General features: G+C 44.5%; 3 protein-coding genes, 1 long non-coding RNA gene and 1 pseudogene across 5 annotated transcripts; 3 read left to right on the top strand and 2 right to left on the bottom strand.

Moving 5' to 3' along the window:
• Positions 1–2,095: 2,095 nt before the first annotated feature.
• On the bottom strand, positions 2,096–3,267 carry Olfr155 (olfactory receptor 155). The gene has a single exon (NM_019473.1). The coding sequence runs from the start codon at positions 3,246–3,248 to the stop codon at positions 2,289–2,291; it is 960 nt and encodes a 319-aa protein (NP_062346.1). The 5' UTR covers positions 3,249–3,267; the 3' UTR covers positions 2,096–2,288.
• Positions 3,268–19,915: 16,648 nt separating this feature from the next.
• Olfr157 (olfactory receptor 157) lies at positions 19,916–22,807 on the top strand. Of its 2 annotated transcripts, XM_006537504.1 has the most exons (2): positions 19,916–20,093; positions 21,041–22,801. In XM_006537504.1, the coding sequence occupies exon 2, from the start codon at positions 21,071–21,073 to the stop codon at positions 22,025–22,027; it is 957 nt and encodes a 318-aa protein (XP_006537567.1). In that variant the 5' UTR covers positions 19,916–20,093; positions 21,041–21,070; the 3' UTR covers positions 22,028–22,801. The 2 variants fall into 2 exon arrangements, with proteins under 2 accessions (XP_006537567.1, NP_062348.1); NM_019475.3 differs by lacking the exon at positions 19,916–20,093 and having other exon boundaries at positions 21,042–22,807.
• Positions 22,808–27,084: 4,277 nt separating this feature from the next.
• Positions 27,085–34,405, bottom strand: Gm30318. Its single transcript, XR_390510.3, has 3 exons — positions 34,065–34,405; positions 32,935–33,091; positions 27,085–27,216 (listed from the first exon to the last, which is right to left on the bottom strand). It is a non-coding gene; the product is annotated as a predicted gene, 30318 (long non-coding RNA).
• A 1,720-nt stretch (positions 34,406–36,125) lies between these two features.
• Olfr156 (olfactory receptor 156) lies at positions 36,126–37,224 on the top strand. The gene has a single exon (NM_019474.2). It carries the CDS (start codon positions 36,200–36,202, stop codon positions 37,154–37,156), a length of 957 nt encoding a protein of 318 aa, NP_062347.2. The 5' UTR covers positions 36,126–36,199; the 3' UTR covers positions 37,157–37,224.
• Positions 57,187–58,630, top strand: Gm12492 (predicted gene 12492; annotated as a pseudogene).

The following is a 68,991-nucleotide window of genomic DNA, read 5'->3' as shown; positions in this document are numbered from 1 at the left end:
TATTTTGAGAGACAGGATCTCACACTGTAGCCCAGGATAGCCAAACACTGACTACGTAGTCCAGGTTAGCCTCACATTTATGGCCATCCTTTAGCCTCTGTCTTTCCAGTGCTTGGCTCACAGGCACAAGCCGTCCTATCTGCCTTTCCTTGCTCCTTTATGGGTGTAGTTCCTTTTGGTTCTTGGAGACAAGGTCACTAACTTGCTACGTATCGGGCAGTGGCCTTCAATTGCTGATCCTCCTGCTTCTTCCTCCTGAGTCCTGGGCTTGTAGGTGTGTTCCGCCACACCCTGCTTTTCAAATAGAGTTTTTAGGCTACCATACGAATGATGGCTTTCATCATGGTCTCCTCAGTCCTATAGGTGTGCCATTATATTTTGCTCTCATGGGTTCCCCTCCCCAGTTCCTCAGGCATCTCGTTTCTCCATCAGGCTCCCTCCCCACCCCCCTACCTCTCCTCTTTCTGGTTGTTCGTGTTCCTTCACTTTTTCTCTCCCCATTCATGTCCTTGTTTCTTATCTGTGGCTGTTTGCTTGTTTCCATGAATTCCATAATAAATGATCCCCCAAAGGATTGAAACATTTGAGACACCCCCACCCCCTCACAAAGTAAGAACAGAACGGGGGAGGGGGCGGGAATGTGGCAAAGGGAAGCTGAGAAGAAAATAGAACAATTACAAGACCAGGATGGGTGTGGTGGTACCCAGTTTTGATTCAGACTCAGGGCCAAGTGGATCTCTGTGAGTTCAAGGCCAGCCTGCTTTATATCATGAGTTCTAGGACATCCAGGGCTATGTGGTGAGAATCTGCTTCAAGATAAAAAAATACTCAATTGTACAAAAAAAAAAATCCATTCATTTCTTTCCTTTAATGGAATTACCTGTGAGAAGGCTCTATCGGACCAGGCAGATGGGAATCTCAGTCAGGAATAGTCTGTCTTTCCTGGGATCTCCACAAATTAGGGAGATTTACTCAGACCTTGCCAAACTAGACCTCTTGATGGATCGTGCACTGCCCTCTCAGAGTCCTCTGACCTCTTCACTGTGGTCCCCAACTCCAAGTTCCCCCTTTATGACAGCTCCCAGAGGGCTTTGGGGACACTGGTCAGTTCTTCAGCATCAGGGGTCATCTCTGCTGGGATGTCAGGCTTTCACCTGCCACTATGCTTTTTCCATATAAAGTTCTCTTGGTTGCCATGGCATCCAGTCTTGAATGATGTTGAGGCTGCTGCTGGCAGTGCAAGTGTCCGAACCTGCAGACCACGGCCTACCACCCCATGCTGCAGCCCTCGGAGGTGACTGATGGCCATAGACCCAAAGATTAGTATAGCCATTTGCTTTCTCCTACTTCATACCCATGTGCTATATATAACTATTATGTATATACACTTTTTAAAAAGCCTTATCATCAGGGATGACCTTGGGGATTGCTGGAGATGTTACAGCTGTGAGTGTTGTAGGTTATGTGGGAAGAAAGCAATAAGAGCTACTAGCCTGAGACATGCTAGCCCGTGCCACTGAGATGACGGGAGGTGGGATGGGGAGAGAGAAGGCACACAGTTCTCCATGTTCCCTCACAGACAAGTCCCACTATTGAGAGGAACAGCCTTTTTTTTTTTTTCCTGGGGCTAAGACTTAAGAAGCATTCCCAGAATGGAGGCATTGGCTACTGTGATGGAATGAGTAGTTTCCAAGCTTCTCTTTTACAAAATTATTTAACTCTGTGTGTGTGTGTGTGTGTGTGTGCATGTACACACAAGTCACAACATGCCCAAGGAGGTCAGAGGACAGCTCTTGGGAGTTGGTTTTCTGTTACCTTGTGAGGCCTAAGCTCACATTGTCCGGCGTGCGCCTTTACCCTTGCTGGTCCCTTTTGCATTGTTCTTGTCAAACACAAGCATTGGCTAATACTAGAGCACATGCTGCCATCAGCAGGTCCATGCAGGGCAAACGGTGAACAGCAAGAACCAGGCTTTGCATCTGTCTCCTAGTTATGCATGTCAGCATCTTTCCAGAGATCTGTGCCAGCCTCTGGTCATGAAAGAGTAGTTCTACGACGCCACTAAGGTTGAACACAAAGCTGACAACCAGCCATTCTCTCCAAAGGTGTAAAGGCTTGTCCTTCCAGCCTGTTAACTAGAAGCATTGGTGCTTAAGGAACGTTGATAGTTTGTTTATAGTCTTAGTTCTGAGTTCATTACTTGGACCTTGGGGAAGTGGCTCCTCTTCATTGCACCACTCTTCCCTCACAAACACAATGAAGAGGTTGGAAGTTCTGCACTGTGACAGTCACTCAGTTAGGTGTTTCTGGCCCACCAGGTTCCTCACAGCAGCCCTCACGTCCTTGTTTCTCAAGCTGTAGATGATGGGGTTTAGCATGGGGGTCACCACTCCATAGAAGAGGGAGATGAGCTTGTCTGCAAGGTCCTGCTTGTCTGCCCCCAGTGGGTCCTTGGACTTGGGCTTCCCGTACATGAAGAGGATGGTTCCATAGAAGACAAGTACCACGGTGAGGTGGGCAGAGCAGGTGGAGAAGGCCTTCTTCCTCCCCTCAGCAGAGGGGATCCTCAGGATTGTCACAAGGATGAAGACATAGGAGACAAAGATGAAGAGGACTGGGACTGCCAAGAAGATCATGTTGGCCACAACCATGCTGATGACATTGATGGAGATGTCAGCACAGGCCAGTTTCAGGACTGCCAGGATCTCACAGGTGAAGTGATTGATGACATTGTCCCCACAGAAGGGCAGCCGCATTGCCAAAGATGTCTGCACTACAGAATTAGTGATACCACCTGCCCAGGAACTGGCAGCCATGGGCACATAGGCAGCCTTGTTCATGACCACAGGATATCTAAGGGGGTTGCAGATGGCCACATAACGATCAAACGCCATCATACTCAGGAGCACACACTCCGTGGCTCCCATGGCGAAGGAGAGAAACATCTGCACGGCACAGCCCGAGAAGGAGATGGTCTTCCTGGGAGTCAGAAAGCTGTCCAGAATGAGGGGGACAGAGGAGGTAGTGTAGCAGATGTCCAGGAAGGAGAGGTTCCCCAGGAAGAAGTACATGGGCGTGTGCAGGTGGGAGTCGAGGATGCTCACCAGGATGAGGACGCCGTTGCCCAGCAGGATCACCAGGTACATCATCAGGATGAGCACGAAGAAGGTTTTCTCCAGCTTTGGGTGGGCAGAGAGGCCCAGGAGAATGAAGCCGGACAGGGGGGCGGTCTCATTGGATCTGTCCATGGTACATTCGGTTTGAAACCTGCAGGAACTCAGCAATCAGCATCAACATTGTCTTCCTCCCAAAGCTCCTGGGCAGCCAAGCCAAAGCCTTGTCCTGCCAAGCAGCCAGAGGCACCTTTGACAATCTTGGAGTCTCTATGGAATTGTTCACTTCTAGGAAATACACAGTAGGGGGATATTTAACTTTCTAATGTAGTAACAAGTTAAGCTGAACTATCCCTCCTGCAGAGGACAATTCAGAAAAAACGGCAAAGTGTATAAAACATCTCTATAAAGCACTGGAGAGAAAGAAGAAGTTATTTGGATAAGATTCTGGGAAAAACAAGGGTCCAAGAGACCTTGGTACTCCACTGGCAGCCTTGTGGAGAGAAAGAACAGGACTTGATGCACAAGGACCAGTGTGCAGGGCACCCATCCAAAGCAAACCCCTCCCCTTTGCAATGGAACCCCAGGCAGCACCACAGCACTGAGGTAACTCGGGAGGGTACAGGCATTAGTGAGTGCTTTCAGTCAGTGATCCTAGGACTTTAGTGCTTTCAAATCCACAGCAGAAGCAGATGCAGACCCCTCCGAAGGAAGGTAGCATCACGCCAGTCTGAAATTGTTCCTGTGAGTAGCTTTTCAAATGCTGCCACACATTTTAAAAGAACAAAGTGTGTGTGAGAGAGGGGGCGTTAGGGGGATAGCCCAGTGGATGGGGTTCTTGCTGTGCTACCATGAGAATCAAGTTCAGATACTCAGCACCTTGATAGAAAACCAGATGTTCATAATGGCCTGCACACCTTCCCAGGGCCTGAGAGGCAAAGACATGGGATCCCTGTGGCACACTGACCAGCAAGGCTAGTCAAATCATCATGTCCCAGGTTCCCTGGGAGAACCTGACTCAGTAAATAAATGAGTGATTGAGGAAGACACCCAGTGTTCACTGTTGTCCTACACACACACACACACACACACACACACACACACACGTACACACATACACACATACACACGTTCACATACACATTTGAACATACATGTATAACACAGATGCGCAGGAGAGAGAGAGACAGACAGACAGACAGAGACAGAGGGAGAAAAAGAAAGAGAGGGAGAGAATAAAGTCTAAAGGTAGACAACTCAAATGAAAACCAGCAGAAACCACTCGGAAAATACAACAGTGCTTTCCTGGAGACAATGGCAGTCTGGGCAACAGCTCTAGGACACTGGCATTGCTCTGGGAGTCAGCGCGATCGTACTGATGCCACAGTGACCAGCTCGTTGACACGTCTCTCCACTGGGAGCCCAGGCCTGCCCTGGTCACTCTGGGGAAGCTTGATGAACACCTCAGAATTTTAAGTTCCTCTCAACCCTAGGTTTTGTTCTGGGCCAGGATAAAACAAAACCAAACAATACCACCAGAGCCCTCAAAGCAATAATGAACATTTGTTTGCAACCTCGAGCATAGGGACTCATGGCCACAGTCACTGAAATGACAGGAACTTCCCAGATGCTCATCCAGGGTCTCCTCAGTGCTTATGCCAGGCTGGCACACTGTTCTGTTGTGTGTAGACTCAGTAACTGTCACCAAGTTAGGGCCATAGTAACTCAATCTGAGTTAACAGACTCTTACAGGACATCGCCTATGAGCTGGACATAATTCTAGGTTTAGGGGACATTGCAATGAAAAAGGCACAGTACTTGACCCTAGAGGGCTGAAGTTTTCAGTAAGGAACTAGTTGTGAAAATGAACAATTACCTGAACAATGTCAGTACTATCAATGTAAAATATTGTGTTACCACAGTGATCACAATAGGCCTTAGATACACTTAACAACCTGTCTCCTTGCTGACAGTGGTTTCTCCTTCCTACATTCCTGAGAAGCCTGGAGCCCAGGCTTGCCTGTCAGAGTCCTAGTGAACTGAACTGTGCTTCTTGTAGCCTCTAGCTGGCCCTGTCATCTGAAACCCCACCCCCAGGACAACCAGTCTCTCTTCCATACAGCACCCCTCCAAACATCCACGAAGGGTTGGGTGTCAACATGAAGATAAGCAAGAATCTATCTGTTTCCTCTGAGGTTTTAAAGATAGAAAGTATCCCTTAGAGGTAAAACACCATTCAGGAGTCAAATACAAGGCTGATAGTGAGAATAGTCCCAAAGACAGCCCGGGACACAGAACACACTGCCTGTGTGATATATGGACTGGGCAGGGCAGGGCAGTAGCCAGCTGGGTTTTCCATTCTCCTTTGTCCAGCCCTCATGCCCCCCCCCCAGAAATCTGTGTTTTGTAAAGGAGACATTTCCTTTGATGTCACCAGCACCAAGTTCAGAAATCCAGCTCATGGGTATCTTCAGAATGTGGGCTCTACCACTGAGAAAATGCACATGGTTTCAGGAACTGCTTGCTGCGATTCTGGCCAACTCTTTCCTCGGATCTGAGCCTAAGGACTACTGCAGCTCCATGGGTCTGTGTGATTCTAGAATACCGCCACCCTGCCGCAGGCCCCTCTGTTGTAGACAGGCTGATCTGAAGTGTTGACTCTGCTTGTACAAGTCTGCCATTGCTTTGATCAAAGTTGCACTTACCTTGCTTGGGAACATGTTTACCAAAAATAGCTGATTTCTCAAAGAGTGGAGAGTGCTTGTATCAGAAACAGAGGCAGTGGGCCTGCAGAACTGGAGTGAGAGCTCAGAACGTGTGACTCCCAAAGGGTCAGGCTGGACCTCTCCCCAGCACCTGCCCCCCGTACTCAGGGTGCAACCTGCAAAGGCTGGGACATTGCCCTTAGAAGTCAATTTAAATTCCACTTAGTTCTTTGGGACCTATGTAGTCCCCGAAGTCATTTAAAGCTCAGAAAGTATGTTGTCCTCAGCTTAGAAACTTTGCGTCCTTCTGGGATAGCGTCCCTAAGATCCAATTATATGGAAGTTTACTGACTGAGATTTTTCATCCTTTCCTTTCTTCTCTCTTTCTTTCTCTCTTTCTCTGAACAACATAATTGGATCAGCGGTGTTCACAACTGTTTAATGATTACATGACTCTTCAGGCCCCCTCCCCAGCTACTTTTCTTCAGTGCTGTGGCCAACAAGCCCCACCACTGCTACCTAGTCTGTGCTTCAGTGGTTTGGAGGGGAGATCTTAGTGAAAAATGTATAGTCTTTACATTTTATCTTGTTGAGCACCGTGAAGCAACTGGCTGTGATCTCCCTCAGTCCTCACTGGGCATCCAATAAAAATGACCGCCTCTGGCTTCCTCTCATCTGTGCATGTCTCCCTTGACCTCTTGGGACTCACTCACAGTGTGTGACCCAGGACAGGGTCTAGAGAATGGGCTTGTTCTTTTCTTTTACTTTTTATCCATCAATTAATTAAAATTTGAGACACAGTCTCATGTTAGCTCAGGCTCCTGGCTGGCCTTAAACTCCAGATCCTCCTGCCTCCACCTCACAAGGGTTGGAATTCCAGGCCTGGCTCACTGAGGCAGGGCTTGGCCTTCAGGAGTGCACCCTCTAGTGTCATGGAAACAGGCACACACAGGATGGCTCAGGGGTAGGGCACCTGCCTCACTGGGAATCCATTCTCAGCACTGGAAAATGGGCAGGAGAGAGGAGGAGTGGAAGGAGGAAGAGGAGAGAAGGGAGAAGAAAGGAAAGACTGAGCTGGGTGGCTGTGGTGGTTTGAATAGGTTTGGCCCCGTATACTCTTGTGTTTGAATGCTTGGCCCACAGAAAGTAGCACTATTAGGAGGTGTGGCCTTGTTGGAGGAGGTGTGTCACTATGGAGGCTGGCTCTGAGGTCTTCTATGATGAAGCTAAGCCTTGTGTGGCACACAGTCTCCTCTCGATGCCTGTCTATCAGATGTAGAACACTCCAGCCCCATGTGTTTCTGCAGCCAGCCATGTTTCCTGCCATGAGGATAATGAACGGAACCTCTGAAGCTATAAGGCAGCCCCAATTAAATGTTGTCTTAGTTAGGGTTTTATTGCTGTGAACAAACACTACAGCCAAGAAACTCATAAAAGACAGCATTTAATTGGGGCTGGCTTATAGTTTCAGAGGCTCAGTCCAGGGTCATCATGGTGAGAAACATGGCAGCATCCATCCAGTGGTGGAGAAGGAGCTAAAAGGTCTCTCTTGATCCAAAGGCAGGCAGGCAGGAGAAGGCTATCATGTCTTACACTGGGCAGAGCTTAAGCATATATATTACCTCAAAGTCCTGCCTCCGCAGTGACATTCTCCCCCAACAAGGCCACACCTTCTCCAACAAGGCCACACCTCCCAATAGTTGCTACTCCCTGAGCCAAGCATGTTCAAACCACCACAAATGTTTTTCTTTATAAGAATTGTGGTTATGGTGTCTTTTCATAGCAATACAAACCCTAAGACAATGGCACATGCCTTTAATCCTGGGACTCTGGAGGCAGAAGCAGGTGGATCTCTGAGTTCAAGGCCAGCCAGGTCTAGCTGCCTACCTACTATGCAATTTGGGAGGAGGCAGAGCCACCCCTCCTAGTCTAGAGCCTGCAGCACTAATCTACTCTGCAGAGATGCACATCTTCTGCCTTCACTCCACGCTGGAGGGAAGCCCTGTAGCCAGAGCAGCCAGGAGATACTTGGGTTTTGATTTATCAAGACAAATTTTAACGTGTTGGGCATCTCTCATTCCACATGTGTGCTTGAGTGTATGTAAATTTGATTTGCCAAGGATAAGTGATGTGAGCCCCAGACCCTTAGTGTTTCCCAGAGAGATAGTCGCATTTGTTGCGTTTTCCTGACCACAAATGTGGACACGATACCCCTTGGAGTCACATGCCTTCCCAAGGCTCCTGGAAAGGTTTCGATGCAGTTCAAAGGATTTAGAGATTCTGCCTGCAATCAGGAGAAGCAGTACAAGCTCTCACATAATGGAAAGAACCAAACAACGGCTGGAGCAAGATGTTGTAAGGTCAGGAAACCAGCGCTCCGAGGAGGGAGAAGGAGGCTGCCTCCAGATGAGGTGAGGAGAAAAAGCCCCCTCAGCAGAGAGACCACACATGTAGACACATGCTGCGTACAGGAGTGAGGACCCCACGTGGGTCTGGATGTCTGAATGCTGGGCTCTCAAACCATCCTGGCTTGACCTGCTCTTTCATCCTAGGTAGCCTAGCTTACCTGGTCTTCCACATCTGCTACTGAGAGGCTCCTCGTGTAGTTTCCATGCCCTGTGCCAGAAAGAGCTTCAGCCACAGGGACCCACCTGGCCCAGGGGCAGGGAGCAAACAGGCTGTCCAGTGGCAAAAACCCCCTAAACCTGTCTCTTAGGGGTCTTGAACCTCAAACACAAGGCATAGCCATTGAGCTAAGGAAGAGAGGGAGAAAGACGGAAGCATGGTAATGCAGGAGGCAGAGACTGGAAGCTGGGATTATGATAGCTGAGACTTGGGTACAAGGAGGAGAGCAGAGGCTATCAGTCCAAGTGAGAAGCTGAGAATCAAGACTGGGAGGTGAGAGTGAGTGTAAAAGAGCTCCTGGCACCATCAGTCAGAATGCTCTGCTACAGAAGGGCTGACGGCAACTCCTCAGGCTCTGACTGACACAGTGAGGGGAACCCCAGAATTGTCCTACAGCCTTTCATGAAAGCAAGTGTGATAAAATGGAGGCTACAGGAATCCAGAGGGCAAAAGACAAAGATACTAGATCTCACAAATGCTCATGTAGGAGGGTCCCTCCCTGCTCACAATCCAAGTTCCTATCCACTACTATTCTAGTTGTTTCCAGAACTCTTTTTTTTCATTTTTTATTAGGTATTTAGCTCATTTACATTTCCAATGCTATACCAAAAGTCCCCCATACCCACCCACCCCCACTCCCCTACCCACCCACTCCCCCTTTTTGGCCCTGGCATTCCCCTGATATCTCCAGAACTCTTTTCTCTCCCTCTCCCTCTCCCCCCTCTCTGTCTCTTTCTCTGTCTGTCTCTGTCTGTCTGTCTGTCTGTCTGTCTGTCTGTCTCTCTCTCTCTCTCTCTCTCTCTCTCTCTCTCACACACACACACACACACACACACACACACACACACACACACGCTCTTGCTTGCTTGTGTCCTCAACAAGTAACTCTCCAGCCTTCCAAACATCAAATGGGGATGCTACAATTTAAGTGAGCTGTGTCTCCCCACTTCAGATGCTAGTCAGAAGTCTGGTCCCCCATGCTTTTTCTTAGCCAGATGTAATTGTAGTGGTGTTCCCACAACCTCCATCTTGGGCTCAGTGGTATACATGAGTGGCTTGCGAAATTCAAGAAATATTTTCATTTACTAGTTTAAATATCATTTATTTGTGTCTGTGTGTTTACCACATTGCCACAACCCTCACGCTCACTTTGGAGATTTGTTTGGAGCAATAGACAGCACAAAACGTGAAAAGCCATCTTAACGGTACCTCTTACTGGCACGAATGACTCACTGATATCAAAGCATAACAAATCCAATCTACCGAAAACTCCCCAAACACAGACATTGTCACCAGTGATTTATTCATTTGCAGACACCAGTGCAGCTGGGTACAACAGAAGTACAGAAATTATGCACTGAAGTATCAGTGTCAACCACGCGGCTGCTGCACCCTGCCATCCAGACAGGCACCCCTCCTCCTCACCCGCGCTGAGGAGAGCCTTTAAGACTCAGAGTCTGGCTTGTGGGGGAGAGAAAGCAGCCCCTTCTATTCATTGGCTAGAGCTCTAATGGAAAGACAGATTGATGAAAGAAAAGCACACCACTTTATTCAACTCTTCATGGTGTAGAAGTTTTTTGTTTTGTTTTGTTTTGTTGTTGTTTTGGTTTTTTTTTTTTAAGCCTTTATGTGCTGGAGGAATGGCTCAGTGGTTTAAAATCACTGGAAGCCCCTTCTGGCCACGGTGGGCACCAGGATTGCATGTGACATGGACAAATACGTACACAAAATACCCATACACATGAAATAAGTAAACAAACCATAAACAGCTTTTATTTTTTATTAATAAGTGTCCATGTATACTCTCATGCCCATGGGAGCAGGTGCCAGGCAGAAAAGGAAGTATTCAAGTCCCCTGGAGCTGGAGTTAGAGGTGGCTGTGAACCATCCTATGTAGGTGATAGGAACTGAACTCGAGTCCTCTGGAAGAGCAGCACATGTTACTAACCACTGAGCCATCTCACCTCGCCAGCCCCTCAGGAGCTTATCGTAAGAGAAAGAAAAGCTAAATCTGAATGTTCATTTCAGTAAGTTTGATAGAAAATGGAAAGTCACTGAGAATTATATCCTGGGATAGAAAGAATGAACTAGTATAGTAATTAGGAAAACAGTCAGGCTTATTTATTTAGATTTCTCCTGGCACTCTGTGCTGTCTGGTCTTATGTCAACTTGACACACAAGCTAGAGTCATATGAGAGGAGGAAACCTCACCTGAGAAAATTATCTCCATAAGATCCAGCATATAGGGCATTTTTATTTTTATTTTTTCCTTTGATTTAAGTTTTATTGCATTATGATGAGAAGAGATACATAATTTCAATTTATCTGAATTTGTTAACATTTAAAAACATATTTTGAGGGAATAGACTTACATCACATTCTTCTTTCCCTTTTGTACCCCAACTCCTCCCAGAGACCCCCCCCCCAAACCTGCAATACCTTTCGGTTTTTATCATATTCTTTAATATTTATAAAATATTGTAACAATAAAATAGAACATTATAAAAGTTTTTTGATATAAAACATCAATCAATTGAACAGTCTTATGTAGATATTTGTCTACAGCAATACTGAAAATACGTACATTTTTCTCAATAAAAATTTTAAATAACTCCAAATATATTAACTGTGTGATATTTTAAAACAATATATCACTATTAGTTTTTTAATGAACATAAATAAAGTATTTTTGTTTGTTTGTTTTGTTTTTAGTAGAGCTTAAAATCTTGGCTCTTACTGTGGTACAAACACAAAATAAGAACAGTTTTTGGAATTGGAATTCATTGTAATAAGGCTGTACTTGAATGTCCCTCACATCACCAAAGGATTTTACCTCCATAGTAGATAAGCTAAGAGTTGACAGTTCTGTTGTGCCAAGGAATGAATTGTAGGCATGATTTTTGGATATAGAATTCCTGCTACGGTCAAAGCTACTTGACTTGAGTGATTGTCATCATTCTCAGACCACAGGGAACAGGTTACATTCATTTAAGAAATGGTGTGTGTATTAAGATGGTCTATCCATGAAGTCATTCATTAACTGTTTCAGTGAACAATGGATCTGCTTGGAGGGTGGCACAGACGTTAGGTGAGAGTAAGGTTCTGGTTCATTGGCTGTGATGATTTTGAAAAGCATTCATCTCAGAATAAGAGTAACTTATAAAGTTCTCTTCTTCAAAATTGATACAATAATTATAAATATCAAGCAAAGCCTTCAGTCTCACTCTTGCTGTTCTCTTACAAGCCACCTCCCAAATTAATTGTCTACATTTCTTTTGGCTGTATAAATAATTTTGAAATATGTAAGCTATTCTGAAAACCATAGTATAGTGTAAAAACATCAAATAAACAATCCTATGAATAAAGAGGCTGAGATAGAAGCATGATTTCAAGACCATTATGTGGCACACAACAAGACACTGTCATGTACAAACAAGCAGAAAGTGTATATGGATTGTACAATATTGGACCCATTTCTCCCATTACCAAATTAGAGAGACCACAGGATGGCAGCCGACAAATTTCTAATTCCTCATATTTTTGAATTTCAATTGATTAGGATGTATTGGTATTAATTTTCAAATTAAGAGATACTAAGGAAAAGTGATTGTTACTTCCTGTTAATTTTCTTGTTAAGAGGTGGAATTATGTTTGTGTGGGTTTGTTGAAAGATTACTTTCTTGCTTCTTCTAGGGTGTAGTTTCACTCCTTCTGTTGGTGTTTTCCATCTATTATCCTTTGTAGGGCTGGATTTGTGGGAAGATATTGTGTAAATTTGGTTTTGTCATGGAATATCTTGGTTTCTCTGTCTATGGTGACTGACAGTTTTGCTGGGTATAGTAGCCTTGGCTGGCATTTGTGTTCTCTTAGGGTCTATATGACATCTGCCCAGGATCTTCTGTCTTTCATAGTCTCTAGTGAGAAGTCTGGTGTAATTCTGATAGGTCTGCCTTTATATGTTACTTGACCTTTTTCCCTTATTGCTTTTAAAATTCTTTCTTTGTTTAGTGCTTTTTGTGTTTTGATTATTATGTGACAGGAGGAATTTCTTTTCTGGTCCAGTCTATTTGGAGTTCTGTAGGCTTCTTGTATGTTCATGGGCATCTCTTTCTTTAGGTTAGGGAAGTTTTCTTCTATAATTTTGTGAAGAAATTGGCCCTTTGAGTTGGGAATCTTCGCTCTCTTCTATACCTGTTATCCTTAGGTTTGGTCTTCTCATTGTGTCCTGGATTTCCTGGATATTTGGGGTTAAGAGCTTTTTGCTTTTTGCATTTCCTTTTTTTTCACCTAAAAAATGACTTTAATTGAGCATTGTCATTTTTATCATACTTTAGTTTTTGCTAACCTTAGTACTCCTAGCTTCCTTCTCTTTTAACTAGGGTGATGCCGGAGTCATAGGACCAGGCAGTCTTTGCCAACTAAGCAGGCCAGTGTTTTCTGAGTGGTTTCAGAAACACTATTGCAGCCCAGGCCAGCAAAGGAGAGCAGCTGAGATAAGCACCTTGCTGGACCAGAGGGAGCTGGAGCGCTTCCTGCTAATCCTGGAAAGGGCAGAGTCACCTGATTTTTGCATTTTCTTTGACTGTTGTGTCAATGTTTTCTATGGTATCTTCTGCCCCTGAGATTCTCTCTTCTATCTCTTGTATTCTGATGGTGATGCTTGCATCTACGACTCCTGATCTCTTTCCTAGGTTTTCTAACTCCAGGGTTGTCTCCTTTTATGATTTCTTTATTGTTTCTAGTTCCATTTTTAGATCCTGGGTGGTTTTGTTCCTTCCCTTTGCCTGTTTGATTGTGTTTTCCTATAACTCTTTAAGGGATTTTTGTGTTTCCTCTTTAAGGGATACTAGCTATTTACCTGTGTTCTCCTGTATTTCTTTAAGGGAGTTATTTATGTCCTTCTTAACGTCCTCTATCATAGTCATGAGAAGTGATTTTAGATCTGAATCTTGCTTGTCCCGTGTGTTGGGGTATCCAGGACTTGCTATGGTGGGAGAACTGGGTTCTGATGATGCCAAGTAACCTTGATTTCTGTTGCTTATGTTCTTACACTTGCCTCCTGCCATTTGGTTATCTCTAGTGCTACTTGCCTTGGCTATGTCTGATTGGAGCCTGTCCTTCCTGTGATCCTGGTTGTGTCAGAACTCCTCAGAGTTCAGATATCTCTGTGATCCTGTGATTCTGTGATTCTGTGATCCTGTGATCCTGAGATCCTGGGTGTGTCTGAGCTTCTGGGAGTCAAGCTGCCTTTGAGACCTTGAGATCCTGGCATGACCAAGCTCCTGGGATCCTGGGATCCTCTGATCCTGGACATGTTGAAGCTCCTGGGAGTGGAGATACCTTTGGGTGTTGTGGGGCTGGCTGTGGAGTTTGCACACAGGGTCTGCTCAGGGCCCATATAGGGCATTTTTAAAATTAGTTATTGATGGAGGAGGGACCAGCCTGTTGTGGGTGGTACCATTCCTGGGCGGATGGTCCTGGGTTCTATAAGAAAGCAGGCTGAGCAAGAAATGGGGAGCAAGCAAGCAAGCAAGCAAGCAGCACCCCTCCATGGCCTCTGCATCATCAGCTCCTGCTTCCAGGTTCCTGTGTTGAGTTCCTGTCATGACTTCCTCCCCAACTTGCTTTTTAGTCATGGTACTTCATTGAAGCAACTAGCAGGATTTTATTGAAAGGACCCAGATGTAGCTGTCTCTTGTGAGACTATGCCGGGGCCTAGCAAACACAGAAGTGGATGCTCACAGTCAGCTAATGGATGGATCACAGGGCTCCCAATGGAGGAGCTAGAGAAAGTACCCAAGGAGCTAAAGGGATCTGCAACCCTATAGGTGGAACAACATTATGAACTAACCAGTACCCCGGAGCTCTTGACTCTAGCTGCATATGTATCAAAAGATGGCCTAGTCGGCCATCATTGGAAAGAGAGGCCCATTGGACACGCAAACTTTATATGCCCCAGTACAGGGGAACGCCAGGGCCAAAAAGGGGGAGTGGGTGGGTAGGGGAGTGGGGGTGGGTGGGTATGGGGGACTTTTGGTATAGCATTGGAAATGTAAATGAGCTAAATACCTAATAAAAATGGGGGGGAAAATCCTAATTAAGACACATACCTATGGCTTTAAAAGCATTTTTACTAAGATTTATGTATTTGTTTGTTTTTTTGTTTATGTGTCTGTGTGTATGCACACATGGCTCACAGAAAAGTTATTCCCTTAGGAATAACTTGCAGAAGCAGGTTCTCTCCTTCTACCATGTAGGTCTCTGGAACTGAACTTGTCACCTTTTCGCACACTGCCATCTTTTTGGTCCTCACCCCTGTCTCTAATTCTTTCTCTCAGACAATGTCTCATTATGTAGCCCATGCTAGCTTTGAAGTGTGATCCTCCTGCCTCATCCCCTTGTGTTGAAGGATGGTAGGCATGCGCCATAGCAGGAAGAGTAAGAGAAGGTCAGAGATGCCTTTCTGCACATTCTTCTGTTTTAATCAACTTTTATTAACCAAATGATGTAAAATATATTTGTATTTGCCTGATATAATTGTTATCTTGGAGACTCACTGCTGTTAAACTCACCCTTTCTAGTTCTTTCTGAACTCCGGCTGGTTGGTTCAAGTCAGTTGTTCTGGCTCAAACTCCTCTCCAAGCTGACCGATTCAATTTGGTTTCTCTCAGCTTCTCACTGAATTGTTCTGTTTGGAATCACACTAACTCTGACAATTTGTTCTAATCTTCTGGCTCCTTATTCTCTAGCTCCAACGGTCTCTGCTGCCCTGCACGGAACTGCATGAACTCACAAATGAACTCAACTCCACTGCACTGCACTTCACTGCAATGCCCCCCTTCCTCCCTCCCTCCCTCCCTCCCTCCCTCCCTCCCTCTGCAGCTTTTGAATAGTTTCCCTTTCCTGTGCTGTTCTCATGGGTGTTGGGCATATCCTATCTCTGACTCATTTTGTCAAATCTTCCTCTGATTCATCACTTTGTCTGACCCTCAATTAGAGCCATGTTGCTGTATTAAAATTCCTCTACAGAACAATATGCCCGAGAAGATTAATCTATAAAGAGAACGCTGTTTTGAGATGGGGGTCTCGTGAAGCCAAGTCCAATCTTGAACTTGCTTCGTGACCAAGCATGACTTTGAGCTTCTAATCCTCCTGTCTCCGTTCTGAGTGCTGACACTGCAGACATGAACCATCATACACAGTGTGTGATGCTGGAGCATGAAGTGGGGGCCTCTGGCACGTTAGGCTCTTTGTCAGCTGAGCTAGATCCCTGGATCCTGATAAAACATTATTTCAGCTCATAGATGTCAGTCCATGGTTATTTGGTTTCTGGGCCTGTGGTGAGCCAGCATGCCATGGTGGGGAAGATGTGGGGGAGGACAGACATCCACCCTATGGTGGATGAGGAGGAAGGAGAAAGGACTCTGCTGTCTCCTGCAAGTACATTCCTGTGAGCAGCACACCTCACAGTAGACTCTGCCTCTTCAGGTTTCTCCCATCTCTCAATAGCACCAAACTGGGTCCAAACTAACAGCAATGTTTTCTGGGAGACTTCAGAACCAAACTGTAAGTGCCACCCTCAGTTTAAAATACTCAGTAGGCCAAGATGGGAACATGTCCTGAACCTAGTAGGGGTATTTCAGCCTTCTCTGACTCATTTCTCCCCTGTTCCTGCTACCCAGACAGCTCTCTAAATCTTGCCTTTTCTCATATCTAAGTGTTACCCAAGGCTACTCTAGCTTCTATTTCTATTAGCCTTCATCCCGGACTAAGTCCACACAGTCCAGTGTCTAGCCTCCTGGGCAGATTTCTGGCCTGCTCAGTCATATTTCAGTCTACTGATAGTTCCACTGTTGGTCCTTCCCTGAAGACAGTAACCTGTTTCTGTGTCTCCCATCCTCCCAAATGTGCTTATTGTTGCTGTGAAATCTATTAATTAACTCTATTGGCTCTTAATATAACCCAGCCAGCCTCTTAATAATCAAGACTGAATTTGTTCGATTCTGGTCAGTTTAGCACAATTACTGGGTGATTATCCCTAATCTATTTTTCTGCAATAGATTGGCAGTTTCCCAGCTGTGCTCTCCAATCACTTGGTGCTTGAGTCTCGCTTGGCTGGTTTTGCTCTATCAATTTCTCCTCAATACACATTTCTCTTAGCCATGTGCTCCTGGTCCATCCCATCTAATGGAGACCTCTTGTCCTGTCTTCTTTCTCCTACCGTTCTCTTTATCTCCCGGCCCTTATCTTCTACCCACAACTGACCCCCAGCGTGAAAACTGAAACCCTGCCTACCTCTATCCTCCCCAGTAATTAGCTGTAGCCACTTTAGTTTACCCAGTCAGAGAAGATTGTCCAACCAAGTTTATACAACATTATTTGGTGTACATGAGAATGTGCTCAAGGGACTGCAACCAGATTTTGGGGGACCAGTATTTAGCATTTGAATACATAGCAGCACCAGATCAGCCCTCAACAGTTTATCTGTGAGATTATCTGTGGTGATGGGAAGGCTGGTGGGGATCCTGGAGGTTGTTGATGGTGGGTAAAGTCAGTGGGTCAGTAGATGAAGTGAAGAGATGTCTGGGTACCTGGGGAATCTGGATCAAGATGCCTGAGGCTTAGTTTTTCTTACCTGTAGATTCTCTGAGGTAGCAGCCACCTTGACTCAATCCTTGTGATCAAATCCCAGGAGAATTCTGAGAACCCAGCACCAGAGAACTTTTGAGCTGAACTTTGTATGGCAAGAGGAAGCTCTGGGTGGATTTCCACATGGTGTTTAATTGGGCCTATAGGGTAGAGTCGAATCTGTAAGCCTCTCACCAAACTTTAAATTGCTTGTGGGATAGAACCTAGCCCCACAGCAACCTTGTCCTAAGCTCTGGAGAGTGTGGAGCCCTGGAGAGCAGTGTGAAACAGAGGAGAGCTGCTGGGTCTAGTGGCTGGGTGTGGCTCCTGGGCTGGCCCAGGCTCAGTTCCTCTGGGCTGGGGATCCCAGAGATCCTCAGTCCCCCCTTTTCAGGTCTCTGAGCCCTAAGCTCAGGCATGAGCGTGTAAAGCTAAGATTGTATCTTGGAGTTCTTTACCTTCAGAGTCATTTAGAGATCCAGGAAGGAAGACAGGTTTCTGCCATGGCGAGACTGCACATCCCGCTGGCGTTGGGACCCCACTGAGAGGTGAGCCTTGCCTGGCCCACTTGGTTATGGCTAGGCAGCACCCAGATGAGCAGTGACCCAGAGCCAGTCACATGTCCTGACCTTGGTAAACTGGCCACCTTGCCATTCCACTAGTCTGCTCCTGGGAGCAATGGGCAGGTCTTGGATTAGACTCCACACTGGGTAAGTGCTGGGTTACCTCTGGGTCAGCTTGCCTCTGGCTAAAGGGAGATCATGAGCAAAGGTTCACAGAGTGGGTTGAGATAGAACTCGGTGGACAAGAAAGCAGTTTTCTCAACTCTGAGGGCTGCAGCTTGCACAGGAACAGCTAGGTATGCTTGTATGAGCCCAGGAGACTGACTGAGCACCAGTAGAGAAAAGAAAGAAGTTAGAACAGGTCAGATCTCATGTCCTAGAAGAAATTCACCATTCTAGACTTCCTGGACACCTTACCCACCCACTATTCTAAACATTTGAGCAAAGTGGCAAATCTACTCAGTGGGGAGAAGACCCCCATGTCCTTATGAAGGAGGCTTCAGTGCCTAGACAGAGACCAACTAGAAAAACAAACAAACAAACAAACAAACAAACAAACCCCCCACAAAATCTTCAGGGCCTCGAACCTCTCCTGATCTCTGAACTGTTTTGAGAGGGGCTGAATCAGGTTGGTGACATTCCTAAGATGAATGTCTATCAGTGTCTTTTTTTGTTTGTTTGCTTTCTGTTTTGTTTGTTTGTTGTTGCTGCTGTGTTTTATTTTGTTTTGTTTTCAAGACAGGGTTTATCTGTGTAGCCCTGGATGTCCTGTAGACCTGGTTGGGACTCTGTAGACCAGGCTAGCCTCAAACTCAGAGATCTACTTGCTTCTGTCTCTAGAGTGCTGGGACTAAAGGCATGCACATCAACATCTGGATGTGTGTGTGCTCTTTAAAGGCACACTCACTATGTACGTACGTCAGTCTGTCTTAAAATTCACGATCTGCTCTCAGCCTCCTGAGTGGTGAGGTTACAGGTGTGCACACCATACTTGGCTCAGAACTTCTATTTTTAAGGCTGAAACAAGCCAACACAATAGAAACAAATTACCAAAGGCGACCTGTAAAGGAAGAAGGAGACAAACACAGGAAGCCAGGGGTTTCCTGCTTGTTTGATCTGGATGGGCTTTGCTTGTTTGCTTGTTTGCTTTTCCCCCCTGTGATTTTGTTTGTTTGGTTTTGGTGGTGTTTTTTTGGTGTTGTTTTTTGTTTGTTTTGGGTTTTGGGTTTGTTTTTGTTTTTTTGTTTGTTTGTTTTTTGAGACTGGGTCTCTGCATAGCCCTGGCTGTCCTGGAACCCACTACATAGACCAGGCTGGCCTCAGACTAACAGAAATCCACCTGTCTCTGCTTCCCAAGTGCTGGGATTACAGGCCTGCATCACCACTGCTTGGCTAGTTTTAGTTTGTCGAGGCCAGGCTTCATTCTGTAGCCATTGGCCTGGCCTTGAACTCATGACCTGCTGCCCTCTCCATCCCCTGAGTACTAGGATTACAGGTCTGGGCCACCACGCCTCCTGCAATCGGGTGGGTTTTCTTTACTTTTCTTTTTTAAGCTTTTCAGTTTTATTCTAATTTCTTATTTGGCTTTAAAATTAGCTGATGAAGTAATAGATTTCCATTTGGGTTGTTGAGTTCATGTTTCCTTTTGGTTGTTTGCTCTGTCTTCCACCCATCCCCTGCCCTCCCCTTCCATGCTGTGCCTTACACTGCCCTCCCCACTGCGTTCTATCATCTCCAGGCCTCTTTCCTTACTGCATGCCCCACCCCCAGTCGCATGAGCCCCTTTCTGGTTTCCTGGCTTTCCCCCAGGTTCCAGCTCAGCTGGACATGGGTATGTCACCGTCAAGGCTGGTGTTCAAACAGGAGAAAGTACAGATAGCATTCGTCTTTCTAAACCCAGGCTACCAAGCTTAAAATAATGTTTCCCACTCGTCTATTTTCCTGAGATTTTCATATTTCTTTATGGCTGAATAAAATTCTACTGTATGTATGTACCGCATTGAAATCAGTTTTTTAGAAATTTAGTTAGTTAGTTTTTCGGTAAGCTTTTATGAGATAGGGTCTTACCAGCCTTGCCTGGCCTGGAACCCTCTATGCAGACCAAGCTGCCTTTGAACTTGTAGTCTTTCTGCTCCTGAGACATGCTGTTTGTAGGCATGTGCCGTGCTTGAAATGAGTGTGTATAAGCAGTGCCAGGCGGCCCCAGCAGCCAGCTCACAGGGCACTTTCGCTCTCCTGCGCAGAAGCTCCTTGGAAGCAGAGTTGTGACCGTCTGGGGTGCAGCTGCTGGCTCTGGGAAGCAGAATGGATTCGCCTGTGCACGTGTCTGAAACGCTCTGAACAGTGTCAAAGGCCTCGCTTCCTACATTTTCTCTTCCCGGTTCTGACGCAGTGTGTGACCCAAGGCCCCACCCTTCTGAAGCTGGAAAGGTGAATTTCGAGAAAGCTCCAGCAATCAGGTAAGCTTCTCTATCTCCAGCCACGTCTCAGATCAACCAACATGCAGTTAGGCATGGCCACGGGGAAACACGGGGGTCCTCTCCAGGCTACAGCTCTGGAGATGAGGGTGGGGACTCCGTGTTGGGGATTCCAGAAACTCACAAATGCAGAAAAGATAGTCAAGGTCAGATAAACCAAACTAACAAGACTCTGATAGAAGCCAGACGCCAACTAAGAGATAAAAACAGGAGCTGGAGAGAAGGCTCCATGGTGTAGAGTGTCAATTGCTTTCCCAGAGCACCTGCGTTTGGTTCTCAGCAACCACATCAGGCAGCTCACAACTGCCTGCAACTCCAACTCCAGAGGATCCAATGTGCCCCAGTCTTCTGGCCACTGTGGCACATGATATATATATACAAACATATATACAAACATATAGTAGGAAAATATAATTAAAGATGTAGGAAAAATATAATTAAAGATGGTGGGTGAGAAAGAATCAGAATCAGAACAGCCAGGATTGCTGAGATGTAATGGTAATAGCTTGGAGACTTCTCCAAGCACAGGAGACATAGCATTACTCGCAGGGCTCTGCCTTCTTATAAAGCTCAGGAGACAACACGTGTCAACACATGACATTACTTTAGTTGTAGTAATGTTATTGACTGGATAGATGTCCTTTACATCATCAAACTTAATTCTAGTCTTTCCAGGTCCGCCACACAGATTGGCTTTTAGATAATTTGGTTTTACAGTTGAACCTCAGAGGCTAAGTTTCTGTTTTGCTTTGGGACCAAGCTTGACGATGTAGCCTATGCTGGCTTCAAACTCACAGTCCGGTCTCAGCCTCCTGAGTGCTGGGGTTAAAGGTCTACGCCCTCATTACCTGCCTCAGAAGCTAGTCTTAAAGGCATTATGTGTTGATTCCAACAAGGCAGATCATGAGTATGTATTTTTCTGCTTTCAGTATTCCTAGGAATGGAAGACAGAGCTTGAAATGGATGTATCCAACCAGACGACTGTAACAGAATTTGTCCTGTTGGGCCTCTCCGCCCACCCCAAACTGGAGAAAACCTTCTTCGTGCTCATCTTGTCAATGTACCTGGTGATCCTGCTGGGCAACGGGGTCCTCATCCTGGTGAGCATCCTCGACTCCCACCTGCACACGCCCATGTACTTCTTCCTGGGGAACCTCTCCTTCCTGGACATCTGCTACACCACCTCCTCCGTTCCCTTAGTCCTTGATGGTTTTCTGACCCCCAGGAAGACCATCTCCTTCTCGGGCTGTGCCGTGCAGATGTTTCTCTCCTTCGCCATGGGAGCCACAGAGTGTGTGCTCCTGGGCATGATGGCGTTTGATCGTTATGTGGCCATCTGCAACCCCCTTAGATACCCTGTGGTCATGAACAAGGCTGCCTATGTGCCCATGGCCGTCAGCTCCTGGGTGGCTGGCGGTGCTAACTCCTTGGTGCAGATCTCCCTTGCGGTGCAATTGCCTTTCTGTGGGGACAATGTCATCAATCATTTCATCTGTGAGATCCTGGCAGTCTTAAAGCTAGCCTGTGCTGACATCTCCATCAATGTGATCAGCATGGGGGTGGCCAATGTGATTTTCCTGGGGGTTCCAGTTCTGTTCATCTTTGTCTCCTACATCTTCATACTCTCCACCATCTTGAGGATCCCCTCTGCTGAGGGGAGGAAGAAGGCCTTCTCCACCTGCTCTGCCCACCTCACCGTGGTGATCATTTTTTATGGGACCATCCTCTTCATGTACGGGAAGCCCAAGTCCAAGGACCCACTGGGGGCAGACAAGCAGGACCTTGCAGACAAGCTCATCTCCCTCTTCTATGGACTGCTGACCCCCATGCTGAACCCCATCATCTACAGCCTGAGGAACAAGGACGTGAAGGCCGCTGTGAGGAACCTGGCAAGTCACAGATGCCTCACCTTCTAATGGAGGGATAGAGCCCATGATCCACATGTTCTGATGGCTCTCACTTGAGAATCTTATTGCAAGGCAATGCTAGGTGAGGAACAAGCTGTCTTAGAGTCATTCCTAGTGTGATCCACAGACTGGAAATGTCAACATCACCCATCACCCGGGAGCTTTTTGGCATACAGAGTTTCCTGACCCCCAGCAGATCTACTGACTGGGAAAGTTCATTTTAACAAGATCCTCCACTGGATTTATATGCATGCTGGACCTGGAGAAGTATCAGTTAAGACCATGGAATGGATGCCCTGGTGTATTGTCTGGATCCCCAGAAATACTTATCACCCCAGCCACTGGACCTGTCAGTGACTGCCAACATCTGGATCTCTCTGCAGCACTGCTCCTTACTAAGGAGAGCCACCTCACCCAGTGCCACACTCTCTTCTTACATCAGCCCTCATCCTGTCACCATCATTGGTAATGAGAAGGCTTTGTTATCTCTAAAAGCTTCGCCACAAGTGCTTCTCTGTGGCAGTTCATGTTGTCCCCTGCTCGGGCCTGATCCCTTTAACAGTTGCCACAGCAAACATCCTGCATGCAAATCTCTCCACAAGAGTCAGCTTCAGGGGAAACCGGCCTTTGACACAAAACAACCACGTCAGCACAGGTGTGTGAACCATGTGTGTGTTACCAGTGTGTGCCCTTTGCAGCCAATGCTTGTGCTGGCTTCCAAAGAGAAAAATGTATGACTTCCTTTTACTTGAAGAAAATACTTGACCATGAGAAAGCATTGGCTGATTCAAATCCTTTTCATTTTTTTTTTTTTTTTTAAAGGCAGGGCCTTGAGATACAACCCTGGCTAGCCTGTCATACACACAGAGGACCACTTGCCTCTGTCCTCTCAGTGGCTTAAGTCTGCCACCACTCCTAGCACATATAAGCACCTTAAGACACCCAGGTGACTTTGCTCAATACTGTCTTTTAACTTTCTTGCCTTCCCCTTTGCTTAAGGACATATGTTACACGTGGTGAACATCCTTGTTATATTGGGCTTACATGAGAGATCAGATGGGTGAAACACTGCCTGTAGAGTAGAAGCTGTCTCTGGTTCGCCACCTGACTGGTCTGTGGGCTGTAGGGTTCCCAGTCAGTGGGCTACAGGGCTTCATAGCCTCAGGCTTTAGAGAAATGGTAAAGCCTTGGTCAAGCTGAATCCACACACTGTTGTGAGAGCCTTTGCATCCCTCCTGAGGCATTGTGGGTAATGGTGCTTGAAAACCTCGGATGCTAACTTCCTTTTCCTCTTCAAACAATTATTAGTTCCAGGGTCTTTTTAAAGTTGTGTGTGTGTGTGTGTGTGTGAGTGCAGTTGCTGGGGGAACCAGAGGAGGCCAGGAGACAGCAGATGATCCACCGGAGCTGGAGTTACAGGCTGCCCTGAGACTGTGAACTACCTGCCTTCCTGCCTTGGTGCCAGGGTCGTAGCTCAGGACTTGCTCTTAAGCACCGAGCCATCATTCCAACCTTATTCTTTTGATTTTTAGAGAAGGCTAATGCAGGCTGGCCTCAAACTCCCCATGTGGCTTCTTCAACCTACATCTCACAAGTGCCTGGACTGCACAGTACCAGGGTCTTTTTTTTTTTTTTTTTTTTTTTTTTTTTTTTTTTTTTTAGCAAAGCACAGCTTTCCTTTAAGGCCAGTGCTTATTGTTTGCTTCGACAGAGCTAAAGCTCAGGATCAGAGCTCATCGTGCTGCCTCCCTGCCTCCCTGTTTCCTTTCTCATTCATTCAGAGACAAATTACCGGCCCTTTATAAGGACCCACATGCTTACTCCGTATTAACTGATGCTCAGCTTTCTGGCCCCAGATGAGGAAATTCTCGTTGTAAGGTTTTTGACTAAGCAGGTCATAACATTCTAGTTGCTCCTCTAGACTTCTGATCTGAGAGCTGCTTCTGTCTGAGGCTAGATCTTCTGGCTCCCTCACCAGGTCCAGCACCTTTTTCTGCCCTCCTGTTCTCTGCTTGGATATAAAGCCTTATTCTCTGCTACACTGTAGCAGCAGGGAAAATGTATCTCACGTCTGAAGCAGAGAGATACTCACTGGGATCCACACTGCAGGCCGATTCCCTGTTGACTGAAAGGATGTATCCCTACTGTGTTCTCTCTGGCCCTCATGGCATCTCCCAGCTCCTGTTGGATGAGCTGAATTAGTTAATAATTTCTAGTTATAAAAGGTGGAAACCCAAAGTTGAACCAGTTTTGACCAAGGACTGTATTTATTATTTACTTTTTTTTTTTTTCGAGACAGGGTTTCTCTGTGTAACCTTGGCTGTCCTAAATGCACTCTGTAGACCAGGCTGGCCTCGAACTCAGAAATCCGCCTGCCTCTGCCTCCCGAGTGCAGGGATTAAAGGCGTGCTCCACCACGCCTGGCTATTATTTACATTTTATATATCTATTGTGTGGATGCATATGTGCGCATGTGTGTATGTATTTGTATGTGTGCATTTGTGTGTGTGTGTACATGTGCAGGAGTATGTGTGCATGTGTGTTTGTATCATAGGTGCCATGGTGCATGTGTGGAGGTCAAGGAGTCAACCCGTAGGACTTGATTCTTTCTGCCACATGGAACCCAGTGGGGCTGGACTCAGGTTGTCAGGCTTATTCACCCACGGAGTCATCATGCCAGTCCCTAGTCATTATTTTATTTTATTAGAGATAAGTCTTGTTACATAGCCCAGATTAGCCCGAACTGCTTACCTTCCTGCCTCCACATCCTGAGTGCTGGGCTTATAGGCACACATTATGATGCCCAGCTATAACCGTAATCTTATTAAGTTATATGACCAAAGAGTGGGAGGTTAGAGATGCGGTTGGTTTACTGTAGACATGGCCTGTCCAGGTGTTCTCTGCCTCCTTCTAGGAGAAATGACTTATCTAAGTTCTCCCCAAGGAACATAACAAGGAGAAATCCTATTTAAAAGTCGACAAGTTCTTATTGCACACTCACACTGTCGACGTGATGTTTCTATGCATTTCAGAGTGGCTCCTTGGAGCTAGTTAAGCAACTTTCAGGGATACAATATACTGTCATTAACTATGGTCACCGTAATGTGCTCTAGAGAACCTAAACTTATTTGTCTCCTCCAACGGAAAGCTTGTATTTTTAAATCAACATTTCTCAGCCACCGCCTCTGGTCACATACTCTGTTATGGTTTGGATATATCAGGTCTCCTAAAGGGTCATGTGTCTCAACATGTGTCTCCACTTGGTCCCCAGCTGGTGGCGCTGTTTCTGAAGTTGTGGAAGCTTTGGGCATGTCACCTAACTGTCATGAGTGGATCCCAGGAAGGGGACTTAAGGGTGATGGCTGCTTCTGGTTCTGGGTACAAACTCTCAGCTTCCTGGTCAGTAAGACGTGAGAACTGCTCCTGCTGCCAAGGACCTAGCCTCTCCGGATGCATGCCTCTCCTCCATGATGACCTGTGAGCTGTGAGCCAAAATACATTGCTCCTCCCTTGGGACCTTTCACAAGTGTGCCACTGCAGCAGGAGTAAACGCACTGATCCTATAATCTTGACATGTATAGGTGCCATATGGAAAAGTGATTGAGTAGCGCTCACCTTTCTGTACCTGGTTATCTTACAGTGTGGCCTCCAGGTCCACCCTTGCAGAAAATCTAACACTTCATCTTGGGCCTTCCACCTCTGCCTCATTATTGCAAATAGTCCTTTTCTCTAAGGCTGGCTAAAGGGACTAAATATTACTTCCGTCTTATTTATAACTAAAGCCCAAGGATTCATAGGGCTCCAAATTAACACATCCCAGCCGAGGTGTGTAATTGGCTTTCCTCCCCTCATGATGGCTTCCCATTCATAGCAAACTGAAGCCCAGAAGGGGACTTTGGAAGCAGTGGTACCCATTTTGGAAGTTACCACCCCTTTGTGCCATGTACTTTAAGGGGTAAATAGCCTTTGCTAAAAGCGGTAGATGTTTCAAAATGCTGACATGTCTTTGAGAAAAAGCCATCTTCATTTTACATGTATGTGTGTGGTCACTTGTAGCGATGGCTCAAATCTTGCCTTGTGCACACAGAGATCCACTGTGTAACTGCACTGCCCTTACGTTGGCTCAGTTGAGAGGCTTGGTTCAGTCCAGTGGGATCTCAGTGTGTGTGACAAAATAAGGGTATAAATGGTGGTTGTTGGGGACTAGGGAAGAGGAAGGGTTTGCTTGCAATGTGACATGCGTTTGGAGCTGATGGAAATGTCACAGATCTGGATACAAGTGGGATTTGCACCACATTGTGAATGTGGTAAATGTCCCCCAAATTTTCATTGTTTACATAATTTTACGTGATTCAAATACAACTTCAGCAAGAAATTTAAATGAAATCTAACTCAGTTTCTTCATGGAACAGGTGGTGATTTCTGTAGGGCTCACAACTAGCTGAAGGGTCAAGACTACACAGCTGCGAGATCTCAGCCCTGAGACACTGTGTCACCATGACAATCCCTTCCCATCCACGAGGCTTAGGGAAGCCCAGGAAACTGCCTGTGGTAAGACTGTAAGAGCCAGAGCTCTGGAAAGATTGATGCAAAATGATGTGTTCTAGCCATGCCAGCCAGGACCATTGAGCGTGAGAGCTCCCAGCACAGATTTCAATCAGTCCATATGAAGACCTGTTGGCAGTTGGTGGCCACTGAATGAGAATCAGTTTCTTCAGTGGTGTGGCTCTTGTTACCTTTCCTAAGCTCCCATGGCATACAGGTAGCACTAACTAGATTTAGACTGTTATAGAAGAAAAGTAAGAAGGAAGAGGAGGAGGGAGAGATGAAATGGGAGAATGGATGCTATGCAAAATCCAGGAGGAGCTGAACTGGAAAACCCGAGGGTTAGCTATCATCTAAACACACACATTCCTGTATAAAATTATAAATAAATAGACATTTTTTTACAGAATAAAAAAGAAATTCAGTCTTAGGGTCTCTGAGGTTTCATTAAAAATGGACAAAAATAATTTACTGAATATTTCTCAAAAGACAGACAGACAGACAGACAGACAGACAGAAAGAAAGATGTGCCAGCAACCCAGGGCATGGTGGCACACCTGTACCTCTAGCACATAGGTAGGGCATGGCAGGGCACATATGTCATGCCAGCACTGAGGAGTCAGCTATGGCAGCAACATCTTCAACACCAGCACCTACGAGACATAAGTTAAGAGTATCACATGCTCTTCCAGAGGACCCAGGTTCTATTGCCAGTACCCACAAGACAGCTCACCACCGTTCATAGCTCCAGTTCTAGGGGGTCTGATGCCCTCTTCTGGCCTCCAAGGGGGTCTGATGCCCTCGTCTGGCCTCCAAGGGGGTCTGATGCCCTCGTCTGGCCTCCAAGGGCACCAGCATGCATGTGGTACACAGACATGCAAGGAGGCAAAAACATACAGTGGTCACAGTTTTGGCTACTTTATTGAATTCTTCTCCCTACCACCCTACTCCTCCCTTATCCCTTCCAACCCCCAACACTAGGTAGGAGAAAAAGATTAAAAGGGAAAGGAGGCATCAATCTCGTTAGACTACTTCCTGCTGATTAAGGGCATCGAGTTCCTTGGGGCATGTCCAATCTTCATCATCATCAGGATTTCTCCAACTAGCAATCCAGCAAACAGCAACAAGCAGCAGAAGGAGGTAGAGGAAGAGGAAGAGAGAGGAGGAGGAGGAAGAGGAAGAAGAGGAAGAGGAGCAGCAGTTGCCATCCATCTATCTTAGGGCTCTGGCATTTTTATACCCTCTCAAGAATCTCAAGAATTCTAAATGTAAACTTATCTTCAGCTGGCAAAATAATGCCTCTGCCAGAGCACGAGATCAATTATAGTTAGCTGCTGTGCACAATCTGATGCAGCCCCATATCCCACACCTGGGATTAAAACAAAACATTCATATAACATTTCTGTGTTTTTAAAGAAATCAAAATTCCTACTTTAACGTCCATACATAATTTTTAAAGAGTAAGACTGCAAAGGTTTTTGCAAAAGGGTCAGAATGGAGACCCCATCTAATTTTAGACAGACATCTGGTATGTCTTCCTAACATTTGGTAGCAGTACTTGATTTCAATGATTTCCTTTAATGGATTCATTAAAATAGAATAAGTTCAATAAAATAAAATAAAATAAAAGGGGTGGAGAGATAGCTTGCTGTTAAGAGCACTGGCTGCTCTTCCAGAGGGCCAGCACCCACATAGCAGCCCATAGCTATCTGTAACTCCAGTTCCAGAGGCTCCGACACCCTCATGCAGATATGCATGCAGACAAAACGCCAATCCATGCGAAATAAAAATAAAAATAAATTCATAAAAGAATAAATGGAATAAATAACTGAATAAGTGGAAAAGAATGGAAAATGCAGTAGAAATGATATGTGTACCAACTAATGAATGGAGAAACAGAACATGACATAATGAATTTCTGTTAAGTAATAGGAAGAAATGAAGTGCCGGCACACGCCACCGCATGGAAGAACCTCAGAACATGGCACCATGCAAGAGAATCCAGGCACAAGAGAACTTACATTTATAAGGAATGTCAACCAATAGGGAAACCCATAGACAGAAAGTGTGTGGGAGAATGCCAGAGACTGGAGGGAGGAGTGGACAGAGCTAATAGATAGGTACAGCTTTTCTTTGAGGACTACTGGAACTGTCTAGAATTTCACTGTGGCAATGGCTGCCGAACCTTGTAAATACCAAAAACTACTGAATTTCTTTTTGGTGTTTCTCTTGAGGTGGAGTGTCCCTAAATATCCCAGGCTATCCTTGCAATCCTTTTGCCCCAGCCTCCAAAGTTTATGTGGGTCATAAACTCAGTGGAAACAGCCGATGGGCAGAGCTAGAGGAGGCAGCTGGTCACACAGCATCTGTGGTGGGAGCAAACTGAAGGAAATGAATGCTTTCTTCCTTTTTACTCTGTTCAGATGCCCAGCCCACAGATTAGCTCCATCCCCAGTTAAGGTGGGTCTACCCACTGTAATTAACCTAATTTAGAAAAACAAAATTTAACAGACATGCCCAGGTATCTGTTTCCATGGTGATTTTTAAAATCCTGTCAAGTTAAGAAGCTTGCCCAGCTCAATCTCCTACTCCCAGCTCTGAGTTCCATCCCTGTAAGCTTCCCTTTTCCAGAATGCACAAAAATGGGATCCTACAATGGAGAGCTGCTTCTTAGTCCATTGGGAGTGATGGCCTGGGTAGTATTGGTACATACCTTGATCATCTTAGGGACACAATGGTCAAGCATCAACACTGGTTTTTTGTTTTTTAAAGAATCCACAATTGGACACTAATACCATTTACTCTAGTGTAACCTTTCATTATTGAAGGCATTGTGGATTATAGTAGGAAGTCTCATAATAATTAGGATGAGAATAAAATGTGTGTGCCTCCCCACACCCACCACACAGCAGCACACCGACAGGCAACACTGTTGCTTTCTCTGTTGCTTAATGGGGTGAGGCGGGGCGGGGCGGGGTGGGGAGGGGCCAAAGGAGGGGGTCAGGATGCTTGATTCCTAGGCATGCGCAGAGACCACCGCCTAAGCTGCTCCTCCTTCAGGTTTGGCTCTCCCCTGAGAACATGCTGTGTGTTCTAGTTCTGGGATTTTCCTACCTTGGCCATTTTCTTTTACTTGGCATCCTAATTTAGCCAGTTCTACACATGTTGGCCTTCCTAGCAGGGAGATACAACGGAGAGCCTTTATAGAGTGCACATCACCACAAGACTGGCTTTGAGGATTATAAGCAGTTACACTTGCTTACCCTTCACTACCACATCATGAAAGACCTGATTATTACAGTTTATTTCTGTTTTATGTGTGAGTGTGCGTGTGTGTGTACCTGTGTGTGCATGTGTGTTATAAGCACATGAGAATGTGGGTTTCACACCCATTTTTGCACAATTCAGAGGCCAGAGGAAGACACTGGGTGTCTTTCTCTGTTACACTCTGTATTAAGATTGTGAGTCAGGACTCCCCTGGCCCAGAAGCTCTCTGCTTTGGCTAGGCTGGCTGGCCAGAGAGAGCCTGGGATTGACCCACCAGTCTCCATCACCCAATGCTGGGGCTATGGCCAGAGAGTCATAACAGGGATTTTATGTGAGTGCTAGGAATTCAAAGGCACTCATTCTTATAGAGTAAGTACCCCTGCCCATTCAGGCTCCCAGCCCCCAGTAGTCTCTTTGGGTGGGTTCTTTATACTATCTTCAACAAGGAAGATGGCAAGCTTTAGACTCAGACAACTTGTTGGGATTATTAAATCTGGAATTTAAAAACTGTGGTGTGGGGCTGGAGAGATGGTTCAGTGGTTAAGAGCACAGAGGTCCTGAGTTCAATTCTCAGCAACCACATGGTGGCTCACAACCATCTGTAATGAGATCTGATGCCCTGTTCTGGTGTGTCTGAAGACAGCCACAATGTTCTCATATACATTAAATAAATAAGTGTCTAAAAAACTACAACAACAACAAAAAACCCTGGCGTGTGTCAAGGGACCTAGTGATTACAGTTGGTATGAAACAAGACAGTTGGGTAATCTAAGCAGGGAAGTGGAAATTCTAAGGACTCAAAAGAAAGTTCTGGAGTTAAAAAACACTGTGGCTGAAATGAAAAGTGCCTGGTGCGCTCAGGAACAGCCTGGATAAGGCTGAGGAGAGGATTTCTGAACTTAGGCATAGACACGTTCAAATGCAACCAAAAGGAAAGAACATCCAAGAACTACGAGGCAAGGTCACTGCAGAAGGTCCAGTACATGCACAATAAGAATATCAGTAGCAGCAGCAGCAGCAGCAGCAGCAGAAGAAGAAGAAGAAGAAGAAGAAGAAGAAGAAGAAGAAGAAGAAGAAGAAGAAGAAGAAGAGGGGGAGGGGGAGGGGGAGGGGGAGGGGAAGAAATCTTGGGTCTTGGGAGAGTGTGAAGGGCTCTGAGGATGAGGTTTTGGAGAGTGGCAGCCTCTGCTGGGAGTGAAACTTGGATCTGTGACAATGCCAGATGTGGCGTACACCTGGGATCCCAGTGCATAGAACGTCAAGGCAGGAGGCCTGGGACTTCAGGGTCATCCTTGGCTACAGAGCAAGTTTGGAGCCAGCCTGGGCAAATGAGAAGCCAAGTCTCAAAAAGCAAGCAGACAAGCAAGCAAACAGGAGCCCTATAACTAGACTTATTTGCTGATGTTTTTATATAAAGTGTTTTTCCTTGCCCGTGAGTACAGTAATTGTTGGGCTCTTAAATAATCCATTCCTGTGGCACACTATCTATAGTTTTAATTTTTACTTAGAAACTTTTTAAGATTTCTTTTTATTTATGTATATGTGTGTGCATTTAGGTACACCCCTCTTCCAATACACAAAAAGAGAATGCTGCATGTCCAGGTTAATTTTCCTTAATTAAAAAAAAAATGTGTGTGTGTGTGTTTTACCTGCACCTATGTCTGTGCATCCTATGGTTCCTGGAGCCCACAGAGGCAGAAGATGACATCGGATCACTTAGAACTGTAGTTATAGGCCATTGTGAGCTGCCATGTGGGTCCTGGGTACCACACCAAGACCTTCTACAAGAACATCAAGTGCCCTCAACCACTGGGTCATCTCTCTAGCTCCTTAATTTTTTTTTTAAAGAGTAAGAATGCTTCGGTCTCTGTGAGCCCTTTGAGCCCTGCTTAGCTGATGCTGTGGGCTGTGTTTTCCTGGTGTTCTCTACCCCTCTGGTTCTTACAATTCTTCCTCCTCATCTTCTGCAGGGTTCCCTGAGCTCAGCTGAATGTTTGGCTGAGGGTCTCTGTATCTGCTCACAACCACGGAGCCTGCATAGGTCTCCACCAGGCCCTCTGCGTACAGGCCCTGGTTCTTTAAGCTCCTAACAATCGGAGTGGGGATGTTCTTGAATCTTTTGCCTGACGGTGGGACCTTTTTCTCTTACTGGGTTGCCCTGCTCAGCCTTGGTATGAGGGTTTGTGCCTAGTCTTACTGCATCTTGTTATGCAATGTTCAGCTGGTATCCCTGAAAGGCCTGCTCTTTTCTGAAGGAACAGTGGGTCTGGGGGTGAAGAGAGGTGGGGGTGGGGGACTGAGAGGAGGGAGAGAGGGGAAGCTGTAGTCAGGATGTATTTATTGTACGAGAAAAGAATAAATAAACATAAACAACAACAAAGAGTCCACCAGTTTTAGAGTCTGGTAGGAGTATGGGAAGGGTTGGAGGGAGGGTGCTTTGGAGGAGTGGGGGGGGGGGGAAGGGAAGGAGAGAGTGATGTAATTCTATTTGAATTAAAATGTATGTTTTAAAAAGATTAAGGATGAAAAGACTTCTGCCAAAGGATCAGAGTGAAGCATCGGCTTCTTCCTAACATTTGAGGACAGCAATTTATTTTAATATTTGCCTTTAATGGAGCCACCCAAACCATTCAACGGTAATTTTTATGAAACTACACCTTTTCTGCCCTCCTTTAAGCTCAGGGTGTGTAATTTATTTATTTATTTATTTATTTAATAGTGTGTGTGTGTGTACGTGCATGCACATACGCACACACACATTTTGTTCAGGGCTTAAATTGATGTGTGTGGTGCACATACACATGGAGGCTGGAAAACAAAATCTGGTGTCCCTCCTGAGCCACATGGTCCCCCTTATCTGGGACACACCCTCCCGGTGACATGGAGTATGCCAAGCAAGCTATGCTGGTAGGGCAGCGAACCCTATAGATCTGCCTGTCTCTGTCTCCTCAGTACCGAGATTTCAAGTGTGAGCAACCGTGCCAGACTTTTCTGCGTCAGTTCTGAGGATCAGACTCAGGTGCTGTTGCTTGCAAAGCAAGCAGATTACAGACTCTGTCATCTCCCCAGCCCCAGATTGCAAAGCTTAAACTAAGTTGAAGTACCTTCAGGATTGTCAGTCAGCTCAAGGAGGCCTCTTTGTGCTGCTTACAGCCAGGAGGAAGAGATGCACGGCCCAGCCTGCAGCTTGACATGGGCAGTGGGCCACCATGCTTTAGAGGAGATGGCTAAAGCTAGTTAAACAGGGTATGGAGAGTGCATCTGTTTAAAAAACAAAACAAAACAAAACAGAAAACAAAAACTTACTCCCACAGTTCTCCAAACAGTGACTGCAGATAATAATCTATAAATTCGAACCCTTCCTGCCCCCTTATCCACACATCCCTTTGCTGGCGGGAAGGGCTTCTTTTTCATCCCCAAATCCTTAGTAGCTACCCCAGAGCCTACGTGGAGCCAGAGGACTTTGGGGCAAAACAACCCTCAGCTCTTAGCCTCCCAGAGCTTAAGCAACTGCCTGGAGCGTCAGAGCAAGTGTGGCTGCCTCAGCTGAGGCGAGTCATCCCCCTCTTGTGGTCAAAGCACAGTTAGGCGGTTGTTATTCCCCTGTTCCTGGGAAGACAAGCAAACACAGGACAGAGGGCAGGAACTGTCTTTTACATTCCTTAACAGAAAGAGTTCAGACTCACAGAGAAGCGTCTGCAACTCTTTAATTGGATTTGTGGAACACAGGCCCTAAATTCCTGTGAGGCCTTTCGGCAAACTTTAAATTGCATCTGGGATTAAGACTGGCTCCCAAACAACTAGAACACTAACTTTTCCAGGATACTTGATGGGCCCTCTGGAGGACCAGGTAAAGGGCAGAGGACAGAAAGCACAGAATACAGGCTAGACAACTCTAGCAGCTGCTGGCAAGTGACACCTCCAGCTGTCTTTCCCTTGCTTTTTCACTGGACATGGGGAAAGGCAGCTAGCGCAGGGAGCAACCCGAGCCCCTCCCCCACCACCACAGCCAACCATATATTCCTCTCTCGATGTGCCCTCTGATAGGACGAATATCTCCCAAGACATTTAAACAGAATCTCTGTGTATTCCAGGCCAAGAGACAAGGCTGGGTCAGGCAAGCACCAATATAAGTCATTGAAACCATCTTTTTTTTTTTTTTTCCCCAAGCCCAGAGAGCTTCCAGCACCCTCCTCAGCAGGAGATCTTCTGCTGGGTGAGCTCCCATCCTCACCATGGACTTGTCTGCCCAGTGGACACAGGCAGGGCTCTCTCTGTGGCCACAGCTTCTTCAGGTAGGCGAGAGGAGGAACAGAGATGGGATCGGAGAACAGATGGACTCCAAGGCTAGACCTTGGTTCTGGCTTCCACGTCTCTCGGGTTCTTCATAGAGGAAAAGGAACAGGTATACCTAGGATGTCTCAGCTGGGGTGCAGGGGTGAGGTGGAGTGAGGGCCATTGTAGAGGGGCAAGAATAAAGGAAAAGTCTCTGCTTAATGTTAAGCTGACTGTCTAATTATCAAGGCTGACGAGAGAATGAGAGGTGTGAGCTATGTATCAGGTGCTAAAAACAACCGGGAAACGGTTTTTCTGGACGACTCATACAGTAAAGGAAGAAGAGAAGGCACTTCCTGCCGCGGTTCACACCTCCCACGCATAGTGCTGTACCTGCCATGGCTCACACCTCCCATACACAGCTCTAACATCTCTGAAAACTTTCTCCTCAACTATTCCTGATGCCTGCGGTTCAGCCCTGACAGCTGCACGAGGAGAGCTCTAAACTGAGTTTGGTTTCTCTCACCCATCTTCCCCAGCAACAGGGTAATAGTAAAAGAGAGTCAAAGCCTGACTACGGGGCAGATTTCTTAGAGGAAGATTTGGTGCATCTATTGTCTAGGAATGTCCTAGGGAGGGTGAGAAGGACAAGAGCTGCTCAACTGGACCTTTACATCCTCAGTAGACACAAATGCTGGACAAGAACATGCAGTGATGAGGGACAGGCTAGGGGGAGAGTGGAGAACCATCTGGGCCAGCCTATGGTTCTGTCGGAGCTTCAAGTTCCTCATTGTTTTAAAACATCTCTTCTCTCTGTCTGTCTGTCTGTCTGTCTGTCTGTCTGTCTCTCTCTCTCTCTCTCTGTGGTGTGTGTGTGTGTGTGTGTGTGTGTGAGTGTGTGTGTGCACGCACATGCCTGTACACAATCACATGTCATGGTGCTCATGTGGACGTCAGAGAACAACTTGAAGGAGTTGCTTCTCTCTTTCCATCTTTTGGGTCCCAGGAATTGAACTCTACTCAGGCTTGGTGACAAGCCTCTACTCACTGAACCATCTCTCCGGCCCCACTTTCCTAATCTTTAATGTGAGAAGTCAAGGTCTGAGGCTTTCCCTAATGTACAGGTCTGCAGTTCTTCCGTCCCTGAAGCACACGGTACGCATGGTTCTCTCCTTGCGCAAGACCTCGGTAAGCCTGGAATTGTTTTCCCTACTTTGGAGAATGCATTGCAATGGAACTGCAGTGCCTTTCATGGTCAAGTCAGGTACAGCAGGGTTTGAGTTAGAAGCTGCAACTTAGAAAACTTCTCCAAAGCACAGAGTCCAGTCACAAGGTATACACAGGAAGACACAAGAGACACTTGTCCTTTCATAGGTACGGAGCAGCCTGGTCCTACTGTTGATCTATAGGAAAGGCAATAAGGCTATACTTCTGTAAAGACCACCATGTCCAGCAGCCCCCAGACTCTACTGATAGTGCAACCCAGGGACAGCATCCATCAAATTCACAGGAAATGAAGGACAGGCACCATGCAACAAACAGAAATTCTGGCTAGACTCTAATCTGCCTGGCTACCGTATTCTCTCTGTGTGATGCTAACTTATCATCATAATGTCACTGTAAGGGCTCAGAATCAGAGTGACAGGAGTGAGGGAGACCATGCCAATAGCTAACATTACTAAGAGCGACTTCGGCCCAGAAAGGGGCAGGAATGTTTGGGACAGGCAGAGGCAGCGAGATTAGTCCATGCCCCTCCCCTCCTCTGGAGCCGTGTAGCATCCTACAGTCTCCTTCTTCATGGTTTTCATGTAGTCCTGCATCCATGAATAGACACACCCCTTCCCCCAGGCAGGCGTGCTGGCTCCACTGGCCTGACTATATCGCGTCCCTCCATCTATCTCAGTTGGCTACCAGAGGCTTTTCCTGCTTGAACCAATGCGTCCTGATCTCTCAGGCAAACTAATAGAGAATTGTATCCCTTCAACACTGACTTTACATTTAATTATACGTTCTAGAACCATGCCCACATCCTGATCCTGATGAGCAAGTGCTTGCTGTCCTCTGCTCTCTCAAGACGGGAAGAGAACATGCGAAATGGAAGGAGCCAATCAGTCTACGGTAGCTGAATTTGTCTTGCTGGGGTTGTCAGATCACCCAAAGCTGGAGAAAACCTTCTTCGTGCTCATCCTGCTGATGTACCTGGTGATCCTGCTGGGCAACGGCGTCCTCATCCTGGTGAGCATCCTCGACTCCCACCTGCACACGCCCATGTACTTCTTCCTGGGGAACCTCTCCTTCCTGGACATCTGCTATACTACCTCCTCGATTCCCTTAGTCCTGGATGGTTTTCTCACCCCCAGGAAGACCATCTCCTTCTCGGGCTGTGCCGTGCAGATGTTTCTCTCCTTTGCCATGGGAGCCACGGAGTGTGTGCTCCTGGGCATGATGGCGTTTGATCGTTATGTGGCCATCTGCAACCCTCTTAGATACCCTGTGGTCATGAACAAGTCTGCCTATGTGCCCATGGCCGTCAGCTCCTGGGTGGCTGGCGGTGCTAACTCCTTGGTGCAGATCTCCCTTGCGGTGCAGTTGCCTTTCTGTGGGGACAATGTCATCAATCACTTCACCTGTGAGATCCTAGCAGTCTTAAAGCTAGCCTGTGCTGACATCTCCATCAATGTGATCAGCATGGGGGTGGCCAATGTGATTTTCCTGGGGGTTCCAGTTCTGTTCATCTTTGTCTCCTACATCTTCATACTCTCCACCATCCTGAGGATCCCCTCTGCCGAGGGGAGGAAGAAGGCCTTCTCCACCTGTTCTGCCCACCTCACCGTGGTACTTGTCTTCTATGGGACCATCCTGTTCATGTACGGGAAGCCCAAGTCCAAGGACCCATTGGGGGCAGACAAACAGGATGTTTCAGACAAGCTCATCTCCTTATTTTATGGGGTGCTGACCCCCATGCTGAACCCCATCATCTACAGCCTGAGGAACAAGGATGTGAAGGCCGCTGTGAGGAACCTGGTAGGTCAGAAATGCCTGATTCAGTGATAGTGAGGAAGGAAGTGGGTTACTTCCCCGTTCAGTGCACACAGGGCTTGGCTGGGAATGGTCAATCATTCAGCATAGCCTTGATGGCTAGCCCTGAAGATCAGTCTGGACTGAGTTCTTCGTGAGTGACTGGGCTGGACCATGGACTCTTTAGAATCAAGACACTGGTTGTACAAAATATCCTAGAACCAAGAAAAAGTGCTATGAAAATTAAGTGTTCTTTGTACACTAACGAAAAAAGCAATAAAAACTGAAAAATAAAAACTGAAAAAAAATACACTTCTCTCTTTGTCAGTAAAGTCTAGTTGGGGTGTGTATGTCAGGTCCTTTTTTCCCCTACTGTACAACTGAGAAGAACTCAGTGCTTGTTTTATTTTTTTATTTAGACTCCACGCTGGTCTGGAATACATAATCTCTCTCCATGCTTAGCCCACTCACACCACTTCCAAAGTTTCTCCCTCACCCTCTTCAGTCAGTCCCCACCTCTGACCCCATGGAACTCCTAAGTACATTCTAGAAAGTTTTCTTTTCTCTATAAATTTCGGATAATAGAGTATGTATTTACTTTTACACCTGATCTTCTTTTCTTTTCCACATTCATGTTTTAGATATTTTATCTAGTGGTAACATATATTAACAAAAAGGGGCCATGAATTCAAGAGGGAAGCATGGGAGGGGAAGGGAGAGGGGAAGGGGGAGAAGGGGAGAGGGAGGGAGAGGAGTAGACATGATACAAATACAGTATACTCATGTATAAAATTCTAAAAAAAAATTCAAAAATGTTTGATATATCTAAAGCAGAGTTCGAATGGAATGTTAAAAATTTAAATATATGCCAGGATTTATGACCCAACTTTTCACTTTAACAAGCTAGAAAAATAACAAAGTAATCTAACGTGGGTAAAAGGAAATTATTCAAACAACCACTGCAAGTAGGAAAGGGGCAATAGAAAACACTGACAAACCCAAACAGACACTATAGAAGACAGCAACGTTGACAAGTCCCTTGTATGACTCAGACAGTGATAGAAAGATGGACAGAGAGACGGATGACTGACAGACAGTACACTATCAAAATCAAGAGTGAAAAAGAATTACTGATGACTTACAGATATCAAATGATAGTAACAAGAATATGACTAATTACTTTAGGGACATGAAATTTAACAATTTAAACGACATGCACAAGTTCTCTGAAAAAAAAAATCCAGTTTACAAAACCATTAAAAGAGGAAACGGAGGCATTTGAGTTCCTGGTAGCTGAAGAGAGGAGGCTTGTGTGTGACCATCCAGACAGTCTGTTCCACTGACAGCCGGCACCGTAGAGAGGACACCCGGATGCCTCCGAAACAGGAAACGGAGAGGTCGTTTTAAATAGAAAATAGCTGTACAGCAAATGTGGAATAATTCAATGGTGCTGCCTAGAGGAGCCATAAAATGCTGCAGAAGAGCTGAATGAGCCTTTCAGGTGGAAGTTACATCACTAAAATGTCGAGAGAAATGAGGACACTAAGAGACTCCACTCACGAAGCTTCAGAGGGGAACAAGAACTCTGTTAGGTCATGGGCGAGAGGCTATTCATGAGACTGCAGTTAAAAAATAATGTAGCTACATTTCTGTGTTCTGATAAATTGAGTGGGGGCTGAATTTATTTATTTATTTATTTTTGAAATATCATTTCCGTACGTTTATTCTGTTCTTTTCTTGATCATGTGTGTACTTTTTTTTTCTTTTCCATTTTTTATTAGGTATTTAGCTCATTTACATTTCCAATGCTATACCAAAAGTCCCCCATAGCCACCCACCCCCACTCCCCTACCCACCCACTCCCCCTTTTTGGCCCTGGCGTTCCCCTGTACTGGGGCATATAAAGTTTGTGTGTCCAATGGGCCTCTCTTTCCAGTGATGGCCGACTAGGCCATCTTTTGATACATATGCAGCTAGAGTCAAGAGCTCCGGGGTACTGGTTAGTTCATATTGTTGTTCCACCTATAGGGTTGCAGATCCCTTTAGCTCCTTGGGTACTTTCTCTAGCTCCTCCATTGGGAGCCCTGTGATCCATCCATTAGCTGACTGTGAGCATCCACTTCTGTGTTTGCTAGGCCCCGGCATAGTCTCACAAGAGACAGCTATATCTGGGTCCTTTCGATAAAATCTTGCTAGTGTAGGCAATGGTGTCAGCGTTTGGATGCTGATTATGGGGTGGATCCCTGGATATGGCAGTCTCTACATGGTCCATCCTTTCATCTCAGCTCCAAACTTTGTCTCTGTAACTCCTTCCAAGGGTGTTTTGTTCCCACTTCTAAGGAGGGGCATAGTGTCCACACTTCAGTCTTCATTTTTCTTGAGTTTCATGTGTTTAGGAAATTGTATCTTATATCTTGGGTATCCTAGGTTTTGGGCTAATATCCACTTATCAGTGAGTACATATTGTGTGAGTTCCTTTGTGAATGTGTTACCTCACTCAGGATGATGCCCTCCAGGTCCATCCATTTGGCTAGGATTTCATAAATTCATTCTTTTTAATAGCTGAGTAGTACTCCATTGCGTAGATGTACCACATTTTCTGTATCCATTCCTCTGTTGAGGGACATCTGGGTTTTTTCCAGCTTCTGGCTATTATAAATAAGGCTGCTATGAACATAGTGGAGCATGTGTCCTTCTTACCAGTTGGGGCATCTTCTGGATATATGCCCAGGAGAGGTATTGTTGGATCCTCTGGTAGTACTATGTCCAATTTTCTGAGGAACCACCAGACTGATTTCCAGAGTGGTTGTACAAGCCTGCAATCCCACCAACAATGGAGGAATATTCCTCTTTCTCCACATCCTCCCTCGCCAGCATCTGCTGTCACCTGAATTTTTGATCTTAGCCATTCTGACCGGTGTGAGGTGAAATCTCAGGGTTGTTTTGATTTGCATTTCCCTGATGATTAAGGATGTTGAACATTTTTTCAGGTGCTTCTCTGCCATTCGCTATTCCTCAGGTGAGAATTCTTTGTTCAGTTCTGAGCCCCATTTTTTAATGGGGTTATTTGATTTTCTGAAGTCCACCTTCTTGAGTTCTTTATATATGTTGGATATTAGTCCCCTATCTGATTTAGGATAGGTAAAGATCCTTTCCCAATCTGTTGGTGGTCTTTTCGTCTTATTGACGGTGTCTTTTGCCTTGCAGAAACTTTGGAGTTTCATTAGGTCCCATTTGTCAATTCTCGATCTTACAGCACAAGCCATTGCTGTTCTGTTCAGGAATTTTTCCCCTGTGCCCATATCTTCAAGGCTTTTCCCCACTTTCTCCTCTATAAGTTTCAGTGTCTCTGGTTTTATGTGAAGTTCCTTGATCCACTTAGATTTGACCTTAGTACAAGGAGATAAGTATGGATCGATTCGCATTCTTCTACATGATAACAACCAGTTGTGCCAGCACCAATTGTTGAAAATGCTATCTTTCTTCCACTGGATGGTTTTAGCTCCCTTGTCGAAGATCAAGTGACCATAGGTGTGTGGGTTCATTTCTGGGTCTTCAATTCTATTCCATTGGTCTACTTGTCTGTCTCTATACCAGTACCATGCAGTTTTTATCCCAATTGCTCTGTAGTAAAGCTTTAGGTCAGGCATGGTGATTCCACCAGAGGTTCTTTTATCCTTGAGAAGACTTTTTGCTATCCTAGGTTTTTTGTTATTCCAGATGAATTTGCAAATTGCTCCTTCTAATTCGTTGAAAAATTGAGTTGGAATTTTGATGGGGATTGCATTGAATCTGTAGATTGCTTTTGGCAAGATAGCCATTTTTACAATGTTGATCCTGCCAATCCATGAGCATGGGAGATCTTTCCATCTTCTGAGATCTTCTTTAATTTTTTTCTTCAGAGACTTGAAGTTTTTATCATACAGATCTTTCACTTCCTTAGTTAGAGTCACGCCGAGATATTTTATATTATTTGTGACTATTGAGAAGGGTGTTGTTTCCCTAATTTCTTTCTCAGCCTGTTTATTCTTTGTGTAGAGAAAGGCCATTGACTTGTTTGAGTTAATTTTATATCCAGCTACTTCATTGAAGCTGTTTATCAGGTTTAGGAGTTCTCTGGTGGAATTTTTAGGGTCACTTATATATACTATCATATCATCTGCAAAAAGGGATATTTTGACTTCCTCCTTTCCAATTTGTATCCCCTTGATCTCCTTTTGTTGTCGAATTGCTCTGGCTAATACTTCAAGTACTATGTTGAAAAGGTAGGGAGAAAGTGGGCAGCCTTGTCTAGTCCCTGATTTTAGTGGGATTGCTTCCAGCTTCTCTCCATTTACTTTGATGTTGGTTACTGGTTTGCTGTAGATTGCTTTTATCATGTTTAGGTATGGGCCTTGAATCCTGATCTTTCCAAAACTTTTATCATGAATGGGTGTTGGATCTTGTCAAATGCTTTTTCTGCATCTAACGAGATGATCATGTGGTTTTTGTCTTTGAGTTTGTTTATATAATGGAAAACATTGATGGATTTTCGTATATTAAACCATCCCTGCATCCCTGGAATAAAACCTACTTGGTCAGGATGGATGATTGCTTTAATGTGTTCTTGGATTCGGTTAGCGAGAATTTTATTAAGGATTTTTGCATCGATATTCATAAGAGAAATTGGTCTGAAGTTCTCTATCTTTGTTGGATCTTTCTGTGGTTTAGGTATCAGAGTAATAGTGGCTTCATAAAATGAGTTGGGTAGAGTACCTTCTACTTCTATCTTGTGAAAAAGTTTGTGCAGAACTGGAATTAGATCTTCTTTGAAGGTCTGATAGAACTCTGCACTAAACCCGTCTGGTCCTGGGCTTTTTTTTGGCTGGGAGACTATTAATAACTGCTTCTATTTCTTTAGGGGATATGGGACTGTTTAGAAGGTCAACTTGATCCTGATTCAACTTTGGTACCTGGTATCTGTCCAGAAATTTGTCCATTTCGTCCAGGTTTTCCAGTTTTGTTGAGTATAGCCTTTTGTAGAAGGATCTGATGGTGTTTTGGATTTCTTCAGGATCTGTTGTTATGTCTCCCTTTTCATTTCTGACTTTGTTAATTAGGATTTTGTCCCTGTGCCCTCTAGTGAGTCTAGCTAAGGGTTTATCTATCTTGTTGATTTTCTCAAAGAACCAACTCCTCGTTTGGTTAATTCTTTGAATAGTTCTTCTTGTTTCCACTTGGTTGATTTCACCCCTGAGTTTGATTATTTCCTGCCGTCTACTCCTCTTGGGTGAATTTGCTTCCTTTTTTTCTAGAGCTTTTAGATGTGTTGTCAAGCTGCTAGTATGTGCTCTCTCCCGTTTCTTCTTGGAGGCACTCAGAGCTATGAGTTTCCCTCTTAGAAATGCTTTCATTGTGTCCCAAAGGTTTGGGTACGTTGTGGCTTCATTTTCATTAAACTCTAAAAAGTCTTTAATTTCTTTCTTTACTCCTTCCTTGACCAAGGTATCATTGAGAAGAGTGTTGTTCAGTTTCCACATGAATGTTGGCTTTCCATTATTTATGTTGTTATTGAAGATCAGTCTTAGGCCATGGTGGTCTGATAGGATACATGGGACAATTTCAATATTTTTGTATCTGTTGAGGCCTGTTTTGTGACCAATTATATGGTCAATTTTGGAGAAGGTCCCGTGAGGTGCTGAGAAGAAGGTATATCCTTTTGTTCTGTAGATATCTGTCAGGTCCATTTGTTTCATAACTTCTGTTAGTTTCACTGTGTCCCTGTTTAGTTTCTGTTTCCACAATCTGTCCATTGATGAAAGTGGTGTGTTGAAGTCTCCCACTATTATTGTGTGAGGTGCAATGTGTGCTTTGAGCTTTACTAAAGTGTCTTTAATGAATGTGGCTGCCCTTGCACTTGGAGCGTAGATATTCAGAATTGAGAGTTCCTCTTGGAGGATTTTACCTTTGATGAGTATGAAGTGTCCCTCCTTGTCTTTTTTGATAACTTTGGGTTGGAAGTCGATTTTATCCGATATTAAAATGGCTACTCCAGCCTGTTTCTTCAGACTATTTGCTTGGAAAATTGTTTTCCAGCCTTTCACTCTGAGGTAGTGTCTGTCTTTTTCCCTGAGATGGGTTTCCTGTAAGCAGCAGAATGTTGGGTCCTGTTTGTGTAGCCAGTCTGTTAGTCTATGTCTTTTTATTGGGGAAGTGAGTCCATTGATATTAAGAGATATTAAGGAAAAGTAATTGTTGCTTCCTATTATTTTTGTTGTTAGAGTTGGCATTCTGTTCTTGTGGCTGTCTTCTTTTTGGTTTGTTGAGGGATTACTTTCTTGTTTGTTCTAGGGCGTGATTTCCGTCCTTGTATTGCTTCTTTTCTGTTATTATCCTTTGAAGGGCTGGATTCATGGAAAGATATTGTGTGAATTTGGTTTTGTCGTAGAATACTTTGGTTTCTCCATCTATGGTAATTGAGAGTTTGGCCGGGTATATTAGCCTGGGCTGGCATTTGTGTTCTCTTAGTGTCTGTATAACATCTGTCCAGGCTCTTCTGGCTTTCATAGTCTCTGGTGAAAAGTCTGGTGTAATTCTGATAGGCCTTCCTTTATATGTTACTTGACCTTTCTCCCTTACTGCTTTTAATATTCTATCTTTATTTAGTGCATTTGTTGTTCTGATTATTATGTGTCGGGAGGAATTTCTTTTCTGGTCCAGCCTATTTGGAGTTCTGTAGGCTTCTTGTATGATCATGGGCATCTCTTTCTTTATGTTTGGGAAGTTTTCTTCAATTATTTTGTTGAAGATATTAGCTGGCCCTTTAAGTTGAAAATCTTCATTCTCATCAATTCCTATTATCCGTAGGTTTAGTCTTCTCATTGTGTCCTGGATTTCCTGGATGTTTTGAGTTAGGATCCTTTTGCATTTTGTATTTTCTTTGACTGTTGTGTCGATGTTCTCTATGGAATCTTCTGCACCTGAGATTCTCTCTTCCATTTCTTGTATTCTGTTGCTGATGCTCACATCTATGGTTCCAGATCTCTTTCCTAGGGTTTCTATCTCCAGCGTTGTCTCGCTTTGGGTTTTCTTTATTGTGTCTACTTCCCTTTTTAGTTCTAGTATGGTTTTGTTCATTTCCATCACCTGTTTGGATGTGTTTTCCTGTTTTTCTTTAAGGACTTCTACCTGTTTGGTTGTGTTTTCCTGCTTTTCTTTAAGGGCCTGTAACTCTTTAGCAGTGCTCTCCTGTAATTCTTTTTTTTTTTTTTAAAGATTTATTTATTATTATATGTAAGTACACTATAGCTGTCTTCAGACACACCAGAAGAGGGAGTCAGATCTTGTTAGGGATGGTTGTGAGCCACCATGTGGTTGCTGGGATTTGAACTCTGGACCTTCAGAAGAGCAGTCAGGTGCTCTTATCCACTGAGCCATCTCACCAGCCCCTCTCCTGTAATTCTTTAAGTGACTTATGAAAGTCCTTCTTGATGTCCTCTATCATCATCATGAGAAATGTTTTTAAATCTGGGTCTAGATTTTCGGTTGTGTTGGGGTGCCCAGGACTAGGTGGGGTGGGAGTGCTGCATTCTGATGATGGTGAGTGGTCTTGATTTCTGTTAGTAGGATTCTTACGTTTGCCTTTCGCCATCTGGTAATCTCTGAAGCTAGCTGTTATAGTTGTCTCTGTTAAGAGCTTGTTCTTCAGGTGACCCTGTTAGCCTCTATAAGCAGACCTGGGAGGGTAGCTCTCTCCTTAGTTTGAGTGGGCAGAGTATTCTCTGCAGGCAAGCTCTCTTCTTGCAGGGAGGGTACCCAGATATCTGGTGTTCGAACCGGACTCCTGGCAGGAGTTGTGTTCCACTCACTAGAGGTCTTAGGATCCCGTGGGAAATCCTGTGTGGGCCCTTGCAGGTGTCAGGCGCCTCCGCTGACAAGGTACCTCGGGGCTCGAGTGGAGCGGAAGGGGCTTGTGCCCCAGGTCAGGCCCGGGTAGTCCGCTTCCCTATTTACCGCAGTCTCAGGTTCTGCGCGATTGGATTGGGGCAGGGGCTGTGTTCCATTCACCAGAGGTCTTAGGATCCCGTGGGGAATCCTGTGTGGGCCCTTGCGGGTGTTGGGCGAGACTCCGCTGGCAAGGTACCTCGGGGCTCGAGAGGGGCTGAATTTAAAAGCGAGAGGCCAGAGACTTGCTGAGCCCCTTGCCATGTGGTGCTGGTGATGAGAGGCGCCCACAGACTTGCTCTCCATCCATGGTGTGGCACAGCTGGGCCTTAGACACACAGAGCCACACTAGCCACCAGGCAACTCGGTTTCAGGTAACAGACAGAGGGTGGAGGGGGTGGGGGAAGATGTGCGCAGCCCCGCTCACAGCCATGCCACACGGTGGGCTGTAAACACTTCGAAGCCTTCATGCCATGCAGCAGCACAGATAGAGGAGGTCACCCAGAGGCTGCCAGCCATGTGGCCCTCCTGCCGTGGGAGCCACTACAGTGTACAAGTATGTGGTGAACAGATGGCAGGGAAAAAGAAGTGGAACTGTTTGAACATTAAGAAGAGAGATGGAGGCCGGGCGTGATGGCGCACGCCTTTAGTCCCAGCACTCGGGAGGCAGAGGCAGGCAGATTTCTGAGTTTGAGGCCAGCCTGTTCTACAGAGTTCCAGGACAGCCAGAGCTATACAGAGAAACCCTGTCTCAAAAGAAAGAAAGAAAGAAAGAAAGAAAGAAAGAAAGAAAGAAAGAAAGAAAGAAAGAAAGAAAGAAAGAAAGAAAAAAATAAAAATAAAAAATAAAAAGAAGAGAGATGGAACTGGAGATGAGAGGGTGGAGAGGAGCAGCTGAGGTCGTGGTGAAGTCCCAATCCATTCTGCCTCTGAGAGACATGTCTGGGTCCCTGACTATGCAGCCGCAGGGGTCGGTAACTGTGGCTCATTTTACCACTTAATATCGTGGGGATGACCCTGGTCTGGGCAGCCGCCAGGAACCATTTGGTTGTTCAGGAGCTGTGCAGAACTGGCCCCACTCCTCACTGGGTGGGGCACTCTGGAGAGCAGGGCCTGTACCTCCGCCAAGCAGCACAGTGGATCTGGCACTTGTGGCTGGGACATGGGTGAGTGGGCCTGAGGATGTGAGTGTGAGAGAGCAGACCCCACCTTATCTGCTTTGGGAAAGCTGGCCCCAGAATCATGAGAGCCTAACTGGCCCTGTACCTTGCCTGGGCAACACTGGATCCAGCCCTGATGGTGAAGGCACAGGTGAGCCACCCCCGAGGTTGTGAGCATGGGAGAGCTGCCCAGCCCCTCACAGGCTGTAGTGGGAGAGTAGGCAGGCCTCACCCTTGCCCTCACTCATGCCTTAACTATGCATCACCCTGGAGCTGGCTCTGGAGGAGGCATGAGTGTGGGTAAACCAGTTCCAGGGTATAAAAGCAGCAGCACTGACCCTGCCTCCTGTCTATGGCTGCCTTGGGTGGCCTAGCCAGAGTAGTGCTGGAGAGCTTGTCCTGGTGGTGTGGATAGAGGAGAGCTAGAGGGCTGATAAAGGTTCAGCTGTCACCTAGGCCCAGATCCAGGGCTCTGAGTTGGTCCACCCCAACACCTATATCATCTGTGAATGGTTGGAACATACAATTCTGCTGATCCAACACTTCAGGATCTTCATGACACAGAGTAACAACAGGATAACCCGGAGTAGTCCAGATGAGGATCCAATATTGATGGTGTCCCAGAAGCCAGAGATCTTGAACCAAATCGACTCATTGCAGGGAATATTTGCAAGTGAAGATGTATGGACACAAGGTGTCTTAGTTAGGGTTTCCATTGCTGTGAAGAGACACCATGACAACATTTAATTAGGGCCGGCTTACAGGTTCAGAGGTTCAGTCCATTACCATCAAGGCAGGAAGCATGGCACTATCCAGGCAGATATCATGCAGGAGGAGCTGAGAGTTCTGCATCTTGTTCTGAAGGCAAACAGGAGAAGACCGGTTTACAGGCAGCTAAGAAGAAGGTCTCTCAAAGCCCACCCTCACAGTGACACACTTTCTCCAATAAGGCCACACCTCCTAATAGTGCCACTCCCTGGGCCACGCATATTCAAACCATCACAGAAGGATATACTGTGGGACATGCTGTGACATACTACAGCTTGAGATGTTTTTTGTTTTGTTCTATTTATTTTTGTTTGTGTGGGTATATGCTTTTCTTTGGGGTAGAGGTTGCCAGAGCAAAGGGCAGAATGAGGGGATGGGAGATGAGTGGGACGGGGTGCATGATGTGAAACTTACAAAGAACCAAAAAGTTTTTGAAGGGGGAGAAATAGAAAATTTGAACAACTCTACACCTATTAAGCTAGCTGAACTCATTATTAAAACAAAGCTACAAAGAAAGCTACAGGCCCAGAAGGTTTGGCTAGAGTATTATTACTATTTTTTCCTTATCATTATTGACAGGATCCTACTATGTAGCCAAGGCTGATCTCAGAAGTGTGATCCTTTTATTTAGCCTTCTAAGAGCTGGGATTATAGGAATGGACTACCTTGCCCAGACATGGTAAATTATATCAATCACTTAAGGAAGAAATAATCCAAATTCAAGACAAAAGAATAAAAGAGCTCCACTCCCAGGATCTAGCACACCCAGGATCTTAAGATTAGGGGTGAGTAGCACACAACATCTGTTCCAACACCACCAGGAGTACCTGGGACCAGCAGGATCCAGGGATGCAGGAACCCTGCCCAACCAGTGGCTCAGGTTCCTTCTGGTGGGCGCTGGTTTACCTTGGGCACAAACTCTGCAGGAAGTCCCTCAGCACTCACAGGAGGCTCAAATCCCAGGCAAGCTAAAACAGCCAGGATCCCAGGATCCTAGGAACTTGGTCCCACCAGGATCTCAGGGTCTCAGAGGCAACTTGACTCCCAGGAGCTCTGAAACACCCAGAATCTCAGGATCACAGGATCCTGGAATCACAGGATCACAGAGACAGATGAACTATGAGGAGTTCTGACACAACCAGGGTTACAGGAAGGACAAGGTCCAGTAGGCAGGGAGGGCAGGTAGCACTAGAGATATTAAGATGGCAGGAGGCAAGCATAAGAACATAAGCAACAGAAACCAAGGTTACTTGGCATCATCACAACTCAAGTCGTCCACCATAGTAAGTCCTGGATACACCATCACACCAGAAAAGCAAGATATGGATCTAAAATCATGTCTCATGATGGTGATAGAGGACTTTAAGAAGGACATAAATAACTCCTTTAGGGGCTGGTGAGATGGCACAGTGGTTAAGAGCACTGACTGTTCTTCCAAAGGTCCTGAGTTCAAATCCCAGCAACCACATGGTGGCTCACAACCATCCGTAATGAGATCTAACGCCCTCTTCTGGAGTGTCTGAAGACAGCTACAGTGTACTTACATATAATAATAAATAAACCTTAAAAAAGAAGAGAAAAGAAAACTCTTAAGCTTTATTTAAAAAAAAAAAAAAAAACAACTCCCTTAAAGAAATACAGGAGAACTCAGGCAAACAGGTAGAAGCCCTTAAAGTGGAAACATAAAAACCCCTTAAAGAATTAGAGGAAACCACAATGAAACAGGCAAAGGAAATGAACAAAACCATCCAGGATCTAAAAACAGAAATAGAAACAATAAAGAAATCACAAAGGGAGACAACCCTGGAGTTGGAAAACTTAGAAAACAGATCAGGAATCATAGATGCAAGTATCACCAACAGAATACAAGAGACAGAAGAGAGAATCTCAGGTACAGAAGATACCATAGAAAATATTGACACAACAGTCAGAGAAAATTCAAAAGGCAAAAAGCTCCTAACCCAAAACATCCAGGAAATCCAGGACACAATGAGAAGACAAACCTAAGGATAATAGGTATAGAAGAGTGAAGATTCCCAACTCAAAGGACCAATAAATATCTTCAACAAACATTTTGCTACATACAGGAAATGCACCTCAGTGACAAAGACAGACACTATTTACAAGTAAAACACTGGAAAACAATTTTCCAAGCAAATGGTCCTAAGAAACAAGCTGAAGTAGCCATTGTAACATTGAAAACAACCAACTTTCAGCTGAAAGTTATCACAGAAAAGATAAGGAAGGACACTTCATAATGGTCAAAGGAAAAATCTACCAAGATGAACTCTCAATTCTGAACATCTATGCTTCAAGTGCAAGGGCATCCACATTCATCAAAGAAACTTTAATAAAGTTCAAAGCACACATTGCACCCCACACAGTAATAGTGGGAGACTTCAACACCCCATTCTCAGCAATGAACAGGTCATGGAAACAGAAACGAAATAGAGACACATTGAAACTAACAGAAGTTATGAACCAAATGGATCTAACAGATATGTATAGAACATTTCACCCAAAGCAAAAGAATATGCATTCTTCTCAGCACCTCACAGTACCTTCTCCAAAATTGACCATATTGGTCACAAAACAGGCCTCAACAGATACAAGAAGATTGAAATAATCCCATGCACCCTATCAGATCACCATGATCTATGACTGGTCTTAAGTTCCAACAAAAACAGGGGAAAGCACACATACGCATGGAAGCTGAACAACACTCTACTCAATGATAACTTGGTCAAGGAAGAAAGAAAGAAATTAAAGCGTTTTTTGGAATTTAATAAAAATGAAGACACATCGTACCAAAACCTATGGGACACAATGAAAGCAGTGCTAAGAGGAAAACTCATAGCTCTAAGTACCTCCAAAAAGAAACTGGAGAGAGCTTACACTAGCAGCTTGACAGCACACCTGAAAGCTCTACAACAAAAAGAAGTAAATACACCCAAGAGGAGTAGAAGTCAGGAAATAATCAAACCAAATAGAAACAAAAAGAACTATACAAAGAATCAACAAAACCAGGACCTGGTTCTTTGATAAAATCAACAAGATAGATAAACCCTTAGCCAGACTAACCAGATGGTACAGAGACAGTATCCAAATTAATAAAATCAGAAATGAAAAGGGAGACATAACAACAGAAACTGTGGAAATCCAAAAAAAATCACCAGATCCTACTACAAAAGTTTATACTCAACTAAATTGGAAAATCTGGATGAAATGGACAATTTTCTAGACACATAACAGGTGCCAAAGTTAAAACAGGATCAGATAAACAATCTAAACAGTCCCATAGCCCCTAAAGAAATCGAAGCAGTAATTAATAGTCTCCCAACCTAAAAAAAAAAAAAAAAAAAAAAATCCAGGACCAGATTAGTTTAGTGAAGAATTCTATCAGATCTTTAAAGAAGACCTAATACCAATACTCTTCAAACTATTCCACAAAGTAGAAACAGAAGGTACACTACCCAATTCATTCTATGAAGCCACAATTACACTTATACCTAAACCACACAAAGAACAAAGAAAGAGAACTTCAGACCAATCTCCCTTATGAACATTGATGCAAAAATACTCAATAAAAATTCTTGCCAACCAAATCCAAGAACACATCAAAATAATCATTCACCATGATCAAGTAGACTTCATCCCAGGGATATAGGGATGGTTCAATATACGGAAATCCATCACTGAAATCCACTACATAAACAAACTCAAAAGAAAAAAATCACATGATCACTTCATTAGATGCTGAAAAAGCATTTGACAAAATTCAGTATCCCTTCAGGTTAAAAGACTTGGAAAGATCAGGAATTCAAGGCTCCTACCTAAACATAATAAAAGCAATATACAGCAAACCAGTAGCCAACATCAAACTACATGGAGAGAAACTTGAAGCAATCCCACTAAGATCAGGGACTAAACAAGGCTGTCCACTTTCTCCCTACCTATTTAATATAATACTTGAAGTCCTAGCTAGAGCAATTAGACAATAAAAGGACATCAAAGAGATGCAAGTTGGAAAGGAAGAAGTTAAAATATCACTATTTGCAGATGATATGATCATATGTTTAAGTGATCCCAAAAATTTCACTAGAGAACTCCTAAACGACTTCAGCAAAATGGCTGGATATAAAGTTAACTCAAACAAATCAGTAGCCTTCCTCTACTCAAAGGATAAACAGACTGAGAAAGAAATTAGGGAAACAGCACCCTTCACAATAGTCGCAAATAATATTACATACCTTGGTGTGACTCTAACCACGCAAGTGAAAGATCTGTATGATATGAACTTCAAGTCTCTGAAGAAAGAAATCGAAGAAGATCTCAGAAGATGGAAAGATATCCATGCTCATGGATTGGCAGGATTAATGTAGTAAAAATGGCCATCCTGACAAAAGCAGTCTGCAGATTTAATTCAATCCCCATCAAAATTCCAAATCAATTCTTCATAGAGTTAGAAAAAACAATTTGCTAGTTCATTTGGACTAACAAAAAACCTAGAGTACCGAAAACTATTCTCAACAATAAAAGAACTTCTGGGGGAATCCCTGACCTCAAGCTGTACTACAAAGCAATATTGATAAAAACTGTATGGTATTGGTACAGCGACAGGCAGGTAGATCAAGGGAATAGAATTGAAGACACAGAAATGAACCCACACACATATGGTCACTTGATATTTGACAAAGAAGCTAAAACCATCCAGTGGAAAAAGTCAGCATTTTCAACAAATGGTGTTGGTTCAACTGGTAGTCAGCATGTAGAAAAATGCAAATTGATCCATTCTTATCTCCTTGTACAAAGCTCATATCCAAGTGGATCAAGGAACTCCACATAAAAGGAGAAAGTGGGGGAAAGCCTTGAACACATGGGCACAGGGGAAAATGTCCTGGACAGAACACCAATGGCTTATGCTGTAGATCAAGAATCAACAAGCCAGGCAGTGGTGGCACATACCTTAATCCCAGCACTTGGGAGGCAGGGGCAGGTGGATTTCTGAGTTTGAGGCCAGCCTGGTCCTCAGAGTGAGTTCCAGGACATGCAGGGCTATACAGAGAAACCCTTTCTCGAAAAACAAAAACAAAAACAAAAAACAATCAACAAATGGGACCTCATAAAATTGCAAAGCTTCTGTAAGGCAAAAGACACTGTCAATAAGACAAAAAGGCCACCAACAGATTGGGAAAAGATCTTTACTAATCCTACAACAGATAGAGGGCTAACATCCAATATATACAAAGAACTCAAGAAGTTAAACTCCAGAAAAATCAAATAACCCTATTTTAAAATGGGGTACAGAGCTAAACAAAGAATTTTCAACTGAGGAATATTGAATGGTTAAGAAGCACCTAAAGAAATGTTCAACATCCTTAGTCATCATAGAAATGCAAATCACCCCCACAGTTACCTGGCAACAGCTAGGTAGCCCAGCCCACTCTAAAAGGGGCTGCTTGGCCCCTCCTCTCTCTCAAGCTCTTGCTCTCTTACTCTTGCCTCCGGCTCTCCTTCTCCCCCTCCCTTCTCCTCTCTCTCCACATGGCCATGACTAGCCTCTAATTCTCTTCTCTTCTCTTCTCTTCTCTTCTCTTCTCTTCTCTTCTCTTCTCTTCTCTTCTCTTCTCTTCTCTTCTCTTCTCTTCTCTTCTCTCCCCTCCCTCCCCCTCCCCTCCTCTCCCTCCCCCTCCCCTCCCTCCCCCTCCACCTTCCTCCCCTCTCCTGTCCTCTCCCCTCCCCTCCCTTCCCCCTCTCTCTCCCCCTCCCCACCCTCCCCCTCCTCCTTCTTCTTCTTCTTTCTTCCTTCTTCTTCTTCTTCTTCTTCTTCTTCTTCTTCTTCTTCTTCTTCTTCTTCTTCTTCTTCTTCTTCTTCTTCCTCTTCTTCTTCTTCCTCCTCCTCCTCCTCCTTCTTCTTCTTTTCTCTCTCTCTCCCTCTCTCTCTCTCTCTCTCTACAATAAATCTCTAAAACCATGGACTGCTTACTTTCTTATATACTTGCCATACTGGAGTGATGGGACAGGCCTTCCCCTAAAGAGCCAAGTCTAATCTCCTGCAGAAAGGCCTCCCAGTGATTCCAGCCACCAGACCAGACCAAGGACTCTCGCCCATGCAGGAACCACCCAGCACCTTCTCCCCCTGCCCCTTCTCCCTTCAACCCTAGGGCTGACCAAGCTGCCCCTGGGGCCCCCACTATGTTCTTAGCTCTTTCACGACATCCATTGGCATCTGGGATGTCCGAAACTGAGAACCTACCGTCTCTGGCCTCCGTGAGGCCCAGAGACACCAGAGCCATCTCTTCCACAGTACCCAGCAGTCTGTGGTGCCAGAGAGTTGGAGATTTTGTCTCCCCCCCCTCCCCCGAGCGGGGTCTGGCGGTCTAACACACCCGTCCCACGGAGGTTCAATGGGGTCCTGGGGCAGTCTCCCGCATTCACCCATCCAGTCTCCCTGATCTCTGGCATTAGCAGCTCCCCCCCCCTATTTCCCCATGCCCAGCACCTAGCACTGAATTCTACAAAAGAGAAACACAAGCCCATCAGAATAACAGCTCATCTCTTACAGAAACTTTAAAACCCATAAAGGTAATGGAAAAATGTTTCTTAGGGTCTGAAAGACCACAGCTGACAGCCAGGATTACTGCTCTCAGCAAAATTGTAGTCATCATTAATGAAGAAAGAAAAATATTCCAAAAGCAAGCTAAAGGATTTTATGAACACCAAGACCATGCTATACAGGCTACTGGGATGAGTTCTGTGGAGTAAAGAGAAGAACACACACATCTAAGAGGCTGCGGAGGGAGTGTGGTATAACAGTGGTTAAGCAAGTGAGGATTAGGGAAACACCAACTGCTACAAAACCAACAAAATGACAGGAATTAATATAAACCTTTAATAATTTTGAATATTAATAGTCTCAATTATCCAACCAAAAGATACTGGCTAACAGATTAAAACAGTAAACAAGAGCAGAATCCATGTATTCAGTGCTTCCAAGAAACACATCTCGCCACCAAAGATAGGTACTACCTTACAGCGAGAAGATGGGCAAGGATGTTCTAAGCAAATAGACCCAGAAAACAAGCAGTGTCACCTGTTCTCCCATCAAAACTAGTCAGGAAAGATAGAGGCCATTTTATACTAATTAAGTGAATGGTCCATCACAACACTATATCTATGTCTATGTCTATGTCTATGTCTATGTCTATGTCTATGTCTATGTCTATGTCTATGTCTATGTCTATGTCTATGTCTGACCCGTCCAGCAGGTCCAGTTATTCGAGGGTCTTGAGGGGACCTTCTCCTAAGAACCAAATGGGGGGAGGGAGAGACGAGAACCAAGCACAATGAACACACGGAAGCAGTCTGATTAGCATCAAGGTCTCACTGTATTTAGCAAGGCTCAAGGCTTAAATGCACAAGCAAAAGGGGAAGTACTTTTCAGCAGGAGGGATGGAGCAGTGGAAATTTTTCTTTTGGCGACTACACGGGGAAGCAGGAACTTGGTGGTATCAGAGTAAATCTTGTGGTCAGGACATCCGGCGCTGACTTAGGGCTGGAACAATCTGTGGTTGTTCTCAGAGCGGTGCGTTGGTGGCCTGCTTTTTGACCCCCTTTTCTTCTCGGGGGGAGAGGCCCAATTCAGAGATCAGGACAATTGTGTTGTTTTAATAGCTCCCAACATATGTCTATGTCTATGTCTATGTCTATGTCTATGTCTATGTCTATGTCTATGTCTATGTCTATGTCTATGTCTATCTAAATCTATATCTATATCTATATCTATATCTATATCTATATCTATATTTATCTATATCACAAAGGTGCACCTAATTCCATTAACAAATGGTGCTGGATATAAAGTCACAGATTAACCCCAATGCAGTAATAGTGGAGACGCCTAGTATCCCAATTTCACCAGTTGACTAGTCTTAAAGACAAAAACTAAACAGAGGAACATCAGGAATTAAATAACATCACAGATCAAATGGATTTAATATCATCTACACAAGATCCCATCCAAACACTTCAAAGAATATGCATTCTTCTCAAAAGCCTAGGAATCAATCTCTCTCTCTCTCTCTCTCTCTCTCTCTCTCTCTCTCTCTCTCTCTCTCTCCTTGTTAAATATTTTCTCAAAATTTAATTTCAGTTTTTTACTTATTCACTTAACATCCTTCTCACTGCCCCCTCTCAGTCACCCCCTCCCACAGTCCTTCCCCCACCCCCACTCCCCAGTCCCTTATCCTCTGAGAGAGTGGAGCCCTCCCTGGGTAGGAGGGAGGAGTGGAGCCCTCCCTTCTTCCCACCCTGGCACTTCAAGTCTCTGTGAGGGTACGTTGCTTTCCTCTCCTACTGAGGCCAGACAAGGCAGCCCAGCTAGTAGAATGGGATGGCTAGATATCCCATGTACAGGCAATATCTTTTGGGATAGCCCCTGTTCCAGTTGTTCAGGACCCACATGAAGGTCAAGTTGTACAGCTGCTACATATGAGTGGGGAGGACCATGTCCAGACTGTGTATGTTCTTTGGTTGGTGGTTCAGACCCTAAGAGCCCCAAATGTCCAGGTTAGTTGACTCTGTTGGTCTTCCTGTGGAGTTTCTTTCCCATTAGAGGCTTCTATCCTTCCTCCTATTCTTACATAAGAGTCCCCAAGCTCCAGCCACTGTTTGGCTGTGGGTGTCTGCATCTGTCTGATTCAGCTGCTGGACAGAGCTTCTCAGAGGACAACATGCCCCTACCTGAAAGCATAACAGAGTATTATTAATAGTGTTAGGGATTGGTGCTTCTCTGCGGAATGGGTCTCAAGCTGAGTGAGGTACCCCAGTCCCAGAAGGATATGGATAATATGTACTCACTTATAAGTGGATATTAGCCATAAAGTACAGGTACCATGTTATACTCCACAGACCCAAAGACGCTAGAGAAGGAAGGCTCAAGTGAAGATGCCTGAATCTCACTTAGAAGGGGGGATAAAATAGTCGTAAGAGGCAGATGGTAGGAGGAAAATAAGAGGGGGGTTCAGATCAGGTGTGGGGAAAGAAGGAAGAAAGGAAAGATGGCTGGATGACCATGAAATGAACGGAAAAGTCCGGGGAACCTTCTCTTAAATGGATCATATATGAGATCACAAGAAGTCTCAACAAATACAGGAAAACTGGACTTCTTATGTTCTATGTGGCCATTGTAGATTAAAGCTAGAACTCAACAGAAAGAAACTCCACAAACTCAGGAATCAAACCGCACTCTACTGAAAAATGAATAGATTACTGAAGAAGTCAAGAAGAAAAAAATGTAAGAGTCCTAGGTCTGAATGAAAATGAAGACACGGCATGCCAAAGCCTATGAGATACAGTGACAGCAATGGTGAGGGAAGTCCGGAACTACAAGTGTCTGCGTCGGCAAGTCACAGAGGTCTCAGATTAGAAACTAAGTAACTGCAGTGCAGAGCCTGGGCAAGACAAGGACAAATCAAACACAAACGCATGAGGTTGTAAACAAGTAGTTACATCAGAGTGGAAAGTAATGAGATAGAAATAAAACACTGTAGTCAGGGAAATAGCATGTTATTTGAACAAGATATCAGAGAGAGAGAGAGAGAGAGAGAGAGAGTAAGAATATCCAAATTCATAAAACTCAAGAGCCATTACAACAGGTCAACAGGTACCACTGAGAGTCATAACTCATAAGGACATACCTGAAAACTTTAAAAAGTCTAAAAGAAATGGATGGATTTCTAGATGCATATGACCTAACAAAATTACATTTAAACAATAATTTAAAAGCTCTCGAGTGAAAAACCTCGGATGAATTAATAAGTGGATTTCTCCAAACCTTTCTTTCCTCCCTCCTTCCCTTCCTTCCTTCTTTCCTTCCCTCCTTCCTTTCTTCTGTTTTTCTTTTTTTTTTAATTAGGTATTTTCTTCATTTACATTTCCAATGCTACCCCAAATGTCCCCAAACCCTCCCCCCCCCTTCTGTTTTTTTCTCTCTGCCTCCTGAGTGCTAGGATTAAAGGCATGCATCACACACCTGGTCCCTCCTGATCTTTAAAGAAGAACCACCGTAATTAAATGCTTCTTAGATTATTCCTTCAAATACAAAAAAAAAAAAAAAAAAGGAGAGAGAGAGAGCACTTTCAAACTCACTTTCTGAAGCCAGCACTACCCTGCTACCAAAAACCAGATAAAGACACAGCAAAAAGAATGCATCGTGCCCCTGTCCAGCAGCTGAGGAGGCCCCGCACAGGGCTGCCAATGCCCTGAAGGAGAAGCTGAGGTCGACATCTAATTTGAAATATTAAAAGTGGATACAAAACTATTTCTGCAATGTAGACAATTAAGCGTGCTGTTAGTGGTGATGGTGCTATTGGTAAAACATGTCTCCTGATAGCCTACACAACAAACAAATTTCCATCAGAATTGTACTGTTTTTGACAACTATTCAGTCACAGTTATGATTGGTGGAGAGCCATGCACTCTTGGACTTATTGATACTGCAGGGCAAGAGGATTATGACAGACTACAACCACTAGGTTATCCACAGACAGATATTTTACTAATATGCTTCTTAGTGGTCTCTCCATCCTTGAAAATGTGAAGGAAAAGAGGGCGCCTGAGATAACTCACCACTCTCCAAAGACTCCTTTGCTTGCTGGGACCCAAATTGATTTTAGAGATGACCCGTCTACTATTGAGATGTTGTAGCCCCCGAATTACTGATGCTAACTCTCTGTAGTCAATTGCCTGCTTCTTGGAAGCCTCACCAAACAGACTCCAGTGTTGTGTGCAGACGGTTTGCCTCTGCGTATTTTTCCACAGAAGCCCCCTCCTTTCCGTGGCAAGAGCAGTATGTGTGCAGCTGGTTTCTGTACTGCGTCCCCCTGCAGCAAGCCCAGGGCTCCCTCCCCCTCTCTAGCTGGTTCAAGGAAACCCAGCCTGAATTTAGAATGACCCTGCCCATTATCCCACCACCACCACCTGATGAAGACATCCCGAGGAGCCAAGCATGAGACATCCTCCCCTCCTCTGCATCGCCAAAACTAGCACCGTTCCTGATGAAGGGCCAAACTCTCCAGGTGCCTGTCCTTGAGACCTTAAGAAATAACAAACTCAAAGGAGATTAGGGCCCCATGTTTAAATCATAGAAAAAGATAATCAGAGGTCACAGTTACGACCGGCCATAAAAATTAGCCCCTGATAACCCTACAACAGACATCCATTAATTCCCCTCTCAGCTTCAGTTCCATCCCGCCAATGACTATAGCCCTCCACTCCCCTTTTCTGTGAACATTCAGGGAATTCCTGACTCTACCGTATATAAAGCCAATGCTTTCCGGACTCAGGGATCACATGCCAGCACTCACCCTGTGAGTGTGGGGCATGTGATCTGAGTTCGAACTTGAAACAATAAAAGGCTCTTTTGCAAGTTGCAGAGGACTTCGAAACTCTTGGGGTCATCTGGGTTTCCCTGTGGACTCAGGGCATAACAGAGAAACTTGCCAAGAACAAACAGAAGCCTATTGCTCCAGAGACTGCTGAAAAGCTGGCGAGGGATCTTAAGGCTGTCAAGTATGTGGAGTGACCCGCCCTCACTTGGAAAGGCCTAAAGAATGTGTTTGATGAAGCAATATTGGCTGCCCTGGAGCCTCCAGAACCGAAGAAGAGCCTCAGGTGTGTGCTGCTATGAACACATCTCCAAAGCCCTTTCTGCACAGCTGGTGTTGTCATCATACTAAAAGCAATGTTTAAATCAAACTAAAGATTAAAAATTAAAACTCGTATCTGCAATAATGGCAAACGCCCTGTACCTACCCACGTGCACTAATGTGAGACAAGGCCCATTAGCAAGGCCCCCCTTGCCCTTCCAGTAATAGTTAATTTTGAATAATTATGTATTGTCTGAAAACGGATGAGTGCTAGTTTTTGTTTCCTTGTTTTAAAACAACCAACAATAACAAAAATCCACACAAATATTTTGTTTTGCTTTGTTTAAAAGCAAGGCATGCTCGTGTTGACTGTAACAGACTAATTCAAATTGTCAAAGCTGCTCTCTGGTTTCATGTTGGAGAGCAATCTGTGGCATCTTGGTGTCTTTTGGTTTGGTTTTGCTTCTCCTCAACCATTCTCTGCTTTTGGGGTGAGTATGGGGTTGTGTCTTAGTCTTGTATTTTTAAATTTGTTAACCAGAGGGCAGCCCATGGGGGAGGGGGACAGATTATTTCCACATTCCACTCCCTAGGTCTAGTTTAGCAAGCATGTCCCCACCTGGCGTTCTTAGGAAGGAGTATAGAAACGCCTCGATTAACAACTTACTCCTTCTTGAGAGTTGCCTTTTCTCTCCACCTCTGAGTGGGTCCAGCCTGTGATGGAACTCATGAAGGTGGGTGGACGCTGCCTCATCCCTCTTTCTAGGAAGCACTCAACATGTGACTGTGACTTTCAAGGGTATTTGTTTGTCATTTGCTGATTTGGGGAGAGGGGATAATTTCTAACTTCTTTCATTGGTACATGAAAAAAAGTATGGCACCTTTGCAATATATCAAATGGATTGAGTTCCTAATTTAAAAAAGAAGTTCTTTCTTGCCCTTGTCAGTCATTTTCTTATATGGTTAGCATAGATTTACAACACACTATAGTGTTCCTAGATTCAGCTGAAGACCTGGTACACAGCGCTCCTTACGGGAATGGCGTTAGGAAACACATCATGGGTGACGACTGCTGTCTCCTTTCTTTTTCTTTTTTATGTCTTTTTTTAAAGAAAGAAAAAATTTCTTTCTTTCTTTCTTTCTTTCTTTTTTTAAGAGTTAACTTTACTCAGTCTGAATTTCTGGAAAAAAAAAAGTTGAAAGTACCTTAAGATAAGGATATACTCTACATCACTTTAGAGAGTCTAGGAAAATCCAGTGGATGGAAATTATAAGATTGATATTGGTTCAGGATAAGAGTAGATGATGTTGTTGTTACTTTTTTTTTTGAACATGATTTTAATATTTTCAACTCTTGATACTGATTGTGTCAGAATTCCTCATAGTTCAGCTGTCTCTGTTATCTTGGGATTCTGGAATCCTGTGATTCTGAGATCCTGGGTGTGTCAGAGTTCCTGGGAGTCAAGCTGCCTCTGGAAACCTGAGATCCTGGTGTGACCAAGCTCCTGGTATCCTGGAATCCTGTGGACCTGGGCATGTTAGAATGGCTGGAGTGGAGCTTCCTCTGGGTTTTGTGGGACTGGCTGCAGAGTTTGTGCCAAAGGTCTGCTCAGGGAATCAGCTCAGACTGGAAGGAACCTGTGCCACTGGTCAGGTGGAGTTCCTGGGTGACTATGTCCCACTGGTCCCAGTCACTCCTGGTGTTGGGACAGATGTTGTGTCCTCCTCATTTCTGATCCTATCTGCCATTTCCTTTCAGGTGATGAGGTTACAGGCCTGCTTCATTATGAAGCTATGAGCATGTGAGGTGGGGAACATACTTTTAACCAACATGGAGGCCAGTCAGGGCTGTCCCCCTTTTTTCTTCCATGCCTATGAGGAACCTTTGAACAACTGGCTGAAGCTCTCTCAAGAAAAATGGTGAGAAGGCTGGAGAGATGGCTCAACAGTTAAGAGCACTGACTGCTCTTCCAGAGGTCTTGAGTTCAATTCCCAGCAACCACATGGTGGCTGACAGCATCTGTAATGGGATCCAACGCCTTCTTCTGGTGTGTCTGAAGACAGCTACAGTGTACTCATGTACTTAAGATAAATCTTTTAAAAAAAGAAAAGACAAAATGGTGAGAGCCACATATTATATCCTCATGCACATTATTTAATATATCACCGTGCACATTATTTAAATCATACTTTTATTTTAAGAATTTTTAAATTTGGATTCAAGGAACTTAATAAATGCCTCATAGTATCTTAAAGCCAGACATAATCATGTCTAGGTGAGATGAAAAGGATCTACTTATTGGCATATGGCTTGATCCTGAACAGTTACCTTATTAGGAAAGGGAAAGGCATAGGTTCTCTTCACAGAACGCTGCAGAAGCATGATGGCTAATTCCTGTGACAAGCTGACAGGTGAGTTCGCTGAGTGCCCTGAGTGTAGTGACAAGATAGCTGAATTGGGTATATGTTTTTGACCCACCTTTGTTTGCCATTTTCCCAGTTCGGACAACCTAGGCTGCCTTGCTTCAAGCTTTTTAAACCTTATGGGATATAGAACATTAGAGACCGTGTAATCTGACTTAGAAAGATTAGTCACAAGAAAGAGTTATAGTGATTCTTCTTCTTCCCTCATTGTGACCAGTTATTCTAACTCAATCTTGGACTGGTCTAGTAATAATTCCAGTATTAGAGATTCCTAGGGAAGATAGCTAAAATCTTAATAACCTAGCAAAGTTAATTTGGAGCACAGCCTCTACTCCCAGAGAAGCTGCAGCCTTTCTGCAATTCTCAAAGCCACCTCCCCCACACCAGGAGCTCTAAGTCAAAGCTTGATCGTTGCTAAATTGCAATTGAATGGAGTACCTGGACTTCCCTAAAGAAGCTTTTGTACTGTTGCTTTTCACTGTCTCAACTTTGTTTTTCAAGCAGGTCAGTCAACGCCCTTCAGCCTGACTGCAGCAGGTGTGCAGCCGCGCCTCCAACAGTGCAGGTGGCAGTTATTAATCTTCATAAGGAAGCATTCTAATTACATATTGTGGCTTTGGTCTGAGTTGGGAATAAGGTGTACTAATGAGGGCCGGACAGTCAATGACAGGCACCCAGATCTTGGAACCATACCAATCTAAGACAGAGGTACATGCCAAAAGGCCATGGTTGATAACACACCACAGAGCCATGTTTTGTGTGAAATATAACATAAACTAGCTGGTAGCCTCCAAGACGGAATTGGATGGTTCGGGAAGATCTAAGATTTCCTAAGATAGGCGCAGTCGCCACCAGGCAGGACTATAGAGCATAAATAAATTTTATGCCTCAGTCCAGCTTTTTCTTAATATTAATAACGGGGGGGGGGGGGATGTAACCTCCTCCAGCCTAGGCTGGTTCAGACTTTACACCACTGAGGCCACCTGTGGTGCAGCTCCTCCGACTCAGCTAGTTTCCTTTGATGTGAGACTGCCTACCACCTGCCGTGAGGCCTAAGGAGACTGAGATTTTCTGGAGTTAACTGCAACCTGTGAATTTGGTGACTTAACTGCTAAAAGGCTATGCTGACAACTTGGCATCATGACATCAAGAAACTTGGCGTGGCAGGGGATGGGTTTCCCCCTTTATAAGCACAGACTTTTATTAAACATTTGAGCGTTGATCAGGAAACTTGACTTAGCTCCATTCTTTCTCTCGACCCAGTTTGCCTCCCAGGTGAAACCCCGTTTCTTGTGAGCCACAGGCCAGCTTCCAACACCACATGTTAATAGAGACTTTATCAGACTATTTTGTTTGCAAGTTCCAGTTTTTTAAAATGTTTAGGTAATCTCCTTCCCCAGTCCTGATTGTGTGGATTCATCCGTGCTGAACCATTGCTTTCTCGTGTCTCAACCCTTTGTATATGAATTCTTTTCAGATGTATTAAATGAACAAAACCCTTCACAAAAAAGAACACATCACCTATCAATCTCCCTGTTGAACATAGATATAGACATTCTGAATAAAATGTTTCCAAACTGAAATAGGGACAGACCAAAAATATCATTTAGCGTGATCAAGTTGACTTCACCCTGAGAGTGCAAGGTTAATTCAACATGCACAAGGAAATGAGTGTCATACACCACATAAATAGACTTGAGAAAATGACATAGCCATTTCAATTGATGCAAGAGGGACCATTAACAAAACCCAATGCCTATTCATGAGGAAAGCCTTGAAGAGACTAGGAAAGGAGGGAGCATAATGAAAGGCATGTGTGACAACCCCATCGTCAGCATCACGCTAAATGGAAGGAGAAAACAGCTCAAGCATCTCCACTAAGATCAGAAGCAACATAAGTGTGTCCACTTGTTCCACTGCTGCTCAGTGTAGTGACTGAAGTCTCCATTGCAGAAACAAGGTAGAAGTAACCTAACATGGTACGACAAGGAAAGGCGGGATCAAAGCATCTTTATTTGCAGACAGTACAATTATACACGTAAGAGATCCTATTGTGTGGGTCATCCAGATCAGTAACTAAAGCCGCCTGCTACTGAGCTTGATGACCTGATTTAAATAACTGGGGTGGGGGAGTTCAATACATGGTGGACAGTGAGAACTGCTCTTGTAGGTTATCCTCTGACCTCTGCATGCCTAGGGTAACACACAAGTGCCTATACATGCACACCCAAAATAAATAAATGTAATAAAAAATAACTAAAAAGAGACCTTAACGAGAAAAAAAAAACCCTTAGAGTTCATAAACGTGTTCAGCAGAGTGGTAGGATACAAACTTAACCTACATGCCAATGAAAACAGACTGAGAGTGAGATCAGGGAAACAATTCCATGTCCAATGACAGCAAAACAAAACAAAACAAACAGCATAGAAGAAGGCCTTAACAATGAGAACTGTAAACACATTGGAAGAAGGGAACACTTAGAGAGAAGACATTAAAAGATCAAAGGCCGCCATGTTTGCTCATGGACTGGAAGAATCAATACTGCTAAGATGCCTATGTCAACAAGAGCAGTCTACAGAGTCAGTGCCATCCCCATGAAACCTCCAAACGAAAGTGTAAAATCTACTGTCGATCTCATGGCTTCAGAATGGTGATTGTGATGTCTATTGAGTCAGATGAATTCATTGTGTGATGTTTTATTTGTGAGTTTTTAAGAAACACAGCTTATAAAGGTAAAAAATATCTTTCTTCAAACTGTCTTAGGGAGGTTTGCTATTACTGTGATGAAACACCGTGATCAAAGCACTTCGGGGAGGAGAGGGTTGGTTGTTTGGTTGGTTGTTTTTTCACTCATAGTTAACACTTTGTTATCAAAAGCAAAGAGGGCAGAAACTCAAGCAGGGCAGGAACCAGGAGGTGGAGCTAATGCAGAGGCCATGGAGGGATGCAGCTGACTGACTTGCTCCTCCTTCTTGTTCGGTCTCCTTTTTCATAGAACCCATGACCACTGCCTTCCATTGGAGCCCCTTCTCCTACCTGGACTGCCTGGTTGGGCCTCAGCAGGGAATAGCTGCCTAGCCCTGCTGGGATCAGATATCCCAGGATGGAGTGGTACCCAAGGGAGGCTTCCCCTTCTCTAAGGAGAAGGGAAGGAGGTGTTGGGGGTAGGGATTTGTAAGGGCAAGACTGAGAAGAGAGGAGGGAGGGAAGATGTAAAGTGAATTTTAAAAAATTATTGGGAAAAAAATCAACTCCAGACAGAGCAAAAACTGTAACATAAAACATAAAACTCTGAAACTGCTAGAGGAAAAAGCAGGTTAAAACAGACAGTGGGGGAGAGTGAAGGTTGAGCAAAAAGACTCACAGGACATAGGCAGTTAAAAGGTTTGGGTAGGAAACAGGGGGAGGACCAGGTGCGGAGCAGCAGGAGAGAGCTGGGAGCTAAAATGGAAATCGGTAGGGGTGGGACATCTCTGGGATGAGCTGGAGACCTGGGATGTGTGTGTGTGTGTGTGTGTGTGTGTGTGGTGGGGAGGGGAAGGGTCACAGGAGTCCATGAAGGGGGGACCCCAGCTGAGACTCTTAGCCGCTGGATATAAGACTTCCGATGGAGGGAGTGGAACATCGACCCATCCACAAAACCTTTGCCCCAAAACTTGTCCTTCCTACAAGATATGCAGGAATAAAGATAAAACAGAGATTGAGGGAATGGCTAATCAATGACTGGCCCAACTTGAGACCCATCCAGTGAGAGAGAGCCAACCCCTGACATTATTAATGATACTCTGCTATGTTTGCAGACAGGAGTCTCGCATAACTGTCTTCTGGGAGGAGTCATTCAGCAGCAGATGGAATCAGATGCAGAGACCCACAGCCGAAAATCAGATGGAGCTCAGGGAGTCTTGTGGAAGAGTTAGGGAAAGGATGGAGGGAGCCAGAGGGGTCAAGGATACCACAGGAAGACCTACAGAGTCAACTAACCTGGGCCCATGTGGCTTGCGGAGACTGAACCACCAAAGAGAGTGTCTGGGCTGGACGTAGGCCCCCTACACATATGTAGCAGGTGCACAACTTGGTCTTCCTGTGGGTCCCCTAATAGTTGAAGCTTGGGCTCTCTCTGACTCTGTGGCCTGCCATTAGATTTCCTTCTCCTACCTGTCTGGCCTCAGCGGGAAAGGATGTGCTTAGTCTTAATGAGACTTGATGTACCAGGGTGAGTTGGTACCCATGGGGGTCTTCCCCTTCTCTGAGGGAAAGGGGAGGGGAGAATGGGGAGAATGGGTTGTGAGGGTGGAACTGAGAGGAGAGGAGGGAGGAGGGCTGTGATCAGGATGTAAAGGGAATTAATTAATTAATTTTGTAAAAGATTAAAAGGGATAGAGGTAGAAGAGGGTGAAGAAGATAAGAGGAGAGAAGAGATTCCACTACAGTACATTCTCTTTGGAGATGCCATAATGATATCTAATACTTGGTATATTGATTTAAAAAGAACAATTCATCCTTGGCTGGTGAAACTCACTGTATAGACCAGGCTGACTTTGAACTCACAGAGATCCTTCTGCATCTGTCTCCCGAGTGCTGGTTTTAACGATGTGAGCTACTATACCTAGCCTGTGCACTAATTTAAAACCATTTTAAATGCTAAGTAAAAATTTAAAAATAAGTATTAGTTAGCTGCCTAGATAGCACATGGAGAAATGATCCCCACCTCCTCACTCACACAGTCTAGGAAAGCTAACTCACTGTGGATCGCAGATCTAAAGCAAAGCTAAACCTACAAAGTTCTTTCAAAACAGAGGAAATGGCTTCGTGCTAGGAGTAGGCAGTATTTTATTAGAGTAGATATGAAAAGTAATAACTAGAAAACACCACTAGAGTCAATCAAAATACAGGACATCTGCTCAGCAGAAGACACAGTTTAAAAAACGAGTACACAATATCTAAACAGAGTCAACTATAACTACTAACTCCAGAGATTACCAGATGGCAAAAGGTAAACGTAGGAATCCTACTAACAGGAACCAAGACCACTCACCATCATCAGAACCCAGCACTCCCACTTCGCCCAGTCCAGGGCACCCCAACACACCCGAAAACCTAGACCTAGATTTAAAAGCATATCTCATGATGATGGTAGAGGACATCAAGAAGGACTTTAATAAATCACTTAAAGAAATACAGGAGAACACTGCTAAAGAGCTACAAGTCCTTAAAGAAAAACAGGAAAACACAATCAAACAGGTAGAAGTCCTTACAGAAAAAGAGGAAAAAACATACAAACAGATGATGGAAATGAACAAAACCATACAAGACCTAAAAAGGGAAGTAGACACAATAAAGAAAACTCAGAGTGAGGCAACACTGGAGATAGAAACCCTAGGAAAGAAATCTGGAACCATAGATTTGAGCATCAGCAACAGAATACAAGAGATGGAAGAGAGAATCTCTGGTGCAGAAGATTCCATAGAGAACATTGGCACAACAATCAAAGAAAATGGAAAATGCAAAAAGATCCTAACTCAAAATATCCAGGAAATCCAGGACACAATGAGAAGACCAAACCTACGGATAATAGGAGTGGATGAGAATGAAGATTTTCAACTCAAAGGACCAGCAAACATCTTCAACAAAATTATTGAAGAAAACTTCCCAAATATAAAGAAAGAGATACCTATGAACATACAAGAAGCCTACAGAACTCCAAATAGACTGGACCAGAAAAGAAATTCCTCCCGACACATAATAATCAGAACAACAAATGCACTAAATAAAGATAGAATACTAAAAGCAGTAAGGGAAAAAGGTCAAGTAACATACAAAGGCAAGCCTATCAGAATTACACCAGATTTTTCACCAGAGACTATGAAAGCCAGAAGAGCCTGGACAGATGTTATACAGACACTAAGAGAACACAAATTCCAGACCAGGCTACTATACCCAGCCAAACTCTCAATTACCATAGATGGAGAAACCAAAGTATTCCAAGACAAAACCAAATTCACACATAATCTCTCCACGAATCCAGCCCTTCAAAGAATAATAACAGAAAAAAACCAATACAAGAATGGGAACAATGCCCTAGAAAAAACAAGAAGGTAATTCCTCAACAAACCTAAAAGAAGACAGCCACAAGAACAGAATGCCAACTTTAACAACAAAAATAACAGGAAGCAACAATTACTTTTCCTTAATATCTCTTAACATCAATGGTCTCAACTCCCCAATAAAAAGACATAGACTAACAAAGTGGCTACACAAACAAGACCCAACATTTTGCTGCTTACAGGAGACACATCTCAGAGAAAAAGATAGACACTACCTCAGAATAAAAGGCTGGAAAACAATTTTCCAAGCAAATGGTATGAAGAAACAAGCTGGAGTAGCCATCCTAATATCTGATAAGATTGACTTCCAACCCAAAGTCATCAAAAAAGACAAGGAGGGGCACTTCGTTCTCATCAAAGGTAAAATCCTCCAAGAGGAACTCTCAATTCTGAATATCTATGCTCCAAGTACAAGGGCAGCCACATTCATTAAAGAAACTTTAGTAAAGCTCAAAGCACACATTGCACCTCACACAATAATAGTGGGAGACTTCAACACACCACTTTCACCAATGGACAGATCATGGAAACAGAAACTAAACAGGGACACACTGAAACTAACAGAAGTGATGAAACAAATGGATCTGGCAGATATCTACAGAACATTTTATCCTAAGACAAAAGGATATACCTTCTTCTCAGCACCTCATGGTACCTTCTCCAAAATTGACCACATAATAGGTCACAAAACAGGCCTCAACAGATTCAAAAATATTGAAATTGTCCCATGTATCCTATCAGATCACCATGCACTAAGGCTGATCTTCAATAACAAAAAAAAAATAACAGAAATCCAACACTCACGTGGAAACTGAACAACACTCTTCTCAATGATACCTTGGTCAAGGAAGGAATAAAGAAAGAAATTAAAGACTTTTTAGAGTTTAATGAAAATGAAGCCACAACGTACCCAAACCTTTGGGACACAATGAAAGCATTTCTAAGAGGGAAACTCATAGCTCTGAGTGCCTCCAAGAAGAAACGGGAGAGAGCACATACTAGCAGCTTGACAACACATCTAAAAGCTCTAGAAAAAAAGGAAGCAAATTCACCCAAGAGGAGTAGACGGTAGGAAATAATCAAACTCAGGGGTGAAATCAACCAAGTGGAAACAAGAAGAACTATTCAAAGAATTAACCAAACGAGGAGTTGGTTCTTTGAGAAAATCAACAAGATAGATAAACCCTTAGCTAGACTCACTAGAGGGAACAGAGACAAAATCCTAATTAACAAAATCAGAACTGAAAAGGGAGACATGACAACAGATCCTGAAGAAATCCAAAACACCATCAGATCCTTTTACAAAAGGCTATACTTAACAAAACTGGAAAACCTGGACAAAATGGACAAATTTCTGGACAGATACCAGGTACCAAAGTTGAATCAGGATCAAGTTGACCTTCTAAACAGTCCCATATCCCCTAAAGAAATAGAAGCAGTTATAAATAGTCTCCCAGCCAAAAAAAGCCCAGGACCAGACGGGTTTAGTGCAGAGTTCTATCAGACCTTCAAAGAAGATCTAATTCCAGTTCTGCACAAACTTTTTCACAAGATAGAAGTAGAAGGTACTCTACCCAACTCATTTTATGAAGCCACTATTACTCTGATACCTAAACCACAGAAAGATTCAACAAAGATAGAGAACTTCAGACCAATTTCTCTTATGAATATTGATGCAAAAATCCTCAATAAAATTCTCGCTAACCGAATCCAAGAACACATTAAAGCAATCATCCATCCTGACCAAGTAGGTTTTATTCCAGGGATGCAGGGATGGTTTAATATACGAAAATCCATCAATGTAATCCATTATATAAACAAACTCAAAGACAAAAACCAC

The sequence above is a fragment of the Mus musculus genome, chromosome 4 (genome assembly GCF_000001635.26).
Source record: "Mus musculus strain C57BL/6J chromosome 4, GRCm38.p6 C57BL/6J".
NCBI classification, from domain to species: Eukaryota; Metazoa; Chordata; class Mammalia; order Rodentia; family Muridae; genus Mus; species Mus musculus.
The sequence above is the reverse complement of the archived record's forward strand: the minus strand, read 5'-3'. Positions and strand labels throughout refer to the sequence as shown.

Bases quoted from the DNA above. Each gene is read 5' to 3' on its own strand.
- Olfr156 (NM_019474.2), top strand. From the start codon at position 36,200: ATGGAAGGAGCCAATCAGTCTACGGTAGCTGAATTTGTCTTGCTGGGG.
- Olfr157 (NM_019475.3), top strand. From the start codon at position 21,071: ATGGATGTATCCAACCAGACGACTGTAACAGAATTTGTCCTGTTGGGC.
- Olfr155 (NM_019473.1), bottom strand. From the start codon at position 3,248: ATGGACAGATCCAATGAGACCGCCCCCCTGTCCGGCTTCATTCTCCTG.